This window comes from Scyliorhinus torazame, chromosome 20 (assembly GCF_047496885.1).
Source record: "Scyliorhinus torazame isolate Kashiwa2021f chromosome 20, sScyTor2.1, whole genome shotgun sequence".
NCBI classification, from domain to species: domain Eukaryota; kingdom Metazoa; phylum Chordata; class Chondrichthyes; order Carcharhiniformes; family Scyliorhinidae; genus Scyliorhinus; species Scyliorhinus torazame.
In genome coordinates, this window is record NC_092726.1 from 34,680,129 (window position 1) to 34,752,049 (window position 71,921).

At 48.4% G+C, this 71,921-nt stretch overlaps 1 protein-coding gene across 1 annotated transcript; it reads right to left on the reverse strand.

The window, feature by feature from the left end:
• Positions 1–23,963: 23,963 nt before the first annotated feature.
• On the reverse strand, positions 23,964–43,106 carry LOC140396751 (probable G-protein coupled receptor 139). The gene is made up of 2 exons (XM_072485490.1): positions 42,889–43,106; positions 23,964–24,944 (listed from the first exon to the last, which is right to left on the reverse strand). Exons 1-2 carry the CDS (start codon positions 42,902–42,904, stop codon positions 24,046–24,048), a joined length of 915 nt encoding a protein of 304 aa, XP_072341591.1. The 5' UTR covers positions 42,905–43,106; the 3' UTR covers positions 23,964–24,045.
• Between the last annotated feature and the right edge of the window lie 28,815 nt (positions 43,107–71,921).

Sequence of the window (71,921 nt, forward strand, 5' to 3'; positions counted from 1 at the left end):
CAGGGTTAACTGTAGGGTTCTTGACAATGTGGAGGAGCAGAGAGGTCTTGGGGTCCATGTTCATACGTCTTTGAAAGTTGCCGCTCAAGTGGATAGCGCTGTGTAGAAGGGATTGAATTTATGAGCCGTGAGGTGATGATGCAGCTGTACAAAAACTTGGTAAGGCGACATTTGGAGTACTATGTACAGTTCTGGTCGCATCATTTTAGGAAGGATGTGGACGCTTTGGAAAAGATGCAAATGAGATTTACCAGGATGTTGCCTGGAATGGAGAGTAGGTCTTACGAGGAAAGGTTGTGGGTGCTAGGCCTTTTCTCATTAGAACGGAGAAGGATGAGGGGCGACTTGATAGAGATTTATAAGATGATCAGGGGAATAGATAGAGTAGACAGTCAGAGACTTTACCCCCGGGTGTAGTGGGGGCATGGAATGCACTGCCTGTGGCAGCAGTTGTGTCGGAAACATTACGGACCTTGAAGCAGCTATTGGATAGGTACATGGATTACGGTAGAATTATATAGTGTAGATTAATTTGTTCTTAAGGGCAGCACGGTAGCATTGTGGATAGAACAATTGTTTCGCATCTTCTGGGTCCCAGGTTCGATTCCGGGTTGGGTCACTGTCTGTGTGGAGTCTGCACATCCTCCCCGTGTGTGCGATGGTTTCCTCCGGGTGCTCCGGTTTCCTCCCACAGTCCAAAGATGTGTAGATTAGGTGGACTGGCCATGATAATTTGCCTTTAGTGTCCAAAATTGCCCTTAGTGTTGGGTGGGGTTACTGGATTATGGGTATAGGGTGGAGGTGTTGACCTTGGGTAGGTTGCACTTTCCAATAGCCGGTGCAGACTTCACTGGCCGAATGGCCTCCTTCTGCACTGTAAATTCTATGATAATCTATGCAAAGGTTCAGCACAACATCATGGGCCGAAGGGTCGGTTCTGTGCTGTAATTTGTTATGTTCTTTGTTCTATGTTCTATGACTCAGACAAAGACGGCTGGGAGACGAGAGAATTGCGTCCATACTCTTTCTCACACGGCCATAATTCTTTGGTGGGGAAATGTTCAGCCCCCCCCCCCCCCCCGAGATAAATCACCGCTGATTTCGATTTCCCCTCGCGCTGGGGTTCAGGAATCTAAAGTCGACTCGCTATCCACGCGGTGTGAAATGATTCCGTGCGATTCCCTCTCGAATCCCGCTGCAGGGGTGGCACTTTGTTCCTCAGACCAATAGCGAGTTTTGATGCGTTGGGCCACTACCCCTGCAATACAATTTTATCGCCCCCCGCACGATGGGACAGAATGGGGCACGATGGGGCAGCTTGAGAAAATAATTGGGAGAGCAAGGAAACATATATAAAGCTCTGGCTGGTAAAAGTATGGGAAATTCCAAGATTTTCTGTAAGTATATTAATGGGAAGAGGGCACCCAGGGAAAGAAGGAGGTCATTTCAAGACCAACAGGGACATCTGTGGATGGATCGAGAGGACTTTGGTAGGTTTCTGAACAAATTCTTTAAATATTTCTTCACCCAAGAGAATGACGAGACAGATATGGAATTCAGGGAGAGAAACTGTGAGGTTCTTCAGCAAATTAACAGAGGTAGTGACACGGTGTTGGAGGTTTTGGCAGGCCAAATGTGGATAACTATCGAGGTCCAGGTGAATTGTGTCCGAGGATGCTATGGGAAACGAGGGAGGAGATGGCAGGGGTTCTAAATCCGACATTTCGAATTCCCCTCTGGCCGAGGCAGAGATGTCAGTGGACTGAGGAACAGCTGATGTGGTCCCACTATTTTGCAGAGAAAAGCAAGGGAACTACAGGCCAGTGAGTCTCATGTCAGTGGAAAGGGAACTATTGGCGAAAATAATGAAGTAGAGAATCTGACTCCATTTGGAGAGACAAGTTTTAATCGGGAATAGTCAGCATGGCTTTGTCAGAGGGAGGTCATGCCTGACAAACCTGCGTGACTGTCACATGTGCCCTGGTGCATAGACGAGGGTAGTCCAGTTATAATAATAATCTTTATTAGTATGACATGTAGGCTTACATTAACACTGTAATGAAGTTCCTGTGAAAATCCCGCAATCGCCAGATTCCAACGCCCGTTCGGGTAAACTGAGGGAGATTTGAGAATGTCAAAATTCCCTAACAAACACGTTTGCCTAGACTTGTGGGAGGAAACCGGAGCACCTGGAGTTCAGCCACGCAGAGACGGGGGATTGTGGAGACTCCGCACAGACAGTGACCCGAGGCTGGTGTCATGTGAGAGTACCTTTAAGACATGGATGTTTAAGCAATGTACCTTTACGAAAACAGTGGTGTCAGAGAGTGGGTGGAGCTGAGGTCAGGTCAGCCATTTTGCAGTTTAGTTTTGCAGTTTGAAAAAGCAGCTTGTGTGTGTCTGTGTGTTTCCAGAGAGCTGCAATTTGGAGGAAAGGCGCTTGGGGAGTGTCTGTGATTTGCAGTGAGCTGGATTTGCTGTAATGTCTGCCATGAAAGACTATCTCTGGATCATTAGGGTGATGTAAACTCATAATAGTAAAGCCTTTAACCTGATGTGATTCTGTTTAAAGGTGTTAAGTCTCTTGGAAGTTTGAAGGAACATTTTGAGGAATTATTTACTATTGCAATATTTTCTGAGTTATCTTTGAAGTAAGGGGTGTTAAGAGATCCAATGTTTATTTTAGATGTTAAGTTGGGTAAATGGAATAAACAGTGTTTTGTGTTTAAAAACACACGTGTCCATAATTGTAATCCCACTCCTAGGGAACAAGCCGTGTGCCAGGAAAAGCAACAAATACATTAAAGGGAGAGGTTGGTTGAACTCCATGATACATTTTGGGGTTCTGAAAATGCCTCGCCCAGGACAATTGGGGGATCGAGGGGGATAAAAGTCTACTTATTGGATTGGCTTTTGTGAACTTAAAGACAGTGAAGGATTGTTGCTTTTCCGGTGTGGTATTTTAGTTTAAGTGGGGAGAGCGTCGTGAACAATGGCTCTTTCAGAGGCTCAGAGGTTTTTGGGGGTGCAGAATGTCACACGTAGTACTTTCCAGACAGAAACGAAAAGCAGACTTTTAGATTTGGCAAGAACATTGCAGTTAACATTACCTAACAAAATGCGAAAAGCTGAAGTTATTATGGCGATGGTTAAGCATTTAAAGTTGCCTGAGATAGTGTTTGACTCATTGGAAATGGCAAAAATTCAAAGAACAAAGAACAAAGAAATGTACAGCACAGGAACAGGCCCTTCGGCCCTCCAAGCCCGCGCCGACCATACTGCCCGACTAAACTACAATCTTCTACACTTCCTGGGTCCGTATCCTTCTATTCCCATCCTATTCATATATTTGTCAAGATGCCCCTTAAATGTCCCTATCGTCCCTGCCTCCACTACCTCCTCCGGTAGCGAGTTCCAGGCACCCACTACCCTCTGCGTAAAAAACTTGCCTCGTACATCTACTCTAAACCTTGCCCCTCTCACCTTAAACCTATGCCCCCTAGTAATTGACCCCTCTACCCTGGGGAAAAGCCTCTGACTATCCACTCTGTCTATGCCCCTCATAATTTTGTAGACCTCTATCAGGTCGCCCCTCAACCTCCTTCGTTCCAGAGAGAACAAACCGAGTTTATTCAATCGCTCCTCATAGCTTATGCCCTCCATACCAGGCAACATTCTGGTAAATCTCTTCTGCACCCTCTCTAAAGCCTCCACATCCTTCTGGTAGTGTGGCGACCAGAATTGAACACTATACTCCAAGTGTGGCCTAACTAAGGTTCTATACAGCTGCAACATGACTTGCCAATTCTTATACTCAATGCCCCGTCCAATGAAGGCAAGCATGCCGTATGCCTTCTTGACTACCTTCTCCACCTGTGTTGCCCCTTTCAATGACCTGTGGACCTGTACTCCTAGATCTCTTTGACTTTCAATACTCTTGAGGGTTCTACCATTTACTGTATATTCCCTACCTGCATTAGCCCTTCCAAAATGCATTACCTCACATTTGTCCGGATTAAACTCCATCTGCCATCTCTCCGCCCAAGTCTCCAGACAATCTAAATCCTGCTGTATCCTCAGACAGTCCTCATCGCTATCCGCAATTCCACCAACCTTTGTGTCGTCTGCAAACTTACTAATCAGACCAGTTACATTTTCCTCCAAATCATTTATATATACTACAAACAGCAAAGGTCCCAGCACTGATCCCTGTGGAACACCACTGGTCACAGCCCTCCAATTAGAAAAGCATCCCTCCATTGCTACCCTCTGCCTTCTATGGCCTAGCCAGTTCTGAATCCACCTTGCCAGCTCACCCCTGATCCCGTGTGACTTCACCTTTTGTACTAGTCTACCATGAGGGACCTTGTCAAAGGCCTTACTGAAGTCCATGTAGACAACATCCACTGCCCTACCTGCATCAATCATCTTAGTGACCTCCTCGAAAAACTCTATCAAGTTAGTGAGACACGACCTCCCCTTCACAAAACCGTGCTGCCTCTCACTAATACGTCCATTTGCTTCCAAATGGGAGTAGATCCTGTCTCGAAGAATTCTCTCCAGTAATTTCCCTACCACTGAAGTAAGGCTCACCGGCCTGTAGTTCCCGGGATTATCCTTGCTACCCTTCTTAAACAGAGGAACAACATTGGCTATTCTCCAGTCCTCCGGGACATCCCCTGAAGACAGCGAGGATCCAAAGATTTCTGTCAAGGCCTCAGCAATTTCCTCTCCAGCCTCCTTCAGTATTCTGGGGTAGATCCCATCAGGCCCTGGGGACTTATCTACCTTAATATTTTTTAAGACACCCAACACCTCGTCTTTTTGGATCACAAATTTGCAATTCAGTTGCAAATTATGCAAATGGAACATGAAAAAGAATTAAAGCGGCTTGAATACGGGAGTGAGAGAGAGGAAAAAGAAAGAGAAAGAGAGAGAGAGAAAAAAGAAAGAGAAAGAGAGAGAGAGGAAAACGAAAAGGAGAGGGAATAAAGGAGAAAAGAAAGAATAGCCCTAGCAGAACTAAAAGAAAAACAAAGAGAGATACAGATCAGGGAAAAAGATAAAGAGAGGGAGTTTGGACTTCAGGAAATGGCCATTAAACATGACAATGAGTTTAAAATTGGCAGACGTAAAGGGAAACGTACAGTTGGATGATAGTGATGAGGATAGTGAGAAAGAGCGTCATTACCGAAGGCTTGGTGGGAATCTATTTCAATATGTCCAAGCATTGCCAAGGTTTGACGAGAAGGAATTGGAAGCCTTTTTCATTTCATTTGAAAAGGTAGCCAAACAACTAAAAAGGGCACAGGACATGTGGGTGTTACTGATTCAAACAAAGCTGGTAGGTAGAGCTAGTGAAGTGTTTGCATCACTACCGGAGGAGGTATCTGGAACGTATGAGGAGGTGAGGAAATCCACCTTAAGTTCATATGAGATAGTGCCTGAAGCTTACAGACAAATGTTTAGAAATTTAAGGAAAGAACTTGGTCAAACATACATGGAATTTGAAAGGCTCAAACAGATTAATTTTGATAGTTGGGTAAGGGCTTTGAAAATAGACCAAACATATGAAGCTCTCAGAGAAATTATACTTTTGGAGGAGTTTAAAAATTCATTTCCTGATGTAGTGAGAACTCATGTGGAAGGACAGAGGGTTAAATCTGAGAGATCAGCAGCGGAAATGGCAGATGATTATGAATTAGTTCATAAAACAAAGATTGGTTTCCGATATCAGTTTCAGTCGGTGAGGGATAGAAACTGGGGACATGAGAAATGTTCAAGTGGTAAAGGTAAAGGTGATCTGATGGAAGACAATAAAGAGAGTGTACCTCAGATTACAAATGAAATCCAGGAGGGTGGAAAAGAAATGAAAAGTTTCAGATATTTTCACTGTAATAAACTAGGCCATGTAAAGTCAGTGTTGGTGGTTGAAGAAAAGCACTGGGAAGGCTGATGTGGTAAAACGGGATAAGACAGTGGGGTTTGTTAGAGTGGTAAGGAAAGCCCAAGAGAAGCGAAGGAGGTGCAAACGATTTTACAGCCTGTTCAAGAAGTCATTGTTAAGATGGTGCCAGATGTCTTTAAATAATTTACTTGTGTGGGTAAAGTTTACTCATGTGTATCAGAAGGAGCTGGTAACGAAGTCACAATTTTAAGAGATACAGGGGCTAGTCAATCTTTAATGGTAAGAGATGAGGAATTATGTAGTTTGGGAAGAATGTTGCCAGAAAAGGTGGTGATATGTGGAATTCAGTGTGAGAGGAGTAGCGTTCCATTATATCAGGTAAGGTTGGAAAGTCCAGATAAGAGTGGTGAATTGGTAGTAGGAGTAATAGATAAACCATCTTGTCCAGAGATACAGTTCATCTTGGGTAATGATATAGCTGGATCGCGGTGGGAGTGATGCCTACTGTGGTTGATAAGCCAGTGGAAAATCATTCAACTGATGTGTTGAAGGACGAATATCCTGGGATTTTTCCGGATTGTGTAGCAACAAGGCCGCAAAGTTACAGGTTAAGAGCAGAGGAGAAATCAAGGACTGAAGATGAAGTTGAAGTGCAATTATCAGAAACGATTTTTGATCAGATGGTTGAAAAAGAACAAGAACAGGTGGAGGATGAGGCGGATATTTTTAGTTCAGGGAAATTGGCGGAGTTACAACAGAAAGATGTAGAAATAAAACGGATATATCAGAAAGCATATATGGACGAGGAATCTGAGTGTATACCAGAGTGTTATTACCGTATAAATGATTTCTTGATGAAAAATGGAGACCTGTTCCTATGAAGGCGGATGGAAAGTGGGCAGAGGTTCATCAAGTAGTATTGCCGGTAGGGTATAGAAAGGAGGTGTTGCGAGTTGCACATGAGGTACCAGTGGGAGGTCATTCGGGAATAAGGAAAACTCAAGCTAAAATCCAGAAATATTTTATTGGCCTGGACTACATAAAGATGTAGTTAAATTATGTCAATCATGTCACACATGTCAAATGATAGGGAAACCTCAAGCAATGATAAAACCAGCGCCCTTAGTACCCATTCCAGCATTTGAGGAATCGTTTACAAGGGTCCTAATCGATTGTGTTGGACCACTTCCTGAAACAAAAAGTGGGAATCAATATCTTTTGACTGCAATGGATGTGTCTACTCAGTTTCCAGAGGCCATTCCAGTACGTAATATTACAGCTAAAAGGATTGTGGAGGAGTTACTTAAATTCTTTACTAGATATGGACTACCCACAGAAATTCAATCGGATCAAGGAACGAATTTTCAGTTATTCAAAGAAGTTATGGATAGCTTAGGAATAAAACAATTTAAATCAGCTGCGTACCATCCTGAATCGCAGGGAGCGTTAGAAAGGTGGCATCAGACATTAAAGACAATGTTGATGGCGTATTGTCAAGATTATCCAGAGGATTGGGATAAAGGAATTCCATTCGTATTGTTTGCTATTAGGGATGCACCTAATGAGTCTACCACATTTAGTCCTTTTGACCTAATCTTTGGTCATGAGGTAAGAGGACCATTTAAATTGATTAAGAAAAAATTGGTGGGTGAGAAATCGGAAATTACACTATTGGATTACGTGCCAAATTTTAGGGAACGATTAAATAGAGAAGGTGAATTGGCAACTCAACATTTGAAAGTTGCACAAAATGTGATGAAACGGGTAGCGGACAAGAGATCCAAAGTTCGTAGTTTTGCCAGTGGAGATAAAGGTTTAGTATTGTTTCCAGTCGTTGTTTAAAAGCTAGGTTTTGTGGACCGTATCAGATTGAAAGGAAATTAAGCGAGGTGAATTATGTGGTAAAAACACCAGATAGAAGGCAGACTCACCGAGTGTGCCATGTGAATATGCTTAAAAGGTACTTTGAAAGGGAAGGAGAGAAAAAGGTTTTAATGATTCTAACTCAAAGTAACGAACCAAATCCAGATGACTGTGAATTTGACATACCTCAAATTAAATTGGAAAATGAAGATGTTCTTTAAAATTGTGACGAATTGTTAAGTTATCTTCCAGAGGAAAAAATAACTGACCTGAAAGAGTTATTGATATCACATGGGCAAGTTTGTAGAGATAAATTGGGAAGCACTAAAATGGCTATACATGATGTAGATGTTCGAAATGCTGTTCCTATCAAACAACATCCATATAGACTTAATCCTTTAAAACACAGGTTAACAGAGAGATTGAAAGTGTGCTTAAAAATGGCATAATTGAAGTGGGTTGCAGCAAATGGAGCTCACCCATAGTGATGGTACCTAAACCAGACGGTAGTGTGTGGACAACAGAAAGGGGAATAAGAACGGACTCTTATCCTATCCCACGTTTGAGGGATTGCATTGAGAAATTTGGACTATCTGCTTTTATTTACAACTTCCAGACGTGGAAAGAACAGTTGAAGCACCTGAGGGAGTTATTCGATCGACTTCAGGAGGCGGGTTTGGTGATGAACCTAGCCGACAGTGAATTTGGAGAAGCCTGAATCACTTTCCTTGCGGAGTTTCCGATATCCTCAAGACCAAGGGAAATAATGCGATTTCTTAGCATGAATGGATTTGATCGAACACCTGTGCAAAATTTTGTGGCGTGATTACTCCACTGGTGGAATTGCTGAAGAAACGTAAAAAATGTCAATAGACAGCGGACTTTCAACAGACATTTGACTGCCTGAAAGCTGTGATCACCAATGTTCCTGTATTGGAGCATTGCAAGGGTCTCTGTGGTCAGATTGAACTAGAGTATCTGATTCTAAAGAAAATTGCTGAGGAGTGGAGGAGTGGATGGATCGGGCAGAGACTTTGTTCAAAGAGACTGTCAATCGAGAAGGATTTCGGTTGGATGAAGAAGAGCAATGAAAAATGGACTATATTATTATACATGTGTGCATGTGTTGTTTTTTAAAAAAAATAAAAGGTATATTTACTGTGCACATTTCTTAGTGGATGGTGCAAAAGTGAAAAATGAAAACATCTTGAAGTTGATGGTTTATTTGTTTTCTTGTGAGAGTACCTTAAAGGCATGGATGTTTAAGCAATGTACCTTTAAGAAAACAGTGATGTCAGAGAGTGGGTGGAGCTGAGGTCAGGTCAGCCATTCTGCAGTTTAGTTTTGAAGTTTGAAAAAGCAGCTTGTGGGTTTCTGTGTGTTTCCAGGGAGCTGCAGTTTGGAGGAAAAGCGCTTGGGGAGAGTCTGTGTTTTGCAGTGAGCTGGATCTGCTGTGATGTCTGCCATGAAAGACATCTGGATCATTAGGGTGATGTAAACTCAGAATAGTAAAGCCTTTAATCTGATGTGATTCTGTTTAAAGGTGTTAAGTCTCTTGGAAGTTTGAAGGAACATTTTGAGGAATTATCTATTGTTGCAATATTTTCTGAGTTATCTTTGAAGTTAGGGGTGTTAAGAGATCCAATGTTTATTTAAGATGTTAAGTTGAGTTCATGGAATAAACAGTGTTTTGTGTTTAAAAACCCTCGTGAGCATGATTGTAATCCCACACTTGGGAACAAGCCGTGTGCTAGGAAAAGTAACAGATACATTAAAGGAGAGGTTGGTTGAACTCAATGATACATTTTGGGGTTCGGAAAACTCCTCCCCCATAAGATTGGAATCGAACCTGGGTGCCTGGCGCTGTGAAGTAACAGTGCTAACTATTGTGCTACCGTGCCGCCCCTTAATGTAGTTTACATGGATTTCAGCAACGCCTTTGACAAGGTTCCATATGGCAGAGTTAGAATGAAGACAAATGCACATGGTATAAAGAGTCACTTTATAAGTTAGATTCAAAATTGGTTTAGCTTCTTAGCAATAGGAGACAGAGGGCGATGACAGGAGGCTGTTTTCGTGACTGGAAGCCAGTGTCCAGTGGCCTACCACAGACAGTTGTGCCCGGTCCCCTATTGTTTGTTATTTATGTAAACGACATATATAACTATGTGGGGGGTAGAATCAGTAAGTTTGCGGTTGACACAAAGATTGGCCGGTCGTTCACAGTGTGGTTGAATATCTTGGGTTACAAAAATATTTAGATTAAAGGATAAAATGAACGGGAAAGTGGCAGTTGGAATTTAACCTGAATAGAACAAACAACACCTGGATGAGCACTTGGCACGTCAACGCTGAAGGCTATGGGCCTGGTGCTGGTAAATGGAATACGTTAGGAATGTCTCGTATTTCTCATGGGTTGATGCTGACTCTATGGTCTGAAATGTTTCTCCTGCACTATGTGATCCTGTGATTGTGAGAACTATAGGATGCCCGTGTGAATTCCTTTTGGTTAGAAGTGCAGGGTGTGGGAGTGGAGGTGGCGTGGGGTGCAGAATCCTGGGATTCCGGTTCGTTCGACATTAATCTCCGAGATGAGATTAAAATGGATACAAATCAGAGTTGGTCTAGTTCTCTCGCCTTCTGGGCGACTACATGATCCTACAAATGAAAGGGGCCAGAAGAATGTGAGCACGTTTGGCCCAGCGGAATTCACGTTTTCTGGCTCTTGAAATATACTCCCAGCATAGCTGGTTCCGCAACAAGCACATCGCAGACTGATAATCACCCCAATACTCTTCCTGACATAGTCACAATCCGTCCCCCTCTCCCCTTTTCTCTGTTAAATGCACACACACGCCCGCACACACAGACACACACACATACTTCCTGACGCAGACACTGTCACTCTCAATCTTCATTTGTCTCAAACAAAGGCAAACAAACACACACAGATGCACAGAGATATGCACTTTCTGATACCAACGCTCTCCTTCTCAAGCTTCCTTTCACTGTCTCCCTTCCACAAACATTCACAAACACACACACACTTTCTAACACAGGCACTGTCTGCCTGTCAATATTTATCTCACTCTTTCTCCCTCCAACACACACATACACACACACACTTTCTAACCCAGGCAGTGTCTGCCTGTGAATCTCTCTCTCTCTCTCTCTCTTTCCCCTTCCACACACATACACAAACACACACACATACACATTATAAGACAGAAACTGCCTCCCTCTCAACATTTCTCTCGCTTACAAAGCACAGTCTTTTTGACACAGTCACCCTGTCATCCTCCCACTCTCAGTTTCCCTCTCACACATGCACAGATACACACATGTTCACACAGAAACGCATACGCCTAAAGAAAGACATGATGTGGCGATGCCGGCGTTGGACTGGGGTGAGTACAGTAAGAATTCTTTCAACACCAGGTTAAAGTCCAACAGGTTTGTTTCGATGACACAGATAGCCACACATGCCGAGAGACACATACAAACGCACACATATGCATACTGATTCTTACATTGACAGACGTTCCCCTTCAATCACTGTGTCTCACTCACAACACAATCCTTTCTCCTCTCTTCCTCACTTCTGTGAATGTGCCTGCCTGAGTGTGAGTGAGTGTGTGTATGAGTGTGCACATGTATGAGAGTGAGAACCAGTTGGTTTGTGAGTGTCCATTTGATTGTATCTCATTGTGTGTGCGTCTGCCTGTGTGCGTGCCTCCCCCATAGCCGATTAGCTGGGTCTGTATGCCTTCCCCCTTGGCCGATCAGTTGGGTGTATGTGCCTTCACCATCGCTCATCAGCTGGGTGTGTGTACCTCCCTCCATGGACGATCAGCTGGGTGTATCTGACCCTCCCAACATGGCCGACCAGCTGCGTGTGTGTGCCTCCACCATGGGCGATGAGCTGTGCGTGTGTGTGCCTAACCCAAGGCCGATCAGCTGGGTGTGTGCACCTAACACATGGCCGTTTACCTTGGCATGTATGCCTCCCCCCATGGCTGATCAGCTGGGGTGGGGAAGGTGCCACCACCATAACGGATCAACTGGGTGTCTGTACCTCCCCTAAGACCGATCAGCTGGGTCTGTGTGTCTCCCCAAGTGTCGAGAAGCTGGGTATGTGTACCTCACCCACGACCAATCCGCTGGGTGCGTGAGCCTCCCCCCATGGCCGATTAGCTAGGTGTTTGTGCCTCCCCCAATGGAGATCAGCTGGGTGTGTGCGTCCTCATGTGGCTGGACCAGGAGAGATTTTTAGAGTCGATTTTTGAGGAAACAAAACATAATCAATACAAATACACAACACGTTCAGGCGAATAATTGTGAAGATAGGCCCAGCGTTGCTGAGAAGCTTTACCGGTCTCCGATACGTTGGACTGAACAGTCGGAATTCTGCCGCCTATCACAATAATCTGCATAAAACGTTCAATCAATCAGTTTGTGAAAATGACAATTGACAACGCTGAAGAAGCAATTCCCTTGAGATGTGTCTTATTCTGATTAACTTGCCGTTTATATAATTAATGATCAGTGTTTGATCTGTATCCCAGCTGACTTGCTGAACTGCCTTTTCCAAGCCAATTGTTAAATTACTCCATGTCAGGCATCCTCCAATAGCAGGATTCTTTTGCCTCTTATCACTTGTTCTCTCTGCTCCTGGACGACTATCGCATTGACGTCTTTGAGTAAATGGACAACAGTTTTTTTCTTATCTGGTTTAGGAATAACTTGATAGAGTTTTTCACTAACTTGATAGAGTTTTTCACTAACTTGATAGAGTTTTTCGAAGTAGATGTTGTCTATATGGACTTCACTAAGTCCTTTGACAAGTTAGGCCACACTTGGAGTATAGTGTTCGATTCTGGTCCTCACACTACCAGAAGGATGTGAAGGCTTTAGAGAGGGTGCAGAATAGGTTTACCAGGTTGTTGGCTGGTATACAGGGCATTCGCTTTGAGGAACGGTTGAAGGAATCGGTTTTTTCTCCCTGGAACGACGGAGGGTGAGAGTTGACCAGGTAGAGGTCTACAAAATTATGAGTGACATAGACAGAGTGGATAGTCGGAGGGGGAATGGGTTTAAGGTGAGAGGGGCAAGGATTTGAGCAGATGTGCGAGGCAAGTGTTTTACACAGAGGGCAGTGGGTGCCTGGAACTCGCTGCCGGAGGAGGTGGTGGAAACAGGGACGATAGTGACATTTAAGGGACATCTTGACAAATACATGACAAATACATGAATAGGATGGGAATAGATGGATACGGACACAGGAAGTGTAGAATATTTTAGTTTCGACGGGCAGCATGGTCGGCACAGGCTTGGAGGGCCGAAGGGCCCGTTCCAGTGCTGGATTATTCTTTATACTTCGTTCTTTCAATGTGTACGTGAAGGCAACTGCCCAATACCCCTTCTGACCGCGACAACCACCGATTGATGAATATGCTGCCTCCAGCAGCATCGAGGTTATTTCTTCTATTTTGGAAGGGAAAGATGGAGAATCCTATTGATAAGGAACCACAGCCTTTCGATTTATTCCAATTATTTATCGTAATTGTACTGCATTGCCAGAACAATTTATAATACTCAATATATTCTCAGAAATGTCACTTTCTGCTGGGTTTAATAGCAATGCTCGTGTTATTGTGCATTGACGCAAGTGCAAGTGAGACAATGGGGAAACCGAGAATACCTTTTGGAGGATATGTTGTGAATTTCATTACAGACATAGAGATATCAGGAAACGGTGTGCCCATTCCTTAGTTGCTTACAATGGAACCGGCTCAGCAATTTTAATACAGGCGAACTCCGAATTGGTCGCCTGCGAACTAGCTTACCAATAAGCTGGCAGTCAGACTGCTGATACTCCAGGCCCCTTCAGCTGCGCCACCGCTTCTGCTGCTCCAGAAAGAGATGGTCGTCGATGAACAAGGAGAGCGACAAGAGAATTCTCGGAGGCCATATTTCAAAACTACAGCCTGTATAGGGCCGACAATTGGAACAATATGTACTCGGCGACGAATCTTGCAACTATCGGAGCTGCATGATCTGTCGCCGGTTCCAGTCGGGGCTCAACAAATGTTTGCACCGACCGCCCCGAGGGCTTCTGCTGGGAGGCGTCCTATCAGCTAACGACATGGCCAGCAGGAAGTGCGGCCCATTCTGAATTCGGGAAAACAATTCCAACGCTTCAAATTAAGGTGCACTGGGAACATTTCAGTGCGTGAATCGTCTGACTGCCTTAATTGCACCGGAAATTGGTCTGTGGTTACCGGCCACAGCGAAATACAACAGGAAAAGTTTTTCAATCATTTCAGTTTGCAGGTAATTCCCACAAATTAAAGAACATTCCACCTCCGAATGCGACTGACAAAGAAAAGATCAGCTCTATTTTCAAATGGCTTCGTGGACCTGATTGGAAAGTCGCGGCTTTGGCAACAGGTCTTCGGATTCGCGGCTTTGGCAACAGGTCTTCGGAACTCGTAGGTTATGATGGAGCTGCCTAGAACGTCCTTTAGGTCACGTATGGATTAATGTGTGTAATTCTGTTCGCCACGCTATAGGAGGATGTGAATGCTCTGGGGAAGGCGCAGAGGAAGGGCAGCACGGTAGCACAAGTGGATAGCAATGTCGCTTCACAGCGCCCTGGTGCCAGGTTCAATTCCCCGCTGGGTCACTGTCTATGCGGAGTCTGCACGTTCTCCCCGTGTGTGCGTGGGTTTCCTCCGGATGCTCCGGTTTGAACTATAAGACCATAATACATAGGAGCGGAAGTAAGGCCATTCGGCCCATCGAGTCCACTCCACCATTCAATCATGGCTGATTTCAACTCCATTTACCCGCTCTCTCTCCATAGCCCTTAATTCCTCGAGAAATCAAGAATTTATCAACTATAAGACCATAAAGACCATTCCTCCCACAGTCCAAAGACGTGCATGTTAGGTGGATTGGCCATGATAAATTCCCCTTTGTGACCAAAACGGTGAGGAGGTGTTATTGTGTTATGGGGATAGGATGGAAGTGAGGGCTTAAGTGGGTCGGTGCAGACTCTATGGGCCGAGTGGCCTCCTTCTGCACTGTATGTTCTATATCGGAGACACAGCGGAGTATTGCCGGAGGTGGAGCTTTTCAGATATGAAGTAAGTCACAGGTCAGATTTCTTCTCTTCAGAGCAGAGAAGACTCCAAGGGTGCTCGTGAATTTGCGCGCAATTTTGAAGGTCACATGGATCGTAGATCTATTTTACCCTTACTGGAAGGGTTAATATCCACGGAGCCCAGATTTATGCGGAGGAGCAGGAAAGTTAGAGGAGATTTGAAGCAAAACATTTTCACCAAGAGGCGTCACGAATCGGAAACTTATTGCGTGAAGGATAGTAGATTAAACAACCGTCGAAACCTTTGTGAAGCACTTAGATAAGCGCTTGAAACGCAATCCCGTACAAGGCTACGGGCCAAGTGGGGAGAAACGGGATGAGAAAGGATAGGTGTTTAATTGCCGGCAGACACACAATGGGCCGTAGGTCCTTGTTCTCTTGCTGTGAGATTCTATACCTTTGTAGGCTCCCAGAACACCTCTTAATTTCCATTAGGATGTGGGATTTTGGCCGCCCACCCGCGACCCTGACCGGTACTTCCCGCCTCAGTCCAGTTGACCTTTACATGGCCCGTTAAATCTTACAGTTCGCCTGGGACGATGCCTGCTGCCGTTGGGAATGGAATACTGATTCCAGGCTGGCGTCGGATCGAGTATGAGAAACCCACTGGCTATTAACTAATCGGACGACTTCCGGGTGCGGCGATGACCAGCTGAGTCGCACGTTTCGGCAGCTCCCTGTGAAACGGACTTTTGGGCTCTTGATAGGAGCCCCAACGGCAATTTTGACGGCTAAAAACACTGTGCGGTAAACCCCCCCTGGATACGGATGAAAAAAGGAGGAGAGAGTGGCCAGATTGCAGTGGATCCTTTAGAACAGCGGCAAGGAAGGCAAGCAAAAACCAAGATGGCGTCGGAAGGTGGCAGTTTAACATGGGGCCCTGAACAACAAGAGTTCTTGAAATGCTGTGTGGAAGAGATCAAAAAGGAAATGAAGAAGGAGCTGTTGGCCCCGATACTACAGGCGATCGAAGGGCTAAAGGAGGATCAAAAGACCCAGGAGCGGGAGCTTCGGGTCGTGAAGGCAAAGGCAGCCGAGAATGAGGACGATATACAGGGCCTGGTGGTGAAGACGGAGACGCAGGAGGCACATCAGAAACGATGTGTGGAAAGGTTGGAGGCACTGGAAAACAACGCAAGGAGGAACAACCTGAGGATTCTTGGTCTTCCTGAAGGTGTGGAGGGAGCGGACGTCGGGGCATATGTGAGCACGATGCTGCACTCGTTAATGGGAGCGGAGGCCCCGGCGGGTCCGTTGGAGGTGGAGGGAGCATACCGAGTGATGGCGCGAGGACCGAGAGCAGGAGAAATTCCCAGAGCCATAGTGGTGAGATTCCTCCGTTTTAAGGATAGAGAAATGGTCCTTAGATGGGCGAAGAAAACTCGGAGCAGTAAATGGGAGAACGCGGTGATCCGCGTTTATCAAGACTGGAGTGCGGAGGTGGCGAGAAGGAGGGCGAGCTTTAATCGGGCCAAGGCGGTGCTTCATAAAAAGAAGATAAAATTTGGAATGCTGCAACCGGCAAGACTGTGGGTCACATATCGAGGGAGGCACCACTACTTTGAGACGGCGGATGAAGCGTGGACTTTTATTGTGGAAGAAAAACTGGAATGAGCGGGTTATTAAAAAGAACGTTCGAACAAAGTGGTGGGGCGAATGTGGGGGGCAAAGAGGGGTTTTATGTACTAATCCTGCGATGTGGTAACTTTTCTCTCTACCACAGGTTGTGATGGGGGGAGGAGGGGAGGTGGAGGAGATGGGGCGTTGGCCATTGGGGGCGGGGCCAAGGGAGAAGCGCGGGCTTGGTTCCCGCGCTATGATAATCATGGCGGGAATAGAGAAGCAGGAAGGAGGGGGCATCGCACGGTGCGAGCCGAGGTCACGGGGGGAAGCCGAGGTCAGCCAGAGTTTGCTGACTTCTGGGAGCAACATGGGGGGAGTAATTACGCTAGCGGGGGATCTAGCGGGGGGGGGGGGTGGGAGGGTGGAATTACTGGGTTGCTGCTGCTGTGGAGAGGGGAGAGCTGGTATGGGAGAGGATGGGCGGGGGGGCACCGCCTGGGGGAGATACAGCTGCTTGGGAACCGGGTGAGGAGCTGGAAAAAGGTGATGGCTAATCGACAAGGGGGGGGGGGTAGGAAGCCCCCCAACTCGGCTGATCACGTGGAACGTGAGAGGGCTGAACGGGCCGATAAAGAGGGCACGGGTACTCGCACACCTTAAGAAACTTAAGGCAGATGTGGTTATGTTACAGGAAACGCACCTGAAACTGATAGACCAGGTTAGGCTACGCAAAGGATGGGTGGGGCAGGTGTTCCATTCGGGGCTAGATGCGAAAAACAGGGGGGTGGCTATATTAGTGGGGAAGCGGGTAATGTTCGAGGCAAAGACTATAGTGGCGGATAACGGGGGCAGATACGTGATGGTGAGTGGCAAACTACAGGGGGAGACGGTGGTTTTGGTAAACGTATATGCCCCGAACTGGGATGATGCCAATTTTATGAGGCGGATGCTAGGACGCATTCCGGACCTAGAGATGGGAAAGCTGATAATGGGGGGAGATTTTAATACGGTGTTGGAACCAGGGCTGGATAGGTCGAAGTCCAGGACTGGAAGGAGGCCGGCAGCAGCCAAGGTACTTAAAGATTTTATGGAGCAGATGGGAGGCGTAGACCCGTGGAGATTTAGCAGACCTAGGAGTAAGGAGTTCTCGTTTTTCTCCTATGTCCATAAAGTCTACTCGCGAATAGACTTTTTTGTGCTGGGTAGGGCATTGATCCCGAAGGTGAGGGGAACGGAGTATACGGCTATAGCCATTTCGGATCATGCTCCACACTGGGTGGACTTGGAGATAGGGGAGGAAACAGGAGGGCGCCCACCCTGGAGAATGGACATGGGACTAATGGCAGATGAGGGTGTGTGTCTAAGGGTGAGGGGGTGCATTGAAAAGTACTTGGAACTCAATGATAATGGGGAGGTCCAGGTGGGAGTGGTCTGGGAGGCGTTGAAGGCGATGGTTAGAGGGGAGCTGATATCAATAAGGGCACATAAAGGGAAGCAGGAGAGTAAGGAACGGGAGCGGTTGCTGCAAGAACTTCTGAGGTTGGACAGACAATATGCGGAAGCACCGGAGGAGGGACTGTACAGGGAAAGGCAAAGGCTACATGTAGAATTTGACTTGCTGACTACAGGCACTGCAGAGGCACAATGGAGGAAGGCACAGGGTGTACAGTACGAATATGGGGAGAAGGCGAGCAGGTTGCTGGCACACCAATTGAGGAAAAGGGAAGCAGCGAGGGAAATAGGGGGAGTGAGGGATGAGGAAGGAGAGATGGAGCGGGGAGCGGAGAGAGTGAATGGAGTGTTCAAGACATTTTATAAAAAATTATATGAAGCTCAACCCCCGGATGGGAGGGAGAGAATGATGGGCTTCTTGGATTGGCTGGAATTTCCCAAGGTGGAAGAGCAGGAAAGGGTGGGACTGGGAGCACAGATCGAGGTAGAAGAAGTGGTGAAAGGAATTAGGAGCATGCAGGCGGGAAAGGCCCCGGGACCGGATGGATTCCCAGTCGAATTCTATAGAAAATATGTGGACTTGCTCGTCCCGGTACTGACGAGGACCTTTAATGAGGCAAAGGAAAGGGGGCAACTGCCCCCGACTATGTCTGAAGCAACGATATCGCTTCTCTTAAAGAAGGAAAAGGACCCGCTACAATGCGGGTCCTATAGACCTATTTCCCTCCTAAATGTAGATGCCAAGGTCCAGGCCAAGGTAATGGCAATGAGAATAGAGGAATGTGTCCCGGGGGTGGTCCACGAGGACCAAACTGGCTTTGTGAAGGGGAGACAGCTGAACACGAATATACGGAGGTTGTTAGGGGTAATGATGACGGCCCCACCAGAGGGAGAAACGGAGATAGTAGTGGCGATGGATGCCGAGAAAGCATTTGTTAGAGTGGAGTGGGATTATTTGTGGGAGGTGTTGAGGAGATTTGGTTTTGAAGAGGGGTATGTTAGATGGGTGCAGCTGTTGTATAGGGCCCCAGTGGCGAGCGTGGTCATGAATGGACAGGGATCTGCATATTTTCGGCTCCATAGAGGGACAAGGCAGGGATGCCCTCTGTCCCCATTATTGTTTGCACTGGCGATTGAGCCCCTGGCGATAGCGTTGAGGGGTTCCAAGAAGTGGAGGGGAGTACTTAGGGGAGGAGAAGAGCACCGGGTATCTTTGTATGCGGACAATTTGCTACTATACGTGGCGGACCCGGCGGAGGGGATGCCAGAAATAATGCGGATACTTGGGGACTTTGGGGATTTTTCAGGGTATAAATTGAACATGGGGAAAAGTGAGTTGTTTGTGGTGCATCCAGGGGAGCAGAGTAGAGAAATAGAGGACCTACCGTTGAGGAAGGTAACAAGGGACTTTCGTTACCTGGGGATCCAGATAGCTAAGAATTGGGGCACATTGCATAGATTAAATTTAACGCGGTTGGTGGAACAGATGGAGGAGGATTTCAAGAGATGGGATATGGTATCCCTGTCAATGGCAGGGAGGGTGCAGGTGGTTAAGATGGTGGTCCTCCCGAGATTCCTCTTTGTGTTTCAGTGCCTCCCGGTGGTGATCACGAAGGCTTTTTTTAAAAGGATTGAAAAGAGCATCATGGGTTTTGTGTGGGCCGGGATGACCCCGAGAGTGAGGAAGGGATTCTTACAGCGTAGCAGGGATAGGGGGGGGCTGGCACTACCGAGCCTAAGTGAGTATTATTGGGCCGCTAATATTTCAATGGTGAGTAAGTGGATGGGAGAGGAGGAGGCAGCGGTGTGGAAGAGATTAGAGAGGGCGTCCTGTAGGGGGACTAGCCTACAGGCTATGGTGACAGCCCCATTGCCGTTCTCACCGAGGAACTACACCACAAGCCCGGTGGTGGTGTCTACACTGAAGATTTGGAGACAGTGGAGACGGCATAGGGGAAAGACTGGAGCCTTGGGGGGGGGGGTCCCCGATAAGAAACAACCATAGGTTTGCCCCGGGGGGAATGGATGGGGGATATGGAATGTGGCAAAGAGCAGGAATAACGCAACTGAAAGATCTGTTTGTGGATGGGAAGTTCGCGAGTCTGGGAGCGCTGACCGAGAAATATGGGTTGCCCCAAGGGAATGCATTCAGGTATATGCAACTGAGGGCTTTTGCGAGGCAACAGGTGAGGGAATTCCCGCAGCTCCCGACACAAGAGGTGCAGGACAGAGTGATCTCAAAGACATGGGTGGGGGATGGTAAGGTGTCAGATATATATAGGGAAATGAGGGACGAAGGGGAGACTATGGTAGATGAACTAAAAGGGAAATGGGAAGAAGAGCTGGGGGAGGAGATCGAGGAGGGGCTGTGGGCAGATGCCCTAAGCAGGGTAAACTCGTCGTCCTCGTGTGCCAGGCTAAGCCTGATTCAGTTTAAGGTATTACACAGGGCGCATATGACTGGAGCACGGCTCAGTAAATTTTTGGGGGTGGAGGATAGGTGTGTGAGGTGCTCGAGAAGCCCAGCGAATCATACCCATATGTTTTGGTCATGCCCGGCACTACAGGGGTTTTGGATGGGGGTGACAAAGGTGCTTTCAAAAGTAGTAGGAGTCCGGGTCGAACCAAGCTGGGGGTAGGCTATATTTGGGGTTGCACAAGAGCCGGGAGTGCAGGAGGCGAGAGAGGCCGATGTTTTGGCCTTTGCATCCCTAGTAGCCCGGCGCAGGATATTGCTAATGTGGAAAGAAGCCAAGCCCCCGGGGGTGGAGACCTGGATAAATGACATGGCGGGGTTTATAAAGCTAGAGCGGATTAAGTTCGTCCTAAGGGGGTCGGCTCAAGGGTTCACCAGGCGGTGGCAACCGTTCGTCGAATACCTCGCAGAAAGATAGACGGAATGGGAAAAAGAAGGCAGCAGCAGCAGCCCAGGATCGGGGGGGTGGGGGGGGGGGGGTGGGTGGGGGGGGGGGGGGGCGGGGAGGGGGGGTGGAGGAGGAACCAGAAGGACTCTCAGGGTTGTTAATATATACTGTATAGTATGTATAGGTCGTTGCTACAGATAATTATATATTGGACTGTTAAATTATATTTTTGGAGAGTGTTACTTGTGACAAGGCAGTTGCCAATTAGGGCTAGTTTTCATTTATGTTATTTATTATTTATTCATTTTTTGTTTATAAAATAGGTCATTGTTATTTGTGTTGTTATAATATTGTGTAAAGGATGCACAATGTACTGTGTTGGTTGACCAAAAATTTTCAATAAAATATTTAATTTAAAAAAAAACTAATCGGACAAGAAACATTAATTGAGTTTGCTGTTGAGTGTGTTCTGGTGTAGAATTGTAGTTCTAGACTTTATTTCAGCGAACTTGAACAATGTTGTAATCCTCACCTGTCCAATTCACGGCCCGCAGAAATATACTTTCGCCTTTGTGTTTTTTCGTATCTAATCGTTCAGGCACAATGCTTCGGTACCAGCCTTGAAACTTACATATTTCCCCTCCATGATCCACGTCAGCCCGCATGATGGCCATAGTCATCTGAGGAGCTACATGCGAAATCCCACAAGGCAGTAAAGCCGAGGATGACGCCTGCCTCCATTTGCAGCGATATTCAAGCCTCAACCTCTAGATTGCTGTCGGCGATCATTCATCTGTTCTGCGCCATGCCGACGACTAGCCAATGAGGTATTTTTTATTTCCAAATCATCTCGCCATAGTGGATCTGTTACTAACCATAAGACCATAAGACACAACAACATAATTAAGCCACCCTGCCCACCGAGTCTGCTCCGCCATTCGATCATGGTTGATATTTTTCTCACCCCATTCTCCTGCCTTCCCCCATAACCCCTGATCCCCTTATTAATCAAGAATTTGCCTATGTGTCTTAAAGACAGGCATTGATTTGGCCCCACAGCCTTCTCCGGCACAAAGTTCCACAGACTCACCATCTTCTGCTGAAAAAAATCCTCTTCATTTCTGTTTTAAAAGATGACCCCTATAGTCTGAGATTATGTCATCTGGTTCTAGTTTTTCCGACAAGTGGAAACATTCACTCCTTATCACTCTATCTAGGCCTCGCAGAATCCTGCAAGTTTTAAGAAGACCCCCCCCCCCCCCCCCCCCGTCCTTCCACAACCAACGAGTACAGACAGAGAGTCCTCAACCGTTCCTCACACAACAAGCTAGTTATTCCAGGTATCATTCTTGTGAACCTTCTCTGGACCCATTCCAAGGCCAGCACATCCTTCCTTCGATATGAGGCTCAAAACTGCTCACAAAACTCCAAATCTGGTCTGACCAGATCTTTATGCAGGCTCAGAAGTGCATCCCTGCTCTTGCATTCCAGCCCTCTCGACATGAATGTTAACATTGCTTTTGCCTTCCGAACTGTCGACTTAACCTGCACATTAACCTTAAGAGAATCGTGAACAAGTACTGCCAAGTGCCGTTGTGCTTCTGATTTCCTAAGCATTTCCCCATTTAGAAAATAGTCTATGCCTCCATCCCTCCTTCCAAAATGCATAACGTCACGCGTATCCACGTTGTATTTCATCTGCAACTTCATTGCCCTCTCTCCTATCCTCTGAAAATCCTTCTGCAGCCCTCGTTGTTCCTCAATCCTACCTGTCCCTCTACAGACCTTTAGAACATAGTACATAGAATTTACAGTGCAGAAGGAGGCCACTCGGCCCACTTAAGCCCTCACTCCCACCCTATCCCCAGAACCCAATAACACCTCCTAACTTTTTTGGTCACAAAGGGGAATTTATCATGGCCAATCCACCTAACCTGCACGTCTTTGGACTGTGGGATAATACCGAAGCACCTGGAGGAAATCCACGCACACACGGGGAGAACGTGCAGACTCCGCACAGACAGTGACCCAGTGGGGTATCGAACCTGGGACCCTGGCGCTGTGAAGCTACAGTGCTAACCACTATGCTACCGTGCTGACCTGTGTATCATCTGCAAACCTAACAGCAGTCCCCTCAGTTCCTTCTTCCATGTCATTAAAATATATTGTGTAAAGTCGCTGTCCCAGCACAGACCCCATGAGGCACACCACTACTCACCGACAGCCATCCCCACTCTCTGCCTTCCATCAATCAGCTAGTCCTGCCGCCATACCTGGATCTTACCCTTAACACCGAGCGCTCTTAGCGCATTTAAATGTCTCTTGTGCGGCAGATTGTCAAAGGCCTTCTGGAAATCTAAGTACATCGCATCCACTGGTTCTCCTTGATCTAGCTTCCTTGTTCCTCGTCAAAGAACTCTGACAGATTTTCAGACATGACCTCCCTTTGCAAAGCCGTGCTTACTCTGTCCTATTTTATCATATCCACTGCCAACCTGCGGTTGTCCACGTTTCTTTTTGGCGTCACGTTTTCACACCCACTCATGCCAAGGGCAAGTCCAGCAACCCCGGTAGCCGCTGGATTTGTCGCAGACATGACGGAAATTTTGATTGACCAATTAAAGGTGGCTTGGCCTCGGACGGGAATTTCCGGTTACAGACGGGAATCACCGTGAGAATGCGCCCTCAGAAAAGTAATTAGTAAACCACAGCCCATTTTCCGCTGTACGCCGACCGAGGATGCTGTAATAAGGGAACCTACGCGTACAGAGATGCACTAATCCAATTTTATGGCACTTTAATTAAGATAACAGATGGAGGGGCGGTGTTTTCCATTGTCCCCGCGGCACCGTGATTGTCAAGCCATTGGCCAGTGGAGGATCTGCTGGTCGCGCTGTTGTCAATAGGGTATCCATAACCTCAGGAAAAGTCAGGGCGGGGTTCACGCTCGGTGTGATTTTTGGAGAACACTGGAGAAACCTGTCGTAAAATTTGCAACAGAGGCTAATCACTCTGCCCTGACATAAATTAATTATTACTTGTGTCGAAGGTATTGCAACAATTTATGAGGAATGTCACCACTGAACAAAGTGATTATTCAGGAAGCATGATTTATTTTCCAATTTATTGGCCCACACTATATCAATAATTTGATAAATGTATTGGAATAATATTAGGTCGCCAGCTATGAAACATTAACAGGTGCTATTTTCCGAGTTTTCGTTGCTACTTCACGTAATTAGTTTAATAATTGAGGTAGCCGGATATTTCACTGCCCTCTTGAAATGCTCCCTGAACTTGGACTGTGACGCAACATAAATAAACGTGTTGGTGCAGCAACTTACATTGATCAACATGATTCCGACCTGCTGCAAGATGTGCAAAGAATCGCTGTAATTGTTGGGATCGAATCCAGAAAAGCTATAATAGAGAAATTCAGCGAAGTATGTTGACCACAGAAGTAAGAAGCTGCCGGATATGGTGAAGAGTAAAATCATCGACTTCTTTCTGCTTTTTATCTCAGGGTCACTGCGATTCTCGCTGTTACCCACAGCCCTCAGTCGCTTACGGAACCGACTGACCATTAAAACATGTCTGACTGTCAGCGCGTTGAATAACATAATTAAAACAAATGGGGAGAATGGATTTTGAATCTTATCGAACAAATCGAAGGCCACCCACCCGGGTTCAGAGTAAAAACTTGGCTTTGTATAACAGATGAATGGAACGTCGTCAGCTGTGTCGTAAGGTTTGAATGTAAAGTAGTACGGAATGTTTTTCAAGCAGAGCAGAATACCGGCTGTTGATAATACCGTGACCGCTGTTTTCTCAGTGCAATATTTAATTTTCAGCGTCAGGCAGCAAATTGCTACAAAACGATCAAAGGCGAAAGAGACAGTGAACCAGACTGAACAGTCCGTGGCTGCACATATAAGAACAATCGGGACACTGCACGCCGGGCTGATGTTCAGGAATAACGCTGGAAAATAATATTGATTTATCTGTCTCAGTATCACCTCATTAATAATGACCAGTAGGTCTGCTGTTGCCATGGCCACCAAATAGCGAACGGTACAAGTGGAGAGGCCGCACTTCTCACGGGACAGGATCACAATTGCCACGAGATTAACTGTAAAACAGAAATAATCTCGGGGTTACTCCCTGTGCCACGTGCCAGTGAGGCTAGAAATATGAAGATAGAGCAGCTAAACACGTGGCTAAACAGCTGGTGTAGGAGGGTAGGTTTCTGTTATCTGGACCACTGGGAGCTCTTCCGTGGCAGGTGCGACCTATATAAGAAGGACAGGTTGCATCTAAACTGGAGAGGCATAAATATCTTGGCTGCGAGGTTTGCAAGTGTCACACGGGAGGGTTTAAACTAGTATGGCAGGGGGGTGGGCACGGGAGCATTAGGTAAGAAGGTGAGAGCATTGAGGGAGAACGAGGGAATAGGGACAGTATGGCTCTGAGGAAGAGCAGACAGTGTGAAGTTCCTGAACACAACTTCTGGTAGCCTGAAGAGCATATGTTTTAATGGAAGAAGTATTACGGGTAAGGCAGATGAACTTAGAGCTTGGAATAGTACTTGGAACTATGATGTTGTTGCCATTACAGAGACCTGGTTGAGAGAAGGGCAGGATTGGCAGCTAAACGTTTCAAGATTTAGATGCTTCAGGCGGGATAGAGGGGGATGTAAAAGGGGAGGCGGAGTTGCGCTACTGGTTAGGGAGGATATCACAGCTGTACTACGGGAGGACACCTCAGAGGGCAGTGAGGCTATATGGGTAGAGATCAGAAATAAGAATGGTGCAGTCACAATGTTGGTGGTTTACTACAGGCCTCCCAACAGCCAGCGGGGGATAGAGGAGTTGATAGGTAGACAGATTTTGGAAAAGAGTAAAAACAACAGGGTTGTGGTGATGGGAGACTTCAAAATCCCCAATATTGACTGGGACTCCGTTAGTGCCAGGGGCTTAGACAGGGTAGAATTTGGAAGGAGCATCCAGGAGGGCTTCTTAAAACAATATGTAGACAGTCCAACTAGGGAAGACGCGGTACTGGAACTGACATTGGGGAATGAGCCCGGCAAGGTGGGAGAGGTTTCAGTAGGGAAGCATTTCAGGAACAGTGACCACAATTCAGTAAGTTTTAAAGTGCTGGTGGACAAGGATAAGAGTGGTCCTCGGGTGAATGTGGTAAATTGGGGGAAGGCGAATCATAACAATATTAGGCGGGAACTGAAGAACCTAGATTGGGGGCGGATGTTTGAGGGTAAATCAACATCTGACATGTGGGAGACTTTAAAGTGTCAGTTGAAAGGAATTCAGGACCGGCATGTTCCTGTGAGGAAGAAGGATAAATAGGGCAATTTTCGGGAACCTTGGATAACGAGAGATATTGTAGGCCTCGTCAAAAAGAAAAAGGAGGCATTTGTCAGGACTAAAAGGCTGGGAACAGATGAAGCCTGTGTGGAATATAAGGAAAGGAGGATGCGACTTAAGCAAGGTGTCAGGAGGACTCGAAGGGGGTCACGAAAAGTCATTGCCAAATAGGGTTAAGGAAAATCCCAAGGGTTTTTACACGTACATAAAAAAACAAGAGGGTAGCCAGGGAAAGGGTTGGCCCACTGAAGGATAGGCAAGGGAATCTATGTGTGGAGCCGGAGGAAATGGTACGAAATGAAAACTTTGCATCAGTATTCACCAAAGAGAAGGAATTGGTAGATGTTGAGTCTGGAGAAGGGTGTGTAGATAGCCTGGGTCACATTGAGATCCAAAAAGACGAGTTGTTGGGCGTCTTGAAAAATATTAAAGTAGATAAGTCACCAGGGCCTGATAGGATCTACCCTAGAATACTGAAGGGGGCTAGAGAGGAAATTCCTGAGGCCTTGACAGAAATCTTTGGATCCTCACTGTCTTCAGGTGATGTCCCGGAGGACTGGAGAATAGCCAATGTTGTTCCTCTGTTTAAGAAGAGTAGCAAGGATAATCCAGGGAACTACAGGCCGGTGAGCCTTACGTCAATGGAAGGGAAATTACTGGAGAGAATTCATCGAGACAGGATCGACTCCCATTTGGAAGCAAATGGACGTATTATTGAGAGGCAGCATGGTTTTGTGAAGGGGAGGTCGTGTCTCACTAATTGGATAGAGTATTCGAGGAGGTCACAAAGATGTTTGATGCAGGTAGGATAGTGGATGTTGTCTATATGGACTTCAGTAAGGCCTTTGACAAGGTCCCTCATGGTAGACTAGGACAAAAGGTGAAGTCACACGGGACCAGGAGTGAGCTGGCAAGGTGGATACAGAACTGGCTAGGTCGTAGAAGGCAGAGAGTAGCAATGGAAGGATGCTTTTCTAATTGGAGGGCTGTGACTAGTGGTGTTCCGCAGGGATCGTTGCTGTTTGTGGTATATATAAATCATTTGGAGGAAAATGTAACTGGTCTGAATAGTAAGTTTGCAGACGACTCAAAGGTTAGTAGAATTGCGGATAGCGATGAGGACTGTCAGAGGATACAGCAGGATTTAGATTGGTTGGAGACTTGGACGGAGAGATGGCAGATGGAGTTTAATCCATAAAAAGAGGGAAAATCGACCGTGGATATCTAAGGAAATAAGGGAGAGTATCAAATTGAAGGAAAAAAACATACAAATTTGCAAAAATCAGTGGGAGACTGGAGGACTGGGAAATCTTTAGGGGGCAACAGAAAGCTTCGAAAAAAGCGATAAAGAAGAGTAAAATAGATTATGAGAGTAAACATGCTCAGAATATAAAATCAGATCGTAAAAGTTTCTACAAATACATAAAACAAAAAAGAATGGTTAAGGTAAATATTGGTCCTTTAGAGGATGAGAAGGGAGATTTAATAATGGGAGATGAGGAAATGGCTGAGGAACTGAACAGGTTTTTGGGTCGGCCTTCAAAGTGGAAGACACAAATTACATGCCAGTGACTGATGGAAATGAGGCTATGACAGGTGACGACCTTGTTATCACCAAGGAGGTAGTGATGGGCAAGCAAATGGGGCTAAAGGTAGACAAGTCTCCTGGACCTGATGTAATGCATCCCAGAGTACTAAAAGAGATGGCTAGGGAAATTGCAAATGCACTAGTGATTTTGTACCAAAATTCACGAGACACTGGGGTGGTCCCGGCGGATTGGAAATTAGCAAACGTGACACCACTGTTTAAAAAAGGAGGTAGGCAGAAAGCGGGTAATTATAGGCCATTGAGCTTAACTTCGGTAGTAGGGAAGATGCTGGAATCTATCATCAAGGAAGAAATAGCGAGGCATCTGGATGGAAATTGTCCCAATTGGCAGACGCAGCATGGGTTCATAAAGGGCAGGTCATGCCTAACTAATTTAATGGAATTTTTTGAGGCGGCAGCAGTGCGCAGGGGCCTTCTGGGAGGTGAGTAGTGAATTTAAAAACCTTACCTTTACAGGAGCAGCCCTTTGGATTTCGGCGGCAGCGGTGCGCAGGGGCCTTCTGGGAGGTGAGTAGTGAGTTTAAAAGCTCTTACCTTTACAGAAGCAGCCCTTTGGATTTCGGCGGCAGCAGTGCGCAGGAGCCTTCTTGGAGGTGAGTAGTGAATTTAAAAACCTTACCTTTACAGGAGCAGCCCTTTGGATTTCGGCGGCAGCAGTGCGCAGGGGCCTTCTGGGAGGTGAGTAGTGAGTTTAAAAGCTCTTACCTTTACAGAAGCAGCCCTTTGGATTTCGGCGGCAGCAGTGCGCAGGGGCCTTCTGGGAGGTGAGTAGTGAATTTAAAAGCTCTTACCTTTACAGGAGCAGCCCTTTGGATTTCGGCGGCAGCAGTGCGCAGGGGCCTTCTGGGAGGTGAGTAGTGAATTTAAAAACCTTACCTTTACAGGAGCAGCCCTTTGGATTTCGGCGGCAGCAGTGCGCAGGAGCCTTCTGGGAGGTGAGTAGTGAGTTTAAAAGCTCTTACCTTTACAAGAGCAGCCCTTTGGATTTCGGCAGCAGCGGTGCGCAGGGGCCTTCTGGGAGGTGAGTAGTGAGTTTAAAAGCTCTTACCTTTACAGGACAGCCCTTTGGATTTCGGCGGCAGCGGTGCGCAGGGGCCTTCTGGGAGGTGAGTAGAGAGTTTAAAAGCTCTTACCTTTACAAGAGCAGCCCTTTGGATTTCGGCAGCAGCGGTGCGCAGGGGCCTTCTGGGAGGTGAGTAGTGAGTTTAAAAGCTCTTACCTTTACAGGAGCAGCCCTTTGGATTTCGGCGGCAGCAGTGCGCAGGGGCCTTCTGGGAGGTGAGTAGTGAGTTTAAAAGCTCTTACCTTTACAGGAGCAGCCCTTTGGATTTCGGCAGCAGCGGTGCGCAGGGGCCTTCTGGGAGGTGAGTAGTTAGTTTAAAACCACTTACCTTTACAGGAGCAGCCCTTTGGATTTCGGCGGCAGCGGTGCGCAGGGGCCTTCTTGGAGGTGAGTAGTGAGTTTAAAAGCACTTACCTTTACAGGAGCAGCCCTTTGGATTTCGGCGGCAGCGGTGCGCAGGGGCCTTCTGGGAGGTGAGTAGTGAGTTTAAAAACCTTACCTTTACAGGAGCAGCCCTTTGGATTTCGGCGGCAGCGGTGCGCAGGGGCCTTCTTGGAGGTGAGTAGTGAGTTTAAAAGCTCTTATCTACACAGGAGCAGCCCTTTGGATTTCGGCGGCAGCGGTGCGCAGGGGCCTTCTGGGAGGTGAGTAGTGAGTTTAAAAGCTCTTACCTTTACAGGAGCAGCCCTTTGGATTTCGGCGGCAGCGGTGCGCAGGGGCCTTCTGGGAGGTGAGTAGTGAGTTTAAAAGCTCTTACCTTTACAGGAGCAGCCCTTTGGATTTCGGCGGCAGCAGTGCGCAGGGGCCTTCTGGGAGGTGAGTAGTGAGTTTAAAAGCTCTTACCTTTACAGGAGCAGGCCTTTGGATTTCGGCGGCAGCAGTGCGCAGGGGCCTTCTGGGAGGTGAGTAGTGAGTTTAAAAGCTCTTACCTTTACAGGAGCAGCCCTTTGGATTTCGGCGGCAGCAGTGCGCAGGGGCCTTCTGGGAGGTGAGTAGTGAGTTTAAAAGCTCTTACCTTTACAGGAGCAGCCCTTTGCATTTCGGCGGCAGCAGTGCGCAGGGGCCTTCTGGGAGGAGAGTAGTGAATTTAAAAACCTTACCTTTACAGGAGCAGCCCTTTGGATTTCGGCGGCAGCGGTGCGCAGGGGCCTTCTGGGAGGTGAGTAGTGAGTTTAAAAGCTCTTACCTTTACAGGAGCAGGCCTTTGGATTTCGGCGGCAGCAGTGCGCAGGGGCCTTCTGGGAGGTGAGTAGTGAGTTTAAAAGCTCTTACCTTTACAGGAGCAGCCCTTTGGATTTCGGCGGCAGCGGTGCGCAGGGGCCTTCTGGGAGGTGAGTAGTGAGTTTAAAAGCTCTTACCTTTACAGGAGCAGCCCTTTGGATTTCGGCGGCAGCGGTGCGCAGGGGCCTTCTGGGAGGTGAGTAGTGAGTTTAAAAGCTCTTACCTTTACAGGAGCAGCCCTTTGGATTTCGGCGGCAGCAGTGCGCAGGGGCCTTCTGGGAGGTGAGTAGTGAATTTAAAAGCTCTTACCTTTACAGGAGCAGCCCTTTGGATTTCGGCGGCAGCGGTGCGCAGGGGCCTTCTGGGAGGTGAGTAGTGAATTTAAAAACCTTACCTTTACAGGAGCAGCCCTTTGGATTTCGGCGGCAGCGGTGCGCAGGGGCCTTCTGGGAGGTGAGTAGTGAGTTTAAAAGCTCTTACCTTTACAGGAGCAGCCCTTTGGATTTCGGCAGCAGCAGTGTGCAGGGGCCTTCTGGGAGGTGAGTAGTGAGTTTAAAAGCTCTTACCTTTACAGGAGCAGCCCTTTGGATTTCGGTGGCAGCAGTGCGCAGGTGCCTTCTGGGAGGTGAGTAGTGAATTTAAAAACCTTACCTTTACAGGAGCAGCCCTTTGGATTTCGGCGGCAGCGGTGCGCAGGGGCCTTCTGGGAGGTGAGTAGTGAATTTAAAAGCTCTTACCTTTACAGGAGCAGCCCTTTGGACTTCGGCGGCAGCGGTGCGCAGGGGCCTTCTGGGAGGTGAGTAGTGAATTTAAAAACCTTACCTTTACAGGAGCAGCCCTTTGGATTTCGGCGGCAGCGGTGCGCAGGGGCCTTCTGGGAGGTGAGTAGTGAATTTAAAAGCTCTTACCTTTACAGGAGCAGCCCTTTGGATTTCGGCGGCAGCGGTGCGCAGGGGCCTTCTGGGAGGTGAGTAGTGAATTTAAAAACCTTACCTTTACAGGAGCAGCCCTTTGGATTTCGGCGGCAGCGGTGCGCAGGGGCCTTCTGGGAGGTGAGTAGTGAGTTTAAAAGCTCTTACCTTTACAGGAGCAGCCCTTTGGATTTCGGCGGCAGCAGTGCGCAGGGGCCTTCTGGGAGGTGAGTAGTGAATTTAAAAGCTCTTACCTTTACAGGAGCAGCCCTTTGGATTTCGGCGGCAGCGGTGCGCAGGGGCCTTCTGGGAGGTGAGTAGTGAATTTAAAAACCTTACCTTTACAGGAGCAGCCCTTTGGATTTCGGCGGCAGCGGTGCGCAGGGGCCTTCTGGGAGGTGAGTAGTGAGTTTAAAAGCTCTTACCTTTACAGGAGCAGCCCTTTGGATTTCGGCGGCAGCGGTGCGCAGGGGCCTTCTGGGAGGTGAGTAGTGAGTTTAAAAGCTCTTACCTTTACAGGAGCAGCCCTTTGGACTTCGGCGGCAGCGGTGCGCAGGGGCCTTCTGGGAGGTGAGTAGTGAATTTAAAAGCTCTTACCTTTACAGGAGCAGCCCTTTGGACTTCGGCGGCAGCGGTGCGCAGGGGCCTTCTGGGAGGTGAGTAGTGAATTTAAAAACCTTACCTTTACAGGAGCAGCCCTTTGGATTTCGGCGGCAGCGGTGCGCAGGGGCCTTCTGGGAGGTGAGTAGTGAGTTTAAAAGCTCTTACCTTTACAGGAGCAGCCCTTTGGATTTCGGCGGCAGCAGTGCGCAGGGGCCTTCTGGGAGGTGAGTAGTGAGTTTAAAAGCTCTTACCTTTACAGGAGCAGCCCTTTGGACTTCGGCGGCAGCGGTGCGCAGGGGCCTTCTGGGAGGTGAGTAGTGAATTTAAAAACCTTACCTTTACAGGAGCAGCCCTTTGGATTTCGGCGGCAGCGGTGCGCAGGGGCCTTCTGGGAGGTGAGTAGTGAATTTAAAAGCTCTTACCTTTACAGGAGCAGCCCTTTGGATTTCGGCGGCAGCGGTGCGCAGGGGCCTTCTGGGAGGTGAGTAGTGAATTTAAAAACCTTACCTTTACAGGAGCAGCCCTTTGGATTTCGGCGGCAGCGGTGCGCAGGGGCCTTCTGGGAGGTGAGTAGTGAGTTTAAAAGCTCTTACCTTTACAGGAGCAGCCCTTTGGATTTCGGCGGCAGCGGTGCGCAGGGGCCTTCTGGGAGGTGAGTAGTGAATTTAAAAACCTTACCTTTACAGGAGCAGCCCTTTGGATTTCGGCGGCAGCGGTGCGCAGGGGCCTTCTGGGAGGTGAGTAGTGAGTTTAAAAGCTCTTACCTTTACAGGAGCAGCCCTTTGGATTTCGGCGGCAGCGGTGCGCAGGGGCCTTCTGGGAGGTGAGTAGTGAGTTTAAAAGCTCTTACCTTTACAGGAGCAGCCCTTTGGACTTCGGCGGCAGCGGTGCGCAGGGGCCTTCTGGGAGGTGAGTAGTGAATTTAAAAGCTCTTACCTTTACAGGAGCAGCCCTTTGGACTTCGGCGGCAGCGGTGCGCAGGGGCCTTCTGGGAGGTGAGTAGTGAATTTAAAAACCTTACCTTTACAGGAGCAGCCCTTTGGATTTCGGCGGCAGCGGTGCGCAGGGGCCTTCTGGGAGGTGAGTAGTGAGTTTAAAAGCTCTTACCTTTACAGGAGCAGCCCTTTGGATTTCGGCGGCAGCAGTGCGCAGGGGCCTTCTGGGAGGTGAGTAGTGAGTTTAAAAGCTCTTACCTTTACAGGAGCAGCCCTTTGGACTTCGGCGGCAGCGGTGCGCAGGGGCCTTCTGGGAGGTGAGTAGTGAATTTAAAAACCTTACCTTTACAGGAGCAGCCCTTTGGATTTCGGCGGCAGCGGTGCGCAGGGGCCTTCTGGGAGGTGAGTAGTGAATTTAAAAGCTCTTACCTTTACAGGAGCAGCCCTTTGGATTTCGGCGGCAGCGGTGCGCAGGGGCCTTCTGGGAGGTGAGTAGTGAATTTAAAAACCTTACCTTTACAGGAGCAGCCCTTTGGATTTCGGCGGCAGCGGTGCGCAGGGGCCTTCTGGGAGGTGAGTAGTGAGTTTAAAAGCTCTTACCTTTACAGGAGCAGCCCTTTGGATTTCGGCGGCAGCAGTGCGCAGGGGCCTTCTGGGAGGTGAGTAGTGAATTTAAAAGCTCTTACCTTTACAGGAGCAGCCCTTTGGATTTCGGCGGCAGCGGTGCGCAGGGGCCTTCTGGGAGGTGAGTAGTGAATTTAAAAGCTCTTACCTTTACAGGAGCAGCCCTTTGGACTTCGGCGGCAGCGGTGCGCAGGGGCCTTCTGGGAGGTGAGTAGTGAATTTAAAAACCTTACCTTTACAGGAGCAGCCCTTTGGATTTCGGCGGCAGCGGTGCGCAGGGGCCTTCTGGGAGGTGAGTAGTGTGTTTAAAAGCTCTTACCTTTACAGGAGCAGCCCTTTGGATTTCGGCGGCAGCAGTGCGCAGGGGCCTTCTGGGAGGTGAGTAGTGAGTTTAAAAGCTCTTACCTTTACAGGAGCAGCCCTTTGGACTTCGGCGGCAGCGGTGCGCAGGGGCCTTCTGGGAGGTGAGTAGTGAATTTAAAAACCTTACCTTTACAGGAGCAGCCCTTTGGATTTCGGCGGCAGCGGTGCGCAGGGGCCTTCTGGGAGGTGAGTAGTGAATTTAAAAGCTCTTACCTTTACAGGAGCAGCCCTTTGGATTTCGGCGGCAGCGGTGCGCAGGGGCCTTCTGGGAGGTGAGTAGTGAATTTAAAAACCTTACCTTTACAGGAGCAGCCCTTTGGATTTCGGCGGCAGCGGTGCGCAGGGGCCTTCTGGGAGGTGAGTAGTGAGTTTAAAAGCTCTTACCTTTACAGGAGCAGCCCTTTGGATTTCGGCGGCAGCAGTGCGCAGGGGCCTTCTGGGAGGTGAGTAGTGAATTTAAAAGCTCTTACCTTTACAGGAGCAGCCCTTTGGATTTCGGCGGCAGCGGTGCGCAGGGGCCTTCTGGGAGGTGAGTAGTGAATTTAAAAGCTCTTACCTTTACAGGAGCAGCCCTTTGGACTTCGGCGGCAGCGGTGCGCAGGGGCCTTCTGGGAGGTGAGTAGTGAATTTAAAAACCTTACCTTTACAGGAGCAGCCCTTTGGATTTCGGCGGCAGCGGTGCGCAGGGGCCTTCTGGGAGGTGAGTAGTGAGTTTAAAAGCTCTTACCTTTACAGGAGCAGCCCTTTGGATTTCGGCGGCAGCAGTGCGCAGGGGCCTTCTGGGAGGTGAGTAGTGAGTTTAAAAGCTCTTACCTTTACAGGAGCAGCCCTTTGGACTTCGGCGGCAGCGGTGCGCAGGGGCCTTCTGGGAGGTGAGTAGTGAATTTAAAAACCTTACCTTTACAGGAGCAGCCCTTTGGATTTCGGCGGCAGCGGTGCGCAGGGGCCTTCTGGGAGGTGAGTAGTGAATTTAAAAGCTCTTACCTTTACAGGAGCAGCCCTTTGGATTTCGGCGGCAGCGGTGCGCAGGGGCCTTCTGGGAGGTGAGTAGTGAATTTAAAAACCTTACCTTTACAGGAGCAGCCCTTTGGATTTCGGCGGCAGCGGTGCGCAGGGGCCTTCTGGGAGGTGAGTAGTGAGTTTAAAAGCTCTTACCTTTACAGGAGCAGCCCTTTGGATTTCGGCGGCAGCAGTGCGCAGGGGCCTTCTGGGAGGTGAGTAGTGAATTTAAAAGCTCTTACCTTTACAGGAGCAGCCCTTTGGATTTCGGCGGCAGCGGTGCGCAGGGGCCTTCTGGGAGGTGAGTAGTGAATTTAAAAGCTCTTACCTTTACAGGAGCAGCCCTTTGGACTTCGGCGGCAGCGGTGCGCAGGGGCCTTCTGGGAGGTGAGTAGTGAATTTAAAAACCTTACCTTTACAGGAGCAGCCCTTTGGATTTCGGCGGCAGCGGTGCGCAGGGGCCTTCTGGGAGGTGAGTAGTGTGTTTAAAAGCTCTTACCTTTACAGGAGCAGCCCTTTGGATTTCGGCGGCAGCAGTGCGCAGGGGCCTTCTGGGAGGTGAGTAGTGAGTTTAAAAGCTCTTACCTTTACAGGAGCAGCCCTTTGGACTTCGGCGGCAGCGGTGCGCAGGGGCCTTCTGGGAGGTGAGTAGTGAATTTAAAAACCTTACCTTTACAGGAGCAGCCCTTTGGATTTCGGCGGCAGCGGTGCGCAGGGGCCTTCTGGGAGGTGAGTAGTGAATTTAAAAGCTCTTACCTTTACAGGAGCAGCCCTTTGGATTTCGGCGGCAGCGGTGCGCAGGGGCCTTCTGGGAGGTGAGTAGTGAATTTAAAAACCTTACCTTTACAGGAGCAGCCCTTTGGATTTCGGCGGCAGCGGTGCGCAGGGGCCTTCTGGGAGGTGAGTAGTGAGTTTAAAAGCTCTTACCTTTACAGGAGCAGCCCTTTGGATTTCGGCGGCAGCAGTGCGCAGGGGCCTTCTGGGAGGTGAGTAGTGAATTTAAAAGCTCTTACCTTTACAGGAGCAGCCCTTTGGATTTCGGCGGCAGCGGTGCGCAGGGGCCTTCTGGGAGGTGAGTAGTGAATTTAAAAACCTTACCTTTACAGGAGCAGCCCTTTGGATTTCGGCGGCAGCGGTGCGCAGGGGCCTTCTGGGAGGTGAGTAGTGAGTTTAAAAGCTCTTACCTTTACAGGAGCAGCCCTTTGGATTTCGGCGGCAGCGGTGCGCAGGGGCCTTCTGGGAGGTGAGTAGTGAGTTTAAAAGCTCTTACCTTTACAGGAGCAGCCCTTTGGACTTCGGCGGCAGCGGTGCGCAGGGGCCTTCTGGGAGGTGAGTAGTGAATTTAAAAGCTCTTACCTTTACAGGAGCAGCCCTTTGGACTTCGGCGGCAGCGGTGCGCAGGGGCCTTCTGGGAGGTGAGTAGTGAATTTAAAAACCTTACCTTTACAGGAGCAGCCCTTTGGATTTCGGCGGCAGCGGTGCGCAGGGGCCTTCTGGGAGGTGAGTAGTGAGTTTAAAAGCTCTTACCTTTACAGGAGCAGCCCTTTGGATTTCGGCGGCAGCAGTGCGCAGGGGCCTTCTGGGAGGTGAGTAGTGAGTTTAAAAGCTCTTACCTTTACAGGAGCAGCCCTTTGGACTTCGGCGGCAGCGGTGCGCAGGGGCCTTCTGGGAGGTGAGTAGTGAATTTAAAAACCTTACCTTTACAGGAGCAGCCCTTTGGATTTCGGCGGCATCGGTGCGCAGGGGCCTTCTGGGAGGTGAGTAGTGAATTTAAAAAGCCTTACCAGGCGTGTCTGTTCTTCTTTTCTGTTTTATTTGTTTTTATATAAGGCGGGAACCGGAAGTTCGACCTCTGGCAATTCCCCCCCCCCTCCCCCATCAACCAATAAATTCTGGTGGAGAGGAAACCCGAGACACTACACGTGTAGTGTCTCCCACCCGCCCTCCTCCTCTAACCTAATAATAAGACCCATTGGTGTAAGGTAAGTTACATATTATATTATTAGCATTGTGCAGGTCAAGGATCGGAGGTGGAGGAGCAGTCTCTGTCAGCGAGAGAACCTGAGAACATCTCAGACACTCAGAAGGTAAGTAAGTGATTTTTACTTTTATACCTTTTTTCAAATTGTGTGTGTCGGGTGGAAACTGAAGTGACATCACAGAAAAGCTGTGTCCAGAGTGGCTGGTTTGGATTCTAACCTAAATTTAAAAAAAATTTGAGTATTTGGGAACTAAATAAACATAATAACTTAATTATAATTTAGAGGATATCTAAGCCAGAGATCGGAGAGTATTATAGTTAGCTATCGCATTTCTAGTAGAAATCTAGTGCTAGGAAATAGATAGTTGACAGTAACTTTGCAATTTAAAAAAAAAAGTATTTAAAAAAAAAAAGACAAATTTTAATTTTAATTAATTGACGCAATGTCAGTTAGAGGGGTGCTGTGCTCTGACTGTGAGATGTGGCAGGTCCGGGAGGCTTCCAGCGTCCCGGAAGGCTTCATCTGCAGAAAGTGCACCCAACTGCAGCTCCTCACAGACCGCATGGTTCGGTTGGAGCAGCAATTGGATGCACTTAGGAGCATGCAGGTGGCGGAAAGCGTCATAGATCGCAGTTATGTAAATGTGGTCACGCCCAAGGTGCAGGCAGAGAAATGGGTGACCACCAGAAAGGGCAGGCAGTCAGTGCAGGAATCCCCTGTGGTTCTCCCCCTCTCGAACAGATATACCCCTTTGGATACTGTCGGGGGGGATAGCCTATCAGGGGAAAACAGCAGCAGCCAGAGCAGTGGCACCACGGCTGGCTCTGATGTTCAGAAGGGAGGGTCAAAGCGCAGAAGAGTAATAGTAATAGGGGACTCTATAGTCAGGGGCACAGATAGGCGCTTCTGTGGACGTGAAAGAGACTCCAGGATGGTATGTTGCCTCCCTGGTGCCAGGGTCCAGGATGTCTCCGAACGGGTAGAGGGAATCCTGAAGGGGGAGGGCAAACAGGCAGAGGTCGTTGTACATATTGGTACTCACGACATAGGCAGGAAGGGGCAGGAGGTCCTGCAGCAGGAGTTCAGGGAGCTAGGCAGAAAGTTAAAAGACAGGACCTCGAGGGTTGTAATCTCGGGATTACTCCCTGTGCCACGTGCCAGTGAGGCTAGAAATAGGAAGATAGAGCAGACAAACACGTGGCTAAACAGCTGGTGTAGGAGGGAGGGTTTCCGTTATCTGGACCACTGGGAGCTCTTCCGGGGCAGGTGTGACCTGTATAAGATGGACGGGTTGCATCTAAACCGGAGAGGCATAAATATCCTGGCCGCGAGGTTTGCTAGTGTCACACGGGAGGGTTTAAACTAGTATGGCAGGGGGGTGGGCACGGGAGCAATAGGTCAGAAGGTGAGGGCATTGAGGGAGAACTAGGGAATAGGGACAGTGTGGCTCTGAGGCAGAGCAGACGGGGAAAAGTTGCTGAACACAGCGGGTCTGGTGGCCTGAAGTGCATATGTTTTAATGCAAGGAGCATTACGGGTAAGGCAGATGAACTTAGAGCTTGGATTACTACTTGGAACTATGATGTTGTTGCCATTACAGAGACCTGGTTGAGGGAAGGGCAGGATTGGCAGCTAAACGTTCCAGGATTTAGATGTTTCAGGCGGGATAGAGGGGGATGTAAAAGGGGAGGCGGAGTTGCGCTACTTGTTCGGGAGAATGTCACAGCTATACTGCGAGAGGACACCTCCGAGGGCAGTGAGGCTTTATGGGTAGAGATCAGGAATAAGAAGGGTGCAGTCACAATGTTGGGGGTATACTACAGGCCTCCCAACAGCCAGCGGGAGATAGAGGAGCAGATAGGTAGACAGATTTTGGAAAAGAGTAAAAACAACAGGGTTGTGGTGATGGGAGACTTCAACTTCCCCAATATTGACTGGGACTCACTTAGTGCCAGGGGCTTAGACGGGGCGGAGTTTGTAAGGAGCATCCAGGAGGGCTTCTTAAAACAATATGTAAACAGTCCAACTAGGGAAGGGGCGGTACTGGACCTGGTATTGGGGAATGAGCCCGGCCAGGTGGTAGATGTTTCAGTAGGGGAGCATTTCGGTAACAGTGACCACAATTCAGTAAGTTTTAAAGTACTGGTGGACAAGGATAAGAGTGGTCCGAGGATGAATGTGCTAAATTGGGGGAAGGCTAATTATAACAATATTAGGCGGGAACTGAAGAACATAGATTGGGGGCGGATGTTTGAGGGCAAATCAACATCTGACATGTGGGAGGCTTTCAAGAGTCAGTTGAAAGGAATACAGGACAGGCATGTTCCTGTGAGGAAGAAAGATAAATACGGCAATTTGCGGGAACCTTGGATGACGAGTGATATTGTAGGCCTCGTCAAAAAGAAAAAGGAGGCATTTGTCAGGGCTAAAAGGCTGGGAACAGACGAAGCCTGTGTGGCATATAAGGAAAGTAGGAAGGAACTTAAGCAAGGAGTCAGGAGGGCTAGAAGGGGTCATGAAAAGTCATTGGCAAATAGGGTTAAGGAAAATCCCAAGGCTTTTTACACGTACATAAAAAGCAAGAGGGTAGCCAGGGAAAGGGTTGGCCCACTGAAGGATAGGCAAGGGAATCTATGTGTGGAGCCGGAGGAAATGGGCGAGGTACTAAATGAATACTTTGCATCAGTATTCACCAAAGAGAAGGAATTGGTACATGTTGAGTCTGGAGAAGGGGGTGTAGATAGCCTGGGTCACATTGTGATCCAAAAAGACGAGGTGTTGGGTGTCTTAAAAAATATTAAGGTAGATAAGTCCCCAGGGCCTGATGGGATCTACCCCAGAATACTGAAGGAGGCTGTAGAGGCAATTGCTGAGGCCTTGACAGAAATCTTTGGATCCTCGCTGTCTTCAGGGGATGTCCCGGAGGACTGGAGAATAGCCAATGTTGTTCCTCTGTTTAAGAAGGGTAGCAAGGATAATCCCGGGAACTACAGGCCGGTGAGCCTTACTTCAGTGGTAGGGAAATTACTGGAGAGAATTCTTCGAGACACGATCTACTCCCATTTGGAAGCAAATGGACGTATTAGTGAGAGGCAGCACGGTTTTGTGAAGGGGAGGTCGTGTCTCACTAACTTGATAGAGTTTTTCGAGGAGGTCACTAAGATGATTGATGCAGGTAGGGCAGTAGATGTTGTCTATATGGACTTCAGTAAGGCCTTTGACAAGGTCCCTCATGGTAGACTAGTACAAAAGGTGAAGTCACACGGGATCAGGGGTGAACTGGCAAGGTGGATACAGAACTGGCTAGGCCATAGAAGGCAGAGGGTAGCAATGGAGGGATGCTTTTCTAATTGGAGGGCTGTGACCAGTGGTGTTCCACAGGGATCAGTGCTGGGACCTTTGCTATTTGTAGTATATATAAATGATTTGGAGGAAAATGTAACTGGTCTGATTAGTAAGTTTGCAGACGACACAAAGGTTGGTGGAATTGCGGATAGCGATGAGGACTGTCTGAGGATACAGCAGGATTTAGATTGTCTGGAGACTTGGGCGGAGAGATGGCAGATGGAGTTTAATCCGGACAAATGTGAGGTAATGCATTTTGGAAGGGCTAATGTAGGTAGGGAATATACAGTGAATGGTAGAACCCTCAAGAGTATTGAAACTCAAAGAGATCTAGGAGTACAGATCCACAGGTCATTGAAAGGGGCAACACAGGTGGAGAAGGTAGTCAAGAAGGCATACGGAATGCTTGCCTTCATTGGCCGGGGCATTGAGTATAAGAATTGGCAAGTCATGTTGCAGCTGTATAGAACCTTAGTTAGGCCACACTTGGAGTATAGTGTTCAATTCTGGTCGCCATACTACCAGAAGGATGTGGAGGCTTTAGAGAGGGTGCAGAAGAGATTTACCAGAATGTTGCCTGGTATGGAGGGCATAAGCTATGAGGAGCGATTGAATAAACTCGGTTTGTTCTCATTGGAACGAAGGAGGTTGAGGGGCGACCTGATAGAGGTATACAAAATTATGAGGGGCATAGTCAGAGTGGATAGTCAGAGGCTTTTCCCCAGGGTAGAGGGGTCAATTACTAGGGGGCATAGGTTTAAGGTGAGAGGGGCAAGGTTTAGAGTAGATGTACGAGGCAAGTTTTTTACGCAGAGGGTTGTGGGTGCCTGGAACTCGCTACCGGAGGAGGTAGTGGAAGCAGGGACGATAGGGACATTTAAGGGGCATCTTGACAAATATATGAATAGGATGGGAATAGAAGGATACGGACCCAGGAAGTGTAGAAGATTGTAGTTGAGTCGGGCAGTATGGTCGGCACGGGCTTGGAGGGCCGAAGGGCCTGTTCCTGTGCTGTACATTTCTTTGTTCTTTGTTATTAACAGTGCGGTAGATAACGGGGAGCCAATGAATGTGGTATATCTGGATTTCCAGAAAACCTTTGACAAGGTGCCACACAAAAGGTTGTTGCATAAGATAAAGATGCATGGCATTAAGGGGAAAGTAGGAGCATGGATAGAGGATTGGTTAATTAATAGAAAGCAAAGAGTGGGGATTAATGGGTGTTCCTCTGGTTGGCAATCAGTAGCTAGTGGTGACCCTCAGGGATCAGTGTTGGGCCCATAACTGTTCACAATTTACATAGATGATTTGGAGTTGGGGACCAAGGGCAATGTGTCCACATTTGCAGACGACACTAAGATAAGTGGTAAAGCAAAACGTGCAGAGGATACTGGAAGCCTGCAGAGGGATTTGGATAGGCTAAGTGAATGGGCTAGGGTCGGGCAGATGGAATACAATGTTGACAAATGTGAGGTTATCCATTTTGGGAGGAATAACAGCAAAAGGGATTATTATTGAAATGATAAAATATTAAAACATGCTGTTGTGCAGAGAGACCTGGGTGTGCTAGTGCATGAGTCGCAAAAAGTTGGTTTTGCTGGTGCAACAGGTGATTAAGAAGGCAAATGGAATTTTGTCCTTCATTGCTAGAGGGATGGAGTTTAAGACTAGGGAGGTTCTGCTGCAATTGTATAAGGTGTTAGTGAGGCCACACCTGGAGTATTGTGTTCAGTTTTGGTCTCCTTACTTGAGAAAGGACGTACTGGAACTGGAGAGTGTGCAGAGGAGATTCACTAGGTTAAAGTGGCGCTGAGTCCACAAAAGATCAGCCATGATCTGATTGAATGGTGGGGCAAGCTCGAGGGGCCAGATAGCCTACTCCTGCTCCTAGTTTTTATGTTCTTATGTTCAAAATGTGAGGTAATGCATTTTGGAAGTTCTACTGCAGGTAGGGAATATACAGTGAATGGTGGAACCCTCAAGAGTATTGAAAGTCAGCGAGATCTAGGTTTACTGGTCCACAGGTCCCTGAAAGTGTGCAACACAGGTCGAGAAGGTAGTCAAGAAGGCAGACGGCATGCCTGCCTTATTGGCCGGAGCATTAAGTATAAGAATTGGCAAGTCATGTTGCAGCTGTACAAAACCTTAGTTCGGCAACACTTGGAGTATAGTGTACAATTCTGGTCGCCACACTACCAGAAGGATGTGGAGGCTTTAGAGAGGGTGCAGAAGAGATTTACCAGAATGTTGCCTGGTATCGAGGGCATTAGCTATAAGGAGCGGTTGAATAAACTCGGTTTGTTCTCACTGGAACGACGGAGGTTGAGGGACGACCTGATAGAGGTCTTCTAAATTATGAGGGGCATGGACAGAGTGGATAGTCAGAGGCTTTTCCCCAGGGTAGAGGGGTGAGTTACTAGGGGGCATATGTTTCAGGTGCGAGGGGCAATGTTTAGAGTAGATGCACGAGGCAAGTTTTTTTACACAGAGGTTAGTGGGTGACATTTAAAGGGCATAAATGACAGGATAGTGACATTTAAGGGGCATCTTGACAAATACATGAATAGGATGGGAATAGAGGGATACGGACCCAGGAAGTGTAGAAGATTGTAGTTTAGTCGGGCAGCATGATCGCCACGGTCTTGGAGGGCCGAAGGGCCTGTTCCTGTGCTGTACTTTTCTTTGTTCTTTGTTCTTTGAAAAGGAAAACAATAGACTGAAATTTACCGACCAACATTTCTCTTGGTTTGATCCAACTCAGGACTTGGTGGAGTTTAACCCTCAATATGGGTAGCTGGCCTTCATTTCAGAGATTAACATATTTCAGCCATAATCTCAACTAGCCGCCGCACACTATCACATCTAAATTCAGAACAAAATAATAGGGGTGAGCAAAACTGCTCTCCAAAGGGGAGGCTTCAACTGCCAAATAATTATACACGGTTTGAATATTCAATTAAGAATTGTGATTTGCACTGTTGAAAAACAACAACTGGTTACCTGATGCCCTTCAGGGAAATAAACCTGCCATCCTTACCTCTCCTGTCCCACATTGTATTCCAGAGCGTCAGAAATGTGGTTGACCCACACACCCGGTCGTCAATCCCACAACACTGGCAACAAATGTTGGCTCAGCCATTGACGCGAACATCCCGTAAAATATTTTTAAAATCGTTGCTTTCAGCCAAAGGACGAGTTGGAGGAAAAGCGGGGAAAATCCAGGCTGATTGTTAAACAAACTTTCAGCAGGTGAAAGGCGGTTTTGACAATTTCAGTCACAGGAAGGAGTGCAGTGCATGTGACCGTGTTTCCTGCACAATCACAATTCACAAGGATACTTGAAAAATCTGACAAAAAGATCCTGCACCGATCCGCAAATTTGATCGAGAAACATGAGTTTGCAGCAGGGGTGTGGAGCTTCCGACCGGCCACACACAGATATGAGAAACAAAAGACTGCACACGCCCACAAGGCCGGCAATCACTGTTCCTCCAGTGCAGCCAACCTCCATTAACACCACTCTCCGTCTAAGAAATGGCAGCCGTGGTTGTGTTCTGAAGATTTCATTCCCAGTTTGGAGTCCACAAGACATGCGTTTGTAGAGCCCAAACGTGGTGTGCTTTACTTTATTCAGGTTACATATGGAACATTGTTTGAAGCCGAGGAAAGAAATACCAGAGTGCCTGGAGCTGAATGCGTCAAGCAAGGAAATGCTCAGACCCCTGCCTGAAATTATTCGGAGCGTTCAAAAACAGTCATTGTCATTTAGTCACATGTCATAGACAGGGATTTTGCACATGTACTATACTAAACTGATGATAGTGTGACAAAATGAATAGGTAAAGCAGGAAACTTGACTCACACAGAACCGGTTAGTAGAAAGGAGTTCAGCAGGAAATAAGAGCCTAAGAAATTCATTCCAAATGTCTGAGGAATGGCACTTTTGCAACGGTAAAGGGAATTCGAGGGCGAGATCAAGCCGATGTTCAGGGAAATATCTGTCTACCGCTATGTGAAGGATATCTCTAGCCTCATATCATTTGCTCAGGTAGATATGAATTGAAATGAATAAAAACAGACAGACATCTGGATCGCAGTTCCGATCTCAGGAGGAAGGGAACACTCAGATTCTGGTCTGCCACCTGTCAGTGAGGGGTTAGAAAATATACGGTGAAAAATCGGAGAGGTGAGCAATCGCCTTCAGGATGTAACTGAACGAAACTATCAAACGACATCCTGGCATTCAGATCAGAAATGGGACAGCTAATTAATCCAGTATTGATTACGGATATAGTGTCCAAAATGGATTTTGTTAGGGACAGAGGAAGACAACAGAGGTTAGAAATGCGACAAAATGTAGCTCATTGAAACTGGAAGGGAATTTAAAACAAACAGATTATAGTCACCATCAAACCTGTCCTTGGTTATGCCATAATGAGCGCCTTCCGTGTGGTTTTAGTGTTCAGGATATCGGGGCGTTTGAGAAGGTCAATTCTTTTAGAATATAAAACGAGATGTCGAAATTTCTAACTGTGAGGGGAAATTAGTTTGACTATTGTGTCTGCCAGGCCGGGGCGAAAAATAATGTACAGAACATGGCTACAGAAGTTGTGCAAATGCTTTCAGCGGGAGATCAAAGGAATATAGACCTTTAAAATTATCACATATTTGGACAAGAGAAAGAAGAACATATTTCAAGTTCCGAGGCTTTTGTAACCTGGAGATCCACAATTGCCACGGATCTATCCAAGGATGGATATGGAGAAATACAACATAGTTTGTTCAATACATTATGGAATCATAAACTTGATCTCACAACATTTCTTTAGGGTGAGTATTGATCACGTTCACTCGAAGAATAATCGAGATTTTCAATGGCAGCACAATTCTGGAAGATAGGTGATCTTCAGGCGGAGTGATTAACATTCCTGTCTCTGAGCCAGAAGAGCGGCATTATGGTCGAGCCCCACGACCTGATGGTCAAGGAATGTGCGTTGGTAAAGTGGCCAAACAAGTCCAGTGCAAGACTGAAAACAAATCGTTCCAGCACTCTAAAAGCCACACTTGCTGCGTAGTGGTGCCCCTCATTTTCTAACCCTCTGGCGATTGGCTAGAGACCTGTTCCAGGCAGACCTAGTGACAATCGACAACTGATTAAAGTCTGCAGAGTGCACCATTAGGTGCAGGATAATAATTAGAAGTATTCCATTATGGAACGAAGTCAGATATGCACATACATCAGCAGACCCATTTGGAGAGTAGGAAATCAAATAGAATTGTCTTTTAATCGTATATATCCTCACATCGCTGCTAATTATATTATTGATGCATTTGTTTCATTACAACAAATTACTAGCGCATTATTTGTTTCAATTAACCTGAGCATGTTTTTCCTGTTAAGTCTGGGGGTTATCATTTTTGAGCGTCTCTCTTAGAAGCACCAGAGGTTACTGATATTTAATTAAAATAATATTGAAGGATATATGTGCCATGATTGCAGAACGTTACACGGATAATAATTATAATTCTCTTTCCACAACTAGTCTGCACGTTGGCATATTTCCGGCTGTTTACGCAGATAATTATAGCAGGAATTATAGCCAGGGGCGCCACTGTACATAAAGACTGACCAGGCGACTCTCACGCTGCACTGCCAGCCATTGGCGTGTTTGGAATGATTTGCGGGTTGACACTCAATGTGTTTGACCACGGTTTGAGCACAACTTCCTTGTCCATCAAGTGCCTGGGTGAAGTGGAGTCAAACCTGTAACTTCTTGCCCAAAGGCAGGAACGCTACCCACCCCGATACCAGACCTCAGAAGTCAATAACCAGAGTCTTATATCTAATTATAATAATCAATGCAACCGCAAAATAATGAGGTTCCGCGCTCACAGCACAAGTATTGAAAGAACGGTGCGTGGGAATACCAGAGAATGATGAATGCAGTATTTTTCTGTCTAACTTCCAATAGGTTCTAATGTTTGTTTCAATTTGCGCCGCTCCAGAGGAAACAGATTAACATCAGTGCGTAGCCAGTTAAAAGCAAACATTCCAAACAATTATTAAAACTATTTTCGACGAATTGCATTCAAAATTCACATGACAAGGGATTGAAAGCGTCACTTATTTGATAACGACTAGAATGTAGAATATGCTTATGTCCCTACTGTTAATTAGCCACAAAAGTACAATTATAATAATCTTTATTAGCGTCACATGTAGGCTTACATTAACACTGCAATGAAGTTATTTTGAAAATCTCCGAGTCGCTACATTCCGGCGCCTGTTCGGGTACACTGAGGGAGAATTCAGAATGTCCAATTCACCTGACAAGCTCGTGTTTCGGACCTTGTGGGGAAAAACCACAATACTCGGAGCAAATGTCTGCTTACACAGTGACCCAAGCCTGGACCCGAACCCGGGTTCCTGGCAGCGACAATGCTAATCCTAGTGCAACCGTGTCAGAAACTCTAAATGCGTGTCCAATGGGGCATTGCCGCTGACCCTGTTAGTCATTCGCATTCAGTAAATTTCTGCAAAGCGAGAATTATACAATCAGCTTCCCTTCAGAGAGTTCCTTTCATTGAGGACGCGGACTGTTCAAACCATTCTACGAACAGAATCTCGGTAATCCAGTCTGGTTGTGAGAACAAGCATACTTATTTAAAAATGATATAAACGAATCAACCACAAATATAATTTGGGACACTTTACTAATGAAACGAACTATCTGTTAAGAAGTCTTTTTAACGGATCGTAGGACCAACATATGACATTATCATCAATGAGAAGCAATAACTCGCTATTCCGCCTTTCACAATTTTATCCATTCTTCGCACTTACCTGGAACGCCAATTACAGCAAGGATTGGGTAGAATATTTTATCAATTCGCTCAAATGTGTCCATCGTCGTCTGTAAGAAGCAATCTGTTGCTGTCAGTTGAACGCAACGCCTGCGTTTGAATTGCGAGTTGGTGCGTTATCAGCAGCTTCAATTTAAACCCTCACAGATCTCCGTGGAGACACAGAGATTGCAACATCGTGAAAATAAAGTCTTCAATTAAGGACAGATAGATGACGGCAGCTGAGTTACGTCCCTGTGGTGATGAGCAATATGTATCACAGATATTGAACACAGAAACATCAATTGATGGAAAATCATATTTATTGAACACAGAAACATCAATTGATGGAAAATCATATTTATTCACTTATTATTTATTCGCAATTTCTTGGGCAAGTGATTTGTGACTTGAAGTGAATATACAAGGTCCGGAATGATAATTCCAATGTGGACGAGGAAAAGTATGTTTTCTGTTGATCGCAGATCTCGGGGACACTGTGTTAAAAGTGGGGTTTGTACTTACAGACCAGAGATGAGGAGATATTTTATTCTCTCAGAGGGCGTAGAAATCTCTGCCAGGTGTTCTGCTTCAAAAGAGTCTAATCCCACTGCTTCTCCATCACACCTCATGTGAATTTCATTCCATGATTGTCTCCATTGTGCGATTATCTAGCTTCCCGTTTTACACACGCAGGCTATTGATATCATCCCCTCCCTATGTTAGCGAGTTTCACTTTCTGAACTGTCCATTGATAAATAATGCCCTGCTACATTTTCTATTGCATGAATTAATGGCGATTTTAAAGTAGATTTCCCCTCATTCTGGTCCCACTCTGAAGTGTAATCATCTTCGCTGCGCCTGCATGACCAAACACTTGCATAATCTTGGAAAGCATGATCGGATCGTCACTCACTTTCTGAGAGAATAGTTTTAAATACTATTGACCTTAACTGCTCGTTAGATGCTCTCAGTGTTGATAAAATTTATGTCAATCTCTCTTTGCACTCCCTATGCCTCTGTTTCACTGCAGGGATATCATAATTATAAACCATAGACCACTAGCCATAGGAGCAGAATTAGGCCATTCGGCAATTTCGAGTCTTCTGCGCCATTTAATCTTGTCTGATATGTTTCCGACCCGCATTCTCTTGCATTCGCCCCAAATCCACTAATTGCCTTATTGATCAATAACATATCTATATCTGTCCTAAAGGCACTCAAGGACTTGACACCACAGCCCTCTGCGGAAATGATTTTCACAAATTCTCCACCCTCTGGCTGAAGCAATTCCTCCTAATCTCTTGTTTAAAGGGTTGTCTCTTCAGTCTGAGGCTGTGCCTTTCAGTCCCAGTTTCTTCTACCGGCCGAAATATTCTCTCCATGTCCACTCTATCCAGGCTTCTCATTATTCCTTAAGTATAAATGACGTCCACCTCATCTTTCTAAACTGCACCGACTCCAGCACTTGAGTCCTCAACGGTTCCACCTCCGACAAGTCCTTGATTCTGGGGAACATACTTGTGAATCTCCTCTGGATTCTTTCCAAGGTCAGCATATCCTCCCTCAGAAACGGGGCCCAAAACGGCTAACAATACTCCAAATGGTGTCTGACCAGAGTCTTATATAGCCTCAGAAGTTTATATAGCCTCAGAAGTACACACTGATCTTGTATTCTAGCCCTCTCGACCTGAATGATAATATCGAATTTGCCTCCCTAAACGCCAACTGAACCTGAATGTTAACCTTTAGATAATCTTGAACAAGATTCTAATTATCTTTGTTCTTCTCATGTCAAAGCCTTTTCAGATTCGAGCATGGTCTGTGCCTCTATTATATCTAACTAATGGCACAACCTCAAATTTTCCAACATTGTGTTCCATTTGCCACTTCTTTGCCAAATCTCCTACCCTGTCCATGACCTTCTGTAGCATCTGTGCTTCCTCAACACTACCTGTCCCTGTACATATTTTTGTATCAACTATAAACAGAGCAACAATTCCGTCAGTTCCTTCTTGCAGATCATTAATATATATCATAAATAGCGTGGGCCCAACACTGACCCCTGTGGAACCCTATTAGTCACCGCCTACCATCGTGACAAAATACCCCTTTAACCCCACTCTCTGCCTCCTGTCAGTCAGCCAAACCTCTGTTCATGTCAGTTCCTTGACCTTAAAACCAAGTACTCTTAACTTATTCAACAGCCTCCTGTACGGCACATTGTCAAAGGCTTTCTGGAAATCGAAATAGATTGGTTCCACTGATTCTCCATTGTCTAACTTCCTCGTTGCCTCCTCCAAGAATTAAAATAGAATTGATGTGGAGATGCCGGCATTCGACCGATGTGAGCACAGTAAGAAGTCTTACAACAGCAGGTTAAAGTCCAACAGGTTTGTTTCAAACACTAGCTTTCGGAGCACTGCTCCTTCCTCAGGTGAATGAAGAGGTATGTTCCAGAAAAATATATATAGACAAATTTACAGAGGTGTAAATTGTCTCGAGTCAGGGCAGTTGGTAGGATTTTGCAAGCCCAGGCCAGATGATGGGGGTTGATTGTAATGCAACATGAATCCCAGGTTCCTGTTGAGGCCGCTGTGTACAGAACTTAGCTATAAGTTTCTGCTCGGCGATTCTGCGTTGTCGAGCGTCCTGAAGGCTGCCTTGGAGGACGCTTTCCCGGACATCACAGGCTGAATGCTCTTGACTGCTGAAGTGTTCCTCGACTGGAAGGGAAAATTCTAGCCTGGTGATTTTCGCGTGATGTCCGTTCATTCGTTGTCGCAGCATCTGCATAGTCTCGCCAATCTTTTCCTGCAGCGTATGAGGGAGACAATGTTGGCCGAGTCACCCGAGTATGTACCGCGTGCCTGGTGGGTGGTGTTCTCACATGTAATAGTGGTATCCATGTCGATAATCTGGCACGTCTTGCAGAGGTCGCTGTTCTGAAGGCTGGGAAGTTTTCTGCAAACAATGGTTTGTTTGAGGTTGTGTGGCTGCTTGAAGGCAAGTAGTGAGGGTGTGGGGATGGCCTTGGCAAGATGTTCATCTTCATTGATGACGTGCTGAAGGCTGCGAAGAACATGTCGTAGTTTCTCCGCTCCGGGAAAGTACTGGACGACGAAGGGTACTCTATCGGTTGTGTCCCGTGTTTGTCTTGTGAGGAGGTAGGTGCGGTTTTTTGCTTTGGCGCGTTGGAACTGTTGATCGATGAGTCGAGCGCCATACCCCGTTAGTAGGAGGGCATCTTTCAGCGTCTGTAGATGCCTGTTGCGCTCTTCCTCGTCTGAGAAGATCCTGTGTATACGGAGGGCTTGTCCATTGGGGATGGCTTCTTAAATGTTTTTACGGTGGAAGCTGGAGAAGCGGAGAATCGTGCAGTTATCCGTGGGCGTGCTGTAAAGCGGTGACTGTCCTTGATGGAGATGAGTGTGTCCAAGAATGCAACTGATTTTGAAAGTAGCCCAAGGTGAGTCTGAAGGTGGAGTGGGATTTATTGATGTCACCGTGTAGTCGTTTCAGTGATTCTTCGCCATGGGTCCAAAGGAAAGAAATGTCATCGATGTATCTGGGGTATAACGTTGGTTGAAGGTCCTGTGCGGTGAGGAGCTCTTGTTCAAACTTGTGCATGAAGATCTTGGCATATTGAGGAGCGGATTAGGTCTCCGTGGTTGTTCCATGCGTCTGGATGAAGAACTTGTTGTCGAAGGTGAAGACATTGTGATCCAGGATGAAGCTGTTGAGTTGCAGAATTGCGTCTGGAGATTGGCAGTTGTCGGTGTTGAGTACTGAGGCTGTTGCAGCAATGCCGTCGTCATGGGGGATGCTGGTGTAGAGTGTCGAGATGTCCATTGTGACGAGGACTGTTCCTGGTTCAACTGGTCCATGGATGCTGAGTTTCTGTGGTAAGTCTATCGTGTCGCGACAGAAGCTGAGCGTATCTTGCATGATGGATTTCTGCATCATTACCTGGAAATGCTCACATTCCAAGCATTGTCTGGCATCTTTGAATTTGTCTATATACATGTGTCTGGGACAAACCGCTTCATTCACCCGAGTAAGGAGCAGTGCCCCGAAAGCTAGTGTTTGAAACAAACCTGTAGGACTTTAACCTGGTGTTGTATGACTGCTTACTCTAATAAAATTGTCAGGCATGACCTCCTCTTGACGAATCCGTGCTGACTTAGTCCTATTTTATAATGCACTTCTAAGTACTTTGCAATCACATCCTAATAATAGACCGAAATTCTTACCAATAACCAAACTCAAGCAAACTGGCATATGATTTTCTGTCTTCGATCTGAACCCTTTCTGCAAGAACGGTGTTACATTGCCATTTTCCAATACTGTGGAACCCACACTGCATCCAAACATTTTTGAAAATTCACCACCAATGCGTCGGCAATCTCTCCAGCTATCTGCCTCAGAACCATGGTATGTTGTCCAATCATTAAGGGTTATGAATTCACTTTTAGCCTTTCAGTTTCTCCTCAGTGATGGCGACTATACTCACCTCTGCCCCTGACCCTATTGATGCAGCGTACAGAACAAAGAGAACATTACCATTTTATGTGCTGTACAATATCCACATATTCTGCCAGAGAATGTCTTCATACATTATGCAGGAACAACTTTACACAATGTGGTACTACACAAACAGGGTGTTCGTCATTCATGGGGTGGTGGCTGGGCGGTGGGGGGGGGGGGGTATTCCGAACACCATAGGGTGTCGTAGTGACTGCACAATTAAGATGTTGATCCTCGAAGGGAAGTATCATGCACTTCACTGATAACGAGGAATGACCGGGATATTAGAATGTTCAATGGCAATTGTTGGAGTCATATACACCAATCACATCGACCATCGACGGAACCCTGTACACTCACGTCCCTTGCGGTGATCTTTGCACAAGGAAGCGCGTGGGGAATCTCATAGAGCAGCCCTCATTTGTCAGCAGGATAATCTCCCGTCAGGCTCCATAAAATCGCCGAGGAGTTGGAATGAGGACTGCCAGCTAATTGTCCTTGGAAGCGGGCCTTCCATTGTACTTACCGATTACTATTCCGTGGATGCCGGGCTGGTTGCATAGTGGTGTTGGTGATCAAACGCCGAATCGTCATCGATTAGGATAATCACATGTCAACCCCAGGGGCTGATGAGCTTTAATCAGAATCATACTCGACAACATCATGCTGGGCCAAGCTGTGAATTACTCACTTGGTGCTTATCAAATATTGTGGTGATGGAGTGAGAACACAGCACCCAGTTACTCAGCATCTTGTAATGAGACAGTCCTCTGCTCTCATGGATCAACTTCTTAGCCATTCGATGCACCAGCCACAAAGCGAGTTTATTTCTTTTAATGCAGAAACTAAAATTTCACACTGAATTTCAGATGTGGTTCCAACAAAAATCTGTAAAACTGGCATTATTCATGGATTCAGAAATAGAACTCGGAACTTCATAAACGAACCAATGCTCCCTTAAGTGAAGATAATTCTCCCAAATCCCAGTCTCAAATAATCATCCCATTATCCCGAAACATTGTCCCTGGTCTCAGATTCTTCACGCAGCAATCAACATCACATGACTGTCATGATTCGGCTGACTGGCCTTGCAGCATCTTCTCACAGCTGGAACATTCTACTAACTTCCCATTTTCAGAAAACTAGATACCTTGTTCGTGCCGCTTCAGTTACGCCAGTAATGTAATTTGCAAATAGCTGAGGCTGCAGCACTGATCTTAGTGGAACTCATCTATTTTCTACCTACCTGTTCAAAAAAGTTTATTTTATGCGGGACCCCGATCACACAAAGGCCTTCCACTCTGTCAACCATGAGGAATTGCAAAATATCCTCCTCGATTTCGGCTGCACACTGAAATGCGTGAGCACTCTCCACCTGCTCCACAATGATATGCAAGCCGTGATCATCACCAACAGTGATGTTGGTGAGCCACCACAGTGCTAATATGGGTCCAAACTTGAGTCAAACAAGGCAGACAAATCACATCAGCGCTCTTTTCCATCTTCCTTGCAGCAGCGGTCCACCCCGACACCCTGATGTGCCCCGCTCGAGTGGAGATAATCTCCTGGACAAGAGGGAAACGTGACAACTTCTGACCCCTCCAGTCCAGAACGAAGATCGCTCGAACCCCCTCTGTCATCGAGTTTCAGTATATAGACGACAGCTGTCTCTTTGCACATTCAGAGACCGAGCAACAAATCATCGTCGACACATTCACTGAGGCATAGGAGAGAATGGACCTCAAACTAGACGCACGGAAAACGGAGATTCCTTTTTTAAAAAAAATATATTTATTAAAGTTTTTTAGCACAATTCTTCTCCCTTACAAACAATGACCCCCCCCCCTCCCCCCTCGTAACAAAAAAAACTATGTGAAATCGCGCAGAGCAAGATATATACATGGCAAAATGATATATTTACACGGCTTTGTACACTGGCCCTCACCCGTACGTGCCAGTTTCCCCAACCCTTCATGTTATCTCTTGCTCATCCACCCTCCCAGGCAGTCCCCCCTCCCCCCCCGCTACCCCCTCCCAGGACGTCCTCTCCGACTCGCCCCCCCCCCCAAGGTTGCTGTCGCTGCTGACCGACTTTCCTCTAACGCTCCACGAGATAGTCTAGGAACGGTTGCCACCGCCTGTAAACCCCCTGCGCAGGCCCTCTCAAGGCGAACTTAATCCTCTCCAACCTTATGAACCCAGCCATATCATTTATCCAGGCCTCCAGGCTGGGGGGCTTCACCTCCTTCCACATTAACAAGATCCTTCGCCGGGCTACGAGGGAAGCACAGGCCAGAATGCCGGCCTCATTTGCCTCCTGCACTCCCGGTTCGTCCACTACTCCAAATATTGCTAGGCCCCAGCTTGGCTTCACCCGGACTTTCACCACCCAAGATATTGCTCCTGCCACTCCTCTCCAGAATCACTCCAGTGCCGGGCATGACCAAAACATATGGACATGGTTCGCCGGGCTCCCTGAGCATTTTCCACATCTGTCCTCTACCCCAAAGAACCTACTCAACCTCGCCCCCATCAAGCGCGCTCTGTGGACCACCTTAAATTGTATCAGGCTGAGCCTGGCACACGAGGAGGAGGAATTACCCTACCTAGGGCATCAGCCCACAAACCTTCCTCGATCTCCTCCCCCAGCTCCTCTTCCCATTTACCCTTCAACTCTTCTACCAGCGCTTTCCCCTCATCTTTCAACTCCTGGTGTAATTCTGATACCTTGCCCTCCCCGACCCATACACCCGAGATCACCCTATCTTGAACCTTTTGTGTCGGGAGCAACGGGAATTCCCTCACCTGTCGCCTCACAACAGCCCTCACCTGCATATATCTAAAGGCATTTCCCGGGGGTAACTCGAACTTCTCCTCCAGTTCCCCTAGGCTCGCAAACGTCCCGTCGATGAACAGGTCCCCCATTCTCCCAATCCACGCCCGATGCCAGCTCTGGAAGGTGGTCCATCTTCCCCGGGACAAACCGGTAGTTACCCCTGATCGAGGACCACACCGATGCTCCCATTGCACCCCGGTGCCGTCTCCACTGGCGCCAGATCCTTAGCGTTGCCGCCACATCCGGGCTCGTGGTATACTTTGTCGGCGAGAGCGGCAGCGGTGCCATCACCAACGCCCCCAGGCTTTTTCCTTGACAGGACGCCATCACCATCCTCTTCCATGCTGCCCCCTCTCCCACCATAACCCACTTGCGGATCATCGCTACATTTGCTGCCCAGTAGTAGCTCCCCAGGTTTGGCAGCGCCAACCCTCCTCGGTCCCTATTGCGTTCCTGGAACCCTCTCCTTACTCTCGGGGTCTTATTCACCCACACAAACCCCATAATATTCCTGCCTACTCTCTTAAAAAAGGCTTTAGTGATCACGATGGGAAGGCACTGAAACACAAACAGAAACCTCGGAAGGACCACCATTTTGACCGACTGCACTCTACCCGCCAGCGAGAGCGGTAACATGTCCCATCTTTTGAAATCCTCCTCCATTTGCTCCACCAACCTCGTCAGATTCAGTTTATGTAGGGTCCCCCAACTCCTGGCTTTCTGGATCCCCAGATACCGAAAGCTCCCCTCCGCCCTCCTCACCGGTAGGTCCCCTATACTTCTTTCTTGGTCCCCCGCCTGGAATACAAAAAGCTCACTCTTCCCTACATTGAGCTCATAGCCCGAAAACTCACCAAACTCCCTTAGAGTCTGCATGACCTCCACCATCCACTCCATTGGTTCCGCCACGTACAGCAACAAGTCATCCGCATATAGCGACACCCGATGCTCTTCTCTCCCTCGGACCACCCACCTCCATTTATTAGACTCCCTCAATGACATGGCCAATTGTCCGATCGCCAATGCGAACAACAGGGGGGACAGGGGGCACCCTGGCTTCATCCCTCGCTACAGTCGAAAGTACTCCGACCGCCGCCAGTTCGTCACTACACTCGCCATCGGGACTCTGTAAAGGAGCTAAACCCAATTGATAAACCCTACCCCGAACCCAAACCTACGCAGCACCTCCCAGAGGTACTCCCACTCTACTCGGTCAAAGGCCTTCTCCGCGTCCATAGCTGCCGCTATCTCCGCCTCTCCCTCCTCCGATGGCATCATTATCACGTTTAAGAGCCGCCGTGTTTAGTTGCCTGCCCTTTACAAATCCCGTCTGGTCCTCGTGGATTACCCCCGGGAGACAGTACTCGATCCTCGTGGCCAGCACTTTTGCCAGCAACTTTGCATCCACATTGAGGAGCGAGATCGGCCTGTACGATCCACATAGCAGTGGGTCCTTGTTACGCTTGAGGATCAAATAAATTGTCGCTTCCGACATTGTCGGGGTCCGCTCCTCTCTTTGGTATGGCTTTCCTGCCTGTAGCTGATGTGATGTAGCTGTAGTGTTGGTGATATCTGCCAAAGGTTTTGACTGTATCTGCTGTGCATTATCGATGTTTCTGATGCATACATGAGGGCGGGGACCACGGCTGTTCTCTACAGCATGTACTTGGTGCTGGGTTTGAGGTCTCAGTCTTCGAACACTCTTTTCCTCAGGCGCCCAAAGACTCCACTGACGCATTGGATTCGCTGTTGGATTTTGCCATCAATGTCTTCTCGCGCCGATGGTTGGCTCCCGAGTTTTGAGAAATGATCTACTTTGTCCGTAGGCTCAACGTGGAGGTTGATGGTTGGGTGCAGTTTTCTGTGGCAGGAATCTTTGTTTTCGGTCTGGGTGCGGCTATGCAGAGCTAGGTCGCATATTCGGTAGCTCCTGCATGGACCGGACTTGTGGGCTCTTTTACAGGGCCCCCACGGCATTTATTTGACATTTCCCGGTGTGGGAAGAAGACTGCAGCATTCCCCTGACAGTGTCCCCCAGGAATGTTACGTCTTTTGACCACCAGACCCGGCAGAAACAGTAAAAGATTTGGCTGCAACAGGATAAACACGGCCTCTTCCAGCATGCAGGAGGGGGAAGGGCAAGCTTAAAGCTGCAATCTGACGTTACTCTATCAAAGATGGATTCTAGCAGCAGAGGGAACAACTGTAAAAAGATCTACCAAGGCCATTGAAGAAGCAGGGACAAGGCTTCCGGTGGCGGCCATGGAGGAGTAGGTCGCGCATTTGGCAGCTCCCGTCTGGAACGGACTCCCAGACCTTTTTCAGGAGTTTCCATAGACTTTTTGGGGCAGACTGGTGAAGCGAACACTGCCAAAAGGATTCCCTCTCGACTTCCGGTTGCGGCTATGCGGAGCTAGGCCGCACGATTTGGGAGCTCCCGCTACCACGGACTTTCGGGCTCGTTAGAGGAGCCCCAACGGAACTTTTTTTTTTGACGCAGCCCGTGGGGAAGGGAAGAGAGAGGTCCCCCTCCAACTTCTATGAAACGGGCCAGAAGTGTAACGGCCAAAGGAGCGGCACTGGAGCAACGGGAGAAGCGAGGGGAAGAAAACAAAATGGCGGCGGCCAGGGACAAAGGGGAGCTGCAGGAGTTCACCAAGCGCTGCTTCGACGAGCAGCGCGAGGAGATGCGCAAGGAGATGTTGGCACCTATGCTTTCGGCAATTGAAGGATTCGGGATCACCCAGAAGGCCCACAAAGCGAATATCCAGGAGGTACAGAAAAGTGTCAGTCAGAACGAGGATGAGCTCGTGGGCCTGGCGGTGAGAGTGGAGCAGAACGAGGGGCTACACAAGAGGTGGGCGAGCAGACTCGAAGACCTGGAGAACAGGTCGAGGAGAAAGAATTTGAGAATCCTGGGTCTCCCTGAGGGAGTGGAGGGGGCTGATGCCGGGGCATAAGCGAGCATGATGCTCGAGGCGATGATGGGCACGAAGGCCCCTTCGAGGCCGCTGGAGTTGGATGGGGCACATCGGGTGCTGGCGAAGAAGCCCCAGGCAAATGAGCCGCCAAGGGCGATGGTGGTGAGGTTCCACCGGTTGACGGGCAGAGAGTGTGTCCTGAGATGGGCCACGAAGGAGCGGAGCAGGAAGTGGGACAATGCAGAGTTCCGAATATACCCGGACTGGAGCACGGAGGTTGCAAAGCGGAGAGCGAGTTTCAACCGGGCCAAAGTGGCGTTGTACCAGAAAGAAGTAAAATTCGGAATGCTGCAGCCAGCGCGACTGTGGGTCGCATACAAGGGCCAACACTATTACTTCGAAACGCCTGAAGAGGCGTGGACCTTTGTAGAAGCCGAAAATGTGGACTCTAACTGAGGGTTTGTGAGGGTGGGGCGGGATGTTTTGGGGTTTGATGTGTGATGGTTGTTGTATTTCGGGGGTCAATCACGCGCAGGAAATGTTACATGGGCTAGGGGAGAGAGACAAGGCCGTGACAGGAGCTGCGCCAAAGGGGGCGGAGCGGGCTTTGGAAAGGCGGGAAGGGGAATGAAGGAATGCATATGGATTGGGAGAGTCCAACGCGGGGAGGTCAATGGGATGGCGGGGAAGCCGGGGTCAGCAGGCGTCAGCTGACTTACGGGAGTGACATGGGGGGGAGCAAAAATCTAGACAGGGGTCTAGCGGGGGGGGGGGGGGGGGAGGGAGGAGGGGAGGGGGGAAGGCGGGGGAATAAGGGTTGCTGCTGCACTGTGGTGCTGCTGCACTGGCCGAAAGGGAATGGGACACAGAAGAGGTGGTCGGGACGGGGGTCCCCCCTCTGGTGGACTGGAGGGTGAGGGATGCGTGGACACGGGACTGGCCCCAAAAAGGAGATGGCTAGTCGGCGGGGCGTGGGGAGGGGGGGGGGGGAGGGGGGGGCAGGGGGGTGAGAGCCCCTCCAATCCGGCTGATAACGTGGAATGTGAGGGGCCTGAATGGGCCGGTGAAGAAGGCTTGAGTGTTCGCGCACTTAAAGGGACTGAAGGCGGACGTGGCCATGCTCCAAGAGACACACCTGGAGGTGGCGGACCAGGTCAGGCTACGAAAGGGATGGGTAGGACAGGTATTCCACTCGGGACTGGATGCGAAGAATAGAGGGGTGGCAATATTGGTGGGAAAGCGGGTGTCATTGCGGGTTTTGCACTGAGTGCTGAATTTGGTGCTTTTTGAGTGCGATAGTGAGAGTTTGGTGACCGAGGGAGTTAGGTGAGGAGGGAGTAAGGTGCTCCTTTCATTTTGTTTCCGACATTTCCGCAAAGAGTGTGAAGAGAGCCAGGAGTTTACAGGAAGTGTAGCTGACTGGGAGCAGAGTCGAAGGGCGGAGATCTCGTTAGTCCACACAGCAGCTATATTCTTTAAGGAAAGAGGGGATGGAGGCTAGGCCAGTTACATGCTCCTCCTGTAGGATGTGGGTGGTGAGGGATACCACCGGTGTCCCCACTGACTATACCTGCGGGAAGTGCACCCAACTTCAGCTCCTCAAAGACCGTGTTAGGTAACTGGAGCTGAAGCTGGATGAACTTCGGATCATCCGGGAGGCAGAGGGGGTTATTGAGAAGAGTTACAGGGAGGTAACCACACCCAAGGTACAGGACAAGAATAGCTGGGTTACAGTCAGGGGGAAAATACAAACAGGCAGACAGTGCAGGGATCCCTCGTGGCCGTTCCCCTTCAAAACAAGTATACCGTTTTGGATGCTGTTGGGGGGGATGACCTACTGGGGGAAGGCCCTAGCGGTCAGGTCTCTGGCACAGAGTCTAGCTCTGGGGCTCAGAAGGGAAGGGGGGAGAATAGAAAAGCAATAGTTGTAGGAGATTCAATGGTTAGCGGAATAGATAGGAGATTCTGTGGTCGCGAGCGAGACTCCCGGAAGGTATGTTGCCTCCCGGGTGCCAGGGCCAGGGATGTCTCGGATCGTGTCTTCAGGATCCTTAAGGGGGAGGGGGAGCAGCCAGAAGTCGTGGTGCACATTGGTACCAACGACATAGGTAGGAAAAGAGGTGTGGAGGTAATAAACAAGTTTAGGGAGTTCGGCTGGAAGTTGAAAGCCAGGACAGACAGAGTTGTCATCTCTGGTTTTTTGCCGGTGCCACGTGATAGCGAGGCTAGGAATAGGGAGAGAGTGCAGTTGAACACGTGGCTGCAGGAATGGTGTAGGAGGGAGGGCTTCAGGTATTTGGATAATTGGAGCGCATTCTGAGGAAGGTGGGACCTGTACAAGCAGGACGGGTTGCATCTGAACCAGAGGGGCACCAATATCCTGGGAGGGAGGTTTGCTAGTACTCTTCGGGAGGGTTTAAACTAATTTGGCAGGGGAATGGGAACCGGATTTGTAGTCCAGCAACTAAGGTAGCCAATATTCAGGACGCCAAAGCATGTAATGAGGCAGTGGGGAAGGGAACACTGACAAAGGAGAGTATTTGCAAGCACGGAGATGGGTTGAAGTGTGCATACTTCAACGCAAGAAGCATCAGGAATAAGGTGGGTGAACTTAAGGCATGGATCGGTACTTGGGACTACGATGTGGTGGCCATCACGGAAACTTGGATAGAAGAGGTGCAGAAATGGTTGTTGGAGGTCCCTGGTTATAGATATTTCAATAAGATTAGGGAGGGTGGTAAAAGAGGTGGGGGGGGGTGGCATTATTAATTAGAGATAGTATAACAGCTGCAGAAAGGCAGTTCGAGGAGTTTCACCCTATTGAGGTAGTATGGGTTGAAGTCAGAAATAGGAAAGGAGCAGTCACCTTGTTAGGAGTTTTCTATAGGCCCCCCAATAGTAGCAGCGATGTGGAGGAACAGATTGGGAAACAGATTTTGGAAAGGTGCAGAAGTCATAGGGTAGTAGTCATGGGCGACTTTAACTTCCCAAATATTGAGTGGAAACTCTTTAGATCAAATAGTTTGGATGGGGTGGTGTTTGTGCAGTGTGTCCAGGAAGCTTTTCTAACACAGTATGTAGATTGTCCGACCAGAGGAGGGGCAATATTGGATTTAGTACTGGGTAATGAACCAGGGCAAGTGATAGATTTGTTAGTGGGGGAGCATTTTGGAGATAGTGACCACAATTCTGTGACTTTCACTTTCGTAATGGAGAGGGATAGGTACGTGCAACAGGGCAAGGTTTACAATTGGGGGAAGGGTAAATACGATGTTGTCAGACAAGAATTGAAGTGCATAAGTTGGGAACATAGGCTGGCAGGGAAGGACACAAATGAAATGTGGAACTTGTTCAAGGAACAGGTGCGACGTGTCCTTGGTATGTATGCCCCTGTCAGGCAGGGAAGAGATGGTCGAGTGAGGGAACCATGGTTGACAAGAGAGGTTGAATGTCTTGGTAAGAGGAAAAAGGTGGCTTATGTAATGCTGAGGAAACAAGGTTCAGACAGGGCATTGGAGGGATACAAGATAGCCAGGAGGGAACTGAAGAAAGGAATTAGGAGAGCTAAGAGAGGGCATGAACAATCTTTGGCGGGTAGGATCAAGGAAAACCCCAAGGCCTTTTACACATATGTGAGAAATATGAGAATGACTAGAGCGAGGGTAGGTCCGATCAAGGACAGTAGCGGGAGATTGTGTATTGAGTCTGAAGAGATAGGAGAGGTCTTGAATGAGTATTTTTCTTCTGTATTTACAAGTGAGAGGGGCGATATTGTTGGTGAGGACAGTGTGAAACAGATTGGTAAGCTCGAGGAAATACTTGTCAGGAAGGAAGATGTGTTGGGCATTTTGAAAAACTTGAGGATAGACAAGTCCCCCGGGCCTGACGGAATATATCCAAGGATTCTATGGGAAGCAAGAGATGAAATTGCAGAGCCGTTGGCAATGATCTTTTCGTCCTCACTGTCAACAGGGGTGGTACAAGGGGATTGGAGAGTGGCGAATGTCGTGCCCCTGTTCAAAAAAGGAACTAGAGATAACCCTGGGAATTACAGGCCAGTTAGTCTTACTTCGGTGGTAGGCAAAGTAATGGAAAGGGTACTGAAGGATAGGATTTCTGAGCATCTGGAAAGACACTGCTTGATTAGGGATAGTCAGCACGGATTTGTGAGAGGTAGGTCTTGCCTTACAAATCTTATTGAATTCTTTGAGGAGGTGACCAAGCATGTGGATGAAGGTAAAGCAGTGGATGTAGTGTACATGGATTTTAGTAAGGCATTTGATAAAGTTCCCCATGGTAGGCTTATGCAGAAAGTAAGGAGGCATGGGATAGTGGGAAATTTGGCCAGTTGGATAACGAACTGGCTAACCGATAGAAGTCAGAGAGTGGTGGTGGATGGCAAATATTCAGCCTGGATCCCAGTTACCAGTGGCATACCGCAGGGATCAGTTCTGGTTCCTCTGCTGTTAGTGATTTTCATTAATGACTTGGATGAGGGAGTTGAAGGGTGGGTCAGTAAATTTGCAGACGATACGAAGATTGGTGGAGTTGTGGATAGTAAGGAGGGCTGTTGTCGGCTGCAAAGAGACATAGATAGGATGCAGAGCTGGGCTGAGAAGTGGCAGATGGAGTTTAACCCTGAAAAGTGTGAGGTTGTCCATTTTGGAAGGACAAATATGAATGCGGAATATAGGGTTAACGGTAGAGTTCTTGGCAATGTGGAGGAGCAGAGAGATCTTGGGGTCTATGTTCATACATCTTTGAAAGTTGCCACTCAAGTGGATAGAGCTGTGAAGAAGGCCTATGGTGTGCTCGCGTTCATTAACAGAGGGATTGAATTTAAGAACTGTGAGGTGATGATGCAGCTGTACAAAACTTTGGTTAGGCCACATTTGGAGTACTGTGTACAGTTCTGGTCGCCTCATTTTAGGAAGGATGTGGAAGCTCTGGAAAAGTTGCAAACAAGATTTACCAGGATGTTGCCTGGAATGGAGAGTAGGTCTTACGAGGAAAGGTTGAGGGTGCTAGGCCTTTTCTCATTAGAGCGGAGAAGGACGAGGGGCGACTTGATAGAGGTTTATAAGATGATCAGGGGAATAGATAGAGTAGACAGTCAGAGACTTTTTCCCCGGGTGGAACACACCATTACAAGGGGACATAAATTTAAGGTGAAAGGTGGAAGATATAGGAGGGATATCAGAGGTAGGTTCTTTACCCAGAGAGTAGTGTGGGCATGGAATGCACTGCCTGTGGAAGTAGTTGAGTCGGAAACATTAGGGACCTTCAAGCAGCTATTGGATAGGTACATGGATGACGGTAAAATGATATAGTGTAGATTTATTTGTTCTTCAGGGCAGCACGGTAGCATTGTGGATAGCGCAATTGCTTCACAGCTCCATGGTCCCTGGTTCGATTCCGGCTTGGGTCATTGTCTGTGCGGAGTCTGCACGTCCTCCCCGTGTCTGCGTGGGTTTCCTCCGGGTGCTCCGGTTTCCTCCCACAGTCCAAAGATGTGCGGGTTAGGTGAATTGGCCAATGATAAATTGCCCTTGCTGTTGGGTGGAGGTGTTGAGTTTGGGTATGGTGCTCTTTCCAAGAGCCGGTGCAGACTCAAAGGGCCGAATGGCCTCCTTCTGCACTGTAAATTCAATGATAATCTATGATTAATCTAGGACAAAGGTTCGGCACAACATCGTGAGCCTGTTCTGTGCTGTATTTTCTATGTTCTATGTTCTATGTTCTATTGAGGCCAAGACTATTGTAGCGGACAATGGAGGGTGATATGTAATGGTGAGCGGTAGGCTGCAAGGGACGCCATGAAGCACATGTTGGGGCGCATTCCGGATCTGGAGATAGGAGGCTTGATAATGGGAGGGGACTTCAATACAGTGTTGGATCCAGCACTGGACTGCTCCAAATCAAGGACTGGAAAGAGGCCGGCGGTGGCCAAGATACTTAGGTGGTTTATGGATCAGATGGGGGAGTGGACCCATGGCGGTTTGCAAGGCCGCAGGCCAGGGAATTTTCTTTCTTCTCCCATGTACACAAAGCCTACTCCCGGATAGATTTCTTTGTTCTGGGTAGGGCGCTCATCCCGAGGGTGGAAGGGACGGAGTATTCGGCTATAGCCCTTTCGGACCATGCCCCGCACACGGTGGAACTGGAGCTGGGAGAGGAGAGGGACCAATGCCCGTTGTGGCGGCTGGATGTGAGACTGCTGGCAGACGAGGTGGTGTGTGGGAAGGTGAGGGTGTGTGTCGAAAGGTACTTGGAGGCCAGCGACAACGGGGATGTGCGGGTGGGGGTGGTATGGGAGGCGTTGAAGGCGGTGATCGGGGAGAGCTAATTTCAATTAGGGCTCATAGGGAGAAGATAGAGGGTATGGAAAGGGAGAGGTTAGTGGGGGAGATTTTGAGAGTGGACAGGAGATATGCAGAGGCCCCGGAGGAAAGATTACTTGGGGAAAGGCGACGGCTCCAGACGGAGTTTGACCTGTTGACCACAGGGAAGGCGGAGGCACAGTTTAGGAAAGCGCAGGGGGCGACCTACGAGTATGGTGAAAAGGCTAGTCGGATGCTGGCACACCAGCTCCGTAAGAGGATTTCAGCGAGGGAAATAGGGGGAGTCAAAGATGTAAGGGGAGCAACGGTCCAGTGTGCGACGAAAATAAACGAGGTATTCAAGGCCTTTTATGAAGAGCTGTACAGATCCCAGCCCCCAGCGGGGTAAGAGGGGATGAGACGATTCCAAGATCAGCTGAGATTCCCGAGTGGCTGGTTTTGGGGCACCACTTGGGTTGGAGGAGCTGAGCAAGTGTTTGGAGAGCATGCAGGCAGGGAAGGCCCCGGGACCGGACGGATTCCCGGTGGAGTTCTACAGGAAGTACGCAGACCTGCTGGCCCCGCTACTGGTGAGGATCTCTAATGAGGCAAGAGAGGAGGGGACCCTGCCCCCGACAATGTCGGAAGCGACAATTTCTTTGATCCTAAAACGGGACAAGGACCCACTGCAATGTGGATCGTACAGGGCGATCTCGCTCCTCAATGTGGATGCAAAGTTGCTGGCAAAAGTGCTGGCCACGAGGATCGAGTACTGTGTCCCGGGGGTAATCCTCGAGGACCAGACGGGATTTGTAAAGGGCAGGCACCTAAACACGGCGGCTCTTAAACGTGATAATGATGCCATCAGAGGAGGGAGAGGCGGAGATAGTGGCAGCTATGGACGAAGAGAAGGCCTTTGACCGAGTAGAGTGGGAGTACCTCTGGGAGGTGCTGCGTAGGTTTGGGTTCGGGGTAGGATTTATCAATTGGGTTAAGCTCCTTTACAGAGCCCCGATGGCGAGTGTAGTGACGAACTGGCGGAGGTCGGAGTACATTCGACTGTACCGAGGGACGAGGCAGGGGTGCCCCCTGTCCCCCCTGTTGTTCGCATTGGCGATCGAACCATTGGCCATGTCATTGAGGGAGTCTAATAAATGGAGGGGGGTGGTCCGAGGAGGAGAAGAACCTCGGGTGTCGCTATAAGCGGATGACCTGTTGCTGTACGTGGTGGATCCAATGGAGGGGATGGTGGAGGTCATGCAGACTCTAAGGGAGTTTGGTGAGTTTTCGGGCTATAAGCTCAATGTAGTGAAGAGGGTGCTCTTTGTATTACAGGCGGGGGACCAAGAAAGAGGGATAGGGGACCTACCGCTGAGGAGGGCGGAGGGGAGCTTTCGGTATCTGGGGATCCAGAAAGCCAGGAGTTGGGGGACCCTACATAAACTGAATCTGACGAGGTTGGTGGAGCAAATGGAGGAGGATTTCAAAAGATGGGACATGTTATCGCTCTCGCTGGCGTGTAGAGCGCAGTCGGTCAAAATGGTGGTCCTTCCGAGTTTTCTGTTTGTGTTTCAGTGCCTTCCCATCGTGATCACTAAGGCCTTTTTTAAGAGAGGTGGCAGGAGTATTATGGTGTTTGTGTGGGCGAATAAGACCCCGAGAGTAAGGACAGGGTTCCTGGAACGCAGTAGGAACCGAGGAGGGTTGGCGCTGCCAAACCTGGGGAGCTACTAATGGGCAGTAAATGTGGCGATGATCCGCAAGTGGGTTATGGAGGGAGAGCGGGCGGCATGGAAGAGGATGGAGATGGTGTCCTGTAAAGGAACGAGCCTGGGGGCGTTGGTGACAGCACCGCTGCCGCTCTCGCCGACAAAGTATACCACGAGCCCGGTGGTGGCAGCAACGCTAAGGATCTGGGGCCAGTGGAGACGGCACCGGGGTGCAATGGGAGCATCGGTGTGGTCCCCGATCAGGGGTAACCACAGGTTTGTCCCGGGGAAGGTGGACGGGGGATTCCAGAGCTGGCATCGGGCGGGGATTGGAAGAATAGGGGACCTGTTCATCGACGGGAATTTTGCGAGCCTAGGGGCATTGGAGGAGATGTTTGAGTTACCCCCGGGAAATGCCTTTAGATATATGCAGGTGAGGGCTTTTGTGAGGCGACAGTTGAGGGAATTCCCGTTGCTCCCGGCAGAAGAAGTTCAAGGTAGGGTGATCGCGGGTGTATGGGTCGGGGAGGGCAAGGTGTCGGAAATACACCAGTAGTTGAAAGAAGAGGGGGAAGCGCTGGGGGAGGAGATTGTGGAACGTCTGTGGGCTGATGCCCTAGGTAGGGTTATTTCCTCCTCCTCATGTGCCAGGCTCAGCCTGATACAATTTAAGTAGTCCACAGTGTGCACTTGCCCGGGGCGAGGTTGAGTAAGTTCTTTTGGGGTAGAGGAAAGATGTGGGAGGTGCTCAGGGAGCCCGTCGAACCATGTCCATATGATTTGGTCATGCCCAGCACTGGAGTAGTTCTGGAGAGGAGTGGCGGGAGCAATATCTCAGGTGGTGAAAGTCCGGGTCAAGCCAAGCTGGGGGCGAGCAATATTTGGAGAAGTGGACGAACCGGGAGTGCAGGAGGTGAAAGAGGCCGGCATTCTGGCCTTTGCGTCCCTAGTAGCCCGGCGAAGGATCTTGCTAATGTGGAAGGAGGCGAAGCCCCCCAGCCTGGAAGCCTGGATAAATGATATGGCTGGGTTCATAACGTTGTAGAGGATTAAGTTCGCCTTGAGAGGGTCTGCGCAGGGGTTCTACAGGCGGTGGCAACCGTTCCTAGACTATCTCGCGGAGCGTTAGAGGAAGGTTGGTCAGCAGCAGCAGCAACCTTGGGGGTGGGTGGGGGTGGGGGGTGGGTGGGAAGTCCTGGGAGGGGGGGCGAAGGGGGGACTGCCTGGGAGGGTGGATGAGCAAGAGATAACATGAAGGGTTGGGGAAACTGGCACGTACGGGTGAGGGCCCGTGTACAAAGCTGTGTAAATATATCATTTTGCCATGTATATATCTTGCTCTGCGCGATTTCACGTTTTTTTTTGTTACGAGGGAGGGGGGTTATTGTTTGTAAGGAAGAAAAATTGTGTTAAAAAACTTTAATAAATATATTTTTTAAAAAAGGAACATTGTCTGTGAAACCTGTCCCTCAACCCCAACCCAACTCCCATTTATCAGGGACACTGTCGGTGAACCCTGACACTCATCCCCAACCCCACCTCCCGTTTATCAGGCACACTGTTTGTGAACACTGTCCATCACCCCTAACACCACATCCCAATTATCAGGGACACTGACTGTGAACCCTGACCCCATCCTCAACCCCACCTCCAATTATCAGGGACACAGTCTGTGAACCCTCTCTCTCATACCCATCCCGTTGATCAGGGACACATTCTATGAACCTTGTCCCACATCAGCAACCCCACCTCCCATTTATCAGGGAAACTGTCAAGAAATCTGTCCCTCATCCCCAACACCATCTCCCATTTATCAGGGAAACTGTCGGTGAACCCTGTACCTCATCCCCAAACACACCTCCCATTTATCAGGGACACTCGCTGTGAACCCTGTCCCTCATCCCAATCCCACCTCCCATTTATTAGGGACACTGTCTGTGAACCCAGCCTCTCATCCCCAACCCCATCTACCATTTTGCAGGTACACAGTTTGTGAAACCTGTTCCTCATCTCCAACCCATCTCGCATTTATCAGGGACTCTGTATTTGAACAATGTCATTCATCCCCAACCCCACCTCCCATTTATCAGGGACACTGTCTGTGAACCCTGTCCCTCATCCCCAACCGCACCTCCCATTTATCAGGGACACTGTCTGTGAACCCTGTCCCTCATTCTCAACCCAACCTCCCATTTATCAGGGAAACTGTCTGTGAACCCTGTCCCTCATCCCCAACCCCACCTACCATTTATCAAGGAAACTGTCTGAGAACCTGTCCCTCATCGCCAAATCCACCTCCCATCTTTTAGCAGGGACAAGTTCGGTGCACCCTGTGGCTCATCCCCAAGCACACCTCCCATTTAGGAGGGATACTCTCTGTGAACCCTGTCCCTCATCCGCAATTCTATGTCCCATTTATTAGGGACACTGTCTGTAAACCCAGTCTCTCATCCAATCCCACCTCCCATTTATTAGGGACACTGGCTGTGAACCCAGTCTCTGATCCCCAACCCCACCTCCCATTGATCAGCGAAACTGTCTGTGAACACTGTCCCTCTTCACCACCCCACCTCCCATTTATCAGGGACACTGTCTGTGAACCCTATCCCTCTTCACCAACCCACCTCCCATTTATCAGGGACACTGCCAATGAACACTGTCCCTCATCTCTAACCCCACCCCCATTTATCAGGGACACTGTCTGTGAACCCTGTCCCTCATTCCCAGGAAAGGGGACAAGGATGTCAGGCAGGCCTTCAGGGAGCTAGGATGGAAGCTCAGAACGAGAACAAACAGAGTTGTTATCTCTGGGTTGTTGCCCGTGCCACGTGATAATGAGATGAGGAATAGGGAGAGAGAGCAATTAAACACGTGGCTACAGGGATGGTGCAGGCGGGAGGGTTCAGATTTCTGGATAACTGGGGCTCTTTCTGGGGAAGGTGGGACCTCTACAGACAGGATGGTCTACATCTGAACCTGAGGGGCACAAATATCCTGGGCTGGGGGGGGGGGGGGGATTTGTTAGTGGTCTTTGGGGGGGGGCGGTTAAACTAATACAGCAGGGGCATGGGAACCTGGATTGTAGTTTTAGGGTACGAGAAATTGAGAGTATAGAGGTCAGGAGCACAGAATTGACTTCGCAGGAGGGGGCCAGTTTTCAGTTAGGTAGTTTGAAGTGTGTCTACTTCAATACCAGGAGTATACGAAATAAGGTAGGGGAACTGACAGCATGGGTTGGTACCTGGGACTTCGATGTTGTGGCCATTTCGGAGACATGGATAGAGCAGGGACATGAATGGTTGTTGCAGGTTCCGGGGTTTTGGTGTTTTAGTAAGCTGAGAGAAGGCGGCAAAAGAGGGGTTGGTGTGGCGCTGCTAGTCAAAAACGGTATTACGGTGGCGGAGAGGATGCTAGATGGGGGCTCTTCCTCCGAGGTAGTATGGGCTGAGGTTAGAAACAGGAAAGGAGAGGTCACCCTGTTGGGAGTTTTCTATTGGCCTCCAAATAGTTCTCGGGATGTAGAGGAAAGGATGGCGAAGATGATTCTGGATAAGAGGGAAAGTAACAGGGTAGTTATTATGGGAGACTTTAACTTTCCAAATATTGACTGGAAAAGATATAGTTCGAGTACATTAGATGGGTCGTTTTTTGTACAATGTGTGCAGGAGGGTCTCCTGACACAATATGTTGACAGGCCAACAAGAGGAGAGGCCACATTGGATTTGGTTTTGGGTAATGAACCAGGCCAGGTGTTAGATTTGGAGGTAGGTGAGCACTTTGGGAACAGTGACCACAATTCGGTGACGTTTACGTTCGTGATGGAAAGGGATAAGAATACCCCGCAGGGCAAGAGTTATAGCTGGGGGAAGGGCAATTATGATGCCATTAGACATGACTTGGAGGGGGGGGGGGGCGGTAGGTTGGAGAAGTAGGCTGCAAGTGTTGAGCACACTGGATATGTGGAGCTTGTTGAAGGAACAGCTACTACGTGTTCTTGATAAGTCCGTACCCGTCAGGCCGGGAGGAAGGCGTCGAGCGAGGGAACCGTGGTTTACCAAAGAAGTGGAATCTCTTGTTAAGAGAAAGAAGGAGGCCGATGTGAAGATGAGGAGTGAAGTTTCAGTTGGGGCGCTTGATAGTTACAAGGTAGCGAGGAAGGATCTAAAGAGAGAGCTAAGACGAGCAAGGAGGGGACATGAGAAATATTTGGCAGGTAGGATCGAGGAAAACCCAAAAGCTTTATTTAGGTATGTCAGGAATAAAAGAATGACTAGGGTAATAGTAGGGCCAGTCAAGGACAGGGATGGGAAGTTGTGTGTGGAGTCTGAAGAGATAGGCGAGATACTGAATGAATATTTTTCGTCAGTATTCACTCAGGAAAAAGAGAATGTTGTGGAGGAGAATGCTGAGACCCAGGCTATTGGAATAGATGGCATTGAGGTACGAAGGGATGAGGTGTTGACAATTCTGGATTCTCTGAGAAGCCAGGGAAGAAATTGCTGGGCCTTTGGCTTTGATGTTTACGTCATCATTCGCTACAGGAATAGTGCCAGAGGACTGGAGGATAGCAAATGTGGTCCCTTTGTTCAATAAGGGGAGTAGAGACAACCCCGGCAACTATAGACCGGTGAGCCTCACGTCTGTTGTGGGTAAAGTCTTGGAGGGAATTATAAGGGACAAGATTTATAATCATCTAGATAGGAATAATATGATTAGGGATAGTCAGCATGGCTTTGTGAAGGGTAGGTCATGCCTCACAAACCTTATCGAGTTCTTTGAGAAGGTGACTGAACAGGTAGACGAGGGTAGAGCAGTTGATGTGGTGTATTTGGATTTCAGTAAAGCGTTTGATAAGGTTCCCCACGGTAGGCTATTGCAGAAAATACGGAGGCTGGGGATTGAGGGTGATTTAGCGATGTGGATCAGATGGTGGTTGATGGGAAATGTTCAGAATGGAGTTCAGTTGCAAGTGGCGTACCACAAGGATCTGTTCTGGGACCGTTGCTGTTCGTCATTTTTATCAATGACCTAGAGGAGGGCGCAGAAGGGTGGGTGAGTAAATTTGCAGACGACACTAAAGTCGGTGGTGTTGTCGACAGTGCGGAAGAATGTAGCAGGTTACAGAGGGACATAGATAAGCTGCAGAGCTGGGCTGAGAGGTGGCAAATGGAGTTTAATGTAGAGAAGTTTGAGGTGATTCACTTTGGAAGGAATAACAGGAAAGCGGATTATTTGGCTAATGGTAAAGTTCTTGGAAGTGTGGATGAGCAGAGGGATCTAGATGTCCATGTACATAGATCCCTGAAAGTTGCCACCCAGGTTGATAGGGTTGTGAAGAAGGCCTATGAAGTGTTGACCTTTATTGGTAGAGGGATTGAGTTCCGGAGTCATGAGGTCATGTTGCAGCTGTACAAAACTCTGGTACGGCCGCACTTGGAGTATTGCGTACAGTTCTGGTCACCGCATTATAGGAAGGACGTGGAAGCTTTGGAGCAGGTGCAGAGGAGATTTACCAGGATGTTGCCTGGTATGGAGGGAAAATCTTATGAGGAAAGGCTGATGGACTTGAGGTTGTTTTCGTTAGAGAGAAGAAGGTTAAGAGGAGACTTAATAGAGGCATACAAAATTATCAGGGGGTTAGATAGGGTGGACAGCGAGAGCCTTCTCCCGCGGATGGAAATGGCTAGCACGAGGGGGCATAGCCTTAAACTGAGGGGTAATAGATATAGGACAGAGGTCAGAGGTAGGTTCTTTACGCAAAGAGTGGTGAGGCCGTGGAATGCCCTACCTGCAACAGTAGTGAACTCGCCAACATTGAGGGCATTTAAAAGTTTATTGGATAAGCATATGGATGATAATGGCATAGTGTACGTTAGATGGCTTTTGTTTTTTGACTTCCCATGTCGGTGCAACATTGTGGGCCGAAGGGCCTGTACTGCGCTGTATCGTTCTATGTTCTATGTTGTATGATCTAACCCCACCTTCCATTTATCAGGGACACTGTCTGGAAATCTGTCCCTCATCCCCAACCCTATCTCCCATTGATCAGGGAAACTGTCTGTGAACCCTGTCCCTCATCGTCAAATCCATCTCCCATTTATCAGGGACAATATCGGTGAACACTGAACCTCATCCCCAACCATACCTCCCATTTATCAGGGACACTGTTTGTGCACCTGTCACTCGTCGCCAACCCCACCTCCCATTTATCAGTGACATATTCTATGAAACCTGTCCCAAATCCCCAACCCCACCCCCCATTTATCAGGGACACTGTCTGGAAATCTGTCCCTCATCCCCAACCCCACCTCCCATTTATCAGAGAAACTGTCGGCGAACCCTGTACCTCATCGCCAAATCCACCTCCCATTCATCAGGGGCAATGTCGGTGAACCCTGTATCTCAACCCCAACCACACCTCCCATTTATCAGCGACACTGTCTGTGAACCCTCTCTCTCATATCCATCCACACCTCCCATTGATCAGGGACACATTCGATGAACCCAGTCCCACATCCCGAACCCCACCTCCCATTTATCAGGGACACTGTCTGGAAATGTGTCCCTCATCCCCAACACCACCTCCCATTTATCAGGGATACTGTTTGTGAACCCTGCCCCTCAACCCTAAACCGCACTCCCATTTATCAGGGATAATCTCTGTGATCCCTGTTCTTCATCCCCAACCCCACCTCCCATTTATCAGGGACACTGTCTGTGAATCCTTACCATCATCCGTCATCCCATTTCCCATTTAGCCGCGACACTGTCTGTGAACCCAGTCCCTCATCCCAACCCCACCTCCCATTTATTAGGGACACTGTCTGTGAACCCAGTCTCCAATGCCAACCCCGCCTCCCATTTATCAGGGAAACTGTCTGTGAACCCTGTCCCTCATCGCCAAATCCAACTCC